At 40.9% G+C, this 72,089-nt stretch overlaps 1 protein-coding gene across 1 annotated transcript; it reads right to left on the reverse strand.

Moving 5' to 3' along the window:
• Positions 1 to 9,766: 9,766 nt before the first annotated feature.
• LOC115018597 (polypeptide N-acetylgalactosaminyltransferase 10-like) lies at positions 9,767 to 58,825 on the reverse strand. The gene is made up of 14 exons (XM_029447653.1): positions 58,586 to 58,825; positions 46,463 to 46,565; positions 44,271 to 44,409; positions 39,808 to 39,974; positions 24,901 to 25,086; positions 22,525 to 22,708; positions 20,118 to 20,235; positions 16,233 to 16,340; positions 13,702 to 13,923; positions 12,385 to 12,501; positions 11,698 to 11,847; positions 10,527 to 10,760; positions 10,252 to 10,413; positions 9,767 to 10,126 (listed from the first exon to the last, which is right to left on the reverse strand). Exons 1-12 carry the CDS (start codon positions 58,742 to 58,744, stop codon positions 10,596 to 10,598), a joined length of 1,818 nt encoding a protein of 605 aa, XP_029303513.1. The 5' UTR covers positions 58,745 to 58,825; the 3' UTR covers positions 9,767 to 10,126; positions 10,252 to 10,413; positions 10,527 to 10,595.
• Positions 58,826 to 72,089: the final 13,264 nt, after the last annotated feature.

Below are 72,089 nucleotides of genomic sequence, written 5' to 3' on the forward strand. Positions count from 1 at the left end.
AATGCAGGCTCCAAATACATTGGTGATGGGAAAGAATTTGGCTCAGTTTGGAAAACTTAAACCTGTATGTACAAATATTTCTGATAACAACATTGAATCAAGTGAATCTGTAATTTAGGGGAGATTTATCAACCACTTCTCCCAGATTACACACCTTTTTGAGAAGCTGTATCAAGGCCAAACACAGCATAAATGTTGCATTGTCCGTTTCGGAAAGAAGGGTTGGACACAGCTCCACCAATCCAACGTCTGAAAGGTGTAGGTGGAGAGGGGGTTTCTGACAGCATTCAGCCATCCAAACAAAAACAGGACTTTCACACAGAAGACCAATGTTCATCTCCGGGCTGAAAATAAAAGCCAACGTTAATATTTTTCACGTCAGTCATTCATCACTCGTTCGTCATTCAAGTTAACGTCAACCAACATCTTTTCTTTAAACTTAACCGAGTACTTTTGTTACATAAACCTAGCGTTTCGTGTGAAAACAGATATTTTGAAGTGACACTTCTGCTAACAAGAGGAAATTGACGCGCTGTCTCTAACACTCCAAAACGGATGCTGGAAGGTACCTAGAGCTGTGTTTGACGAGTTGGGTGTGAGAATGTGTTGCCAATGCCAGATGGAGTAAAGAATTCCCCAAATACCTCAGTTGTCCAAAAACACATCAAGTATGTGTGCAACACTTAAAATGCATAGTTATTCCAATCATTTCTGCATTTAAACATCAGCGCTTCACATGTTTTTTTTTTCAAAGGTCAATTTGCTGTATGCTATTTAAATTGGGCACATTTAAAATATGTCCATATTTTAAATGCTACCCTGTTAGCAGGCCTGGTGAAATGTATGGAAAGAAAAACATTTTATCACAGCTCCGGCTCAATTATTTAGATTTAGCATTGCACTCCTATAACACAGACTCACACTGGACAATCAAAAAAACAGCATCAACATTGAAGTCTTTTTTAATTCCATTTAAGGTTTACAGTAATAACTGTAAGATCTGTAAACACACTTTGATGTGTAACATTGGTTCTCCTTTAATTTGATGATGTAGACTACATGATATAATACTAAGTCCTAATATTACTAATATTAGAAATAGTATGTGTACTTTTTTCTTTCAGTGACAAAGGTCTGATATCAGTTCATCATTATTATTCTGATACGGTTGGTCTTCATGAGACACATCCACGTAATGCACTAAAGGTAAAGGAAGCTTTGGCTTCTCACTGGTTCTCCCTTGTGGACATTTCCCTTGGATGAGAGCCCAGAAGATGAGTTTTCAGAAAATCCTCTGCTCAGCGCCTGCTGTGAATGAGTTTCTGAATAAAACAACGTAGTAAATGTGTTTTTTTCCCCTGCAGCTGCGTTTAATTTAAAGAGAAAACAATATAACAATGCCGTTATGACAGACGAAACAATCAGTGCATCCTTGCCAAAACCCATTTTGAAATTGCCGGGTGAGATTGTTTCCTCTCCCAATTGTTCTTATTCAGCAGTAACTGGTCCGATGATGCATTCCTATATAACATCTACTATCCACCCTGCACAAGGATAATGCTTTGTGTGTGCTAGGCTGGTTTTTGCATCATTGTTTTATCTGAATGTGCCTGGTGATGCCGGTTAGTATCGACACAACTAAACTATTTTTGAATTTATAGCTACCGTATCATCCAATCAACTCTAAATCACAAACTTGATTGCCATAAAATTTTATTTTGGACATTTTGGACCAGAAAATGATTCTGAATTATTATTCTTTTTAGTGCCACTGTCCGACTGTCCAAAAATGTGCTCCATGCAGAAGTTATCAGAAAGATAGTGGCCAGATTTCCATAAAATGTGCTTTTAATATTCATGACCACCAGTGGAAAAATGTAAATTGCTATGACCTTTCCCCAGCTGTACAAAATAATCATAAAAATCTTATGGAAAGCCCTTCCAGAAATGTACTGTACTGTATGCACATTCTACGCTCTTCTTCATTCTCAGATCTTTGCTGGATTCCTACTGTTGGTTTAAAAAGTACTGCATAGTTTAGGTCTGCTAAATTGAGACTTGAAACTTTTTCTGTTTGCCCTTGTATGTCTTTTATTTGATTAAAATGTGGGGTATTCTGCACAAATAGGAATATTTGCAATTAAATGTACTATGGATGAGAGAATGAAAATGAGGATGTAGGCCAAGCATGAGAGGCAGTGTTTGTAGAGAGCAGAAAGGAGTTGAAAGGTGACCGTTATTGAGAAAAGCAATCTGTGGATTAATCAGAATCGGCTTGGGGTTGCCTGGGTAACAGGACATGAAAATGTCACTAAGGGGATTCAGGAGATCAATCAAATGCATCAATTATCTAAAAAATACATTTACAAATAGACTCGGAGGAAGTGTTTAGGAATCTAAATTAAGAGTGAAAGCTTTAATTATTTCTAGATCTTCCATTTTGTACCAATGTTCAAACCATCATTATACATCTTTTGAAGAAAACACAGATATAGTTATGATAATAACCCCCCTTGCCTTTCACCACTGATTTATGTGGCTATTTATGTTACTGAAAGCAGTATCATACCAATGTTATGGGGACTTTTGAAAGGCTCTCTGGGAAATGTAGGAAATTACCAACTGAAGTAGACAAGGCAGGCTTTGAGTGTAAATGGGTACAAAGAGATTAAATTACACCAATTGATCACAAGAGTGCCTCTTGGAGTGCAATGAACTTCACAGAGCAGTGATATACACCGTGGTGAGAAGGTGGGTTTTTCTTTAGTTGACATCATCCTGTCAGAAAGAAAAGCCTTGAGCTTCAATACATGCTTTAAATTTAGGAGTGAGCACACTGCATGCCATGAGATGTGACTTAAAACTAGATGAAATGGAATTAAAATGATAGTCTATCTCGGGGGTGCAGAGAGAAAAGTGTTTCCTTTTCAGCTTTTTGGCTTTCAAGTGAGCACTTCTGTGTGATCTTAGAAACCCAGGCTTCACATCCATCTCAGCTAAGCCCTCCCTGTACAAATCTGTCAGATAGGTGGAGAATGGTGTTGCTTTTTTCTGCGGATTGGCCTGATTATTCAGATGTCATTTCACAATGTGCTTAGAGATTTCAGAACGCCGAATCAAAAGTATAAGTCTCAATCTCCCACACGTGTATATGATTTATCCCTTTGAAGAGTTTAATGTCTCCTGCATGATATTTAAAGGAATAACACAAGATTATATGAACTAAAATGCAGGTGTTTGTAGGTAAAGCGAAACAGGACTTAACGTCTAAAACCTCGCAGATATCGCAGCCCCCACAGGCTGCGATATATTTTACACTCAACAATATTGCACAGAAAGACCAACATACTGACAACTGAGCCTCTCCAGTGGTGGAGCTAAGCCTGAAAGTTATGCCCGGATGGTGGTGCTTTAGGAAAGTTTTTTAGGGCATTCAATATAAAACGGTGCATCCTCTGTGTAACATGAATTTGACCAGCAAAGATCATGACACACAGCCTTTATCGATTGTGACATATGGTGATTGAGGTAAGTTCCTGCAGTGCTAAACATGTTAGGGGTTTATCCTCTGGTGATCATAATTGTGCATCTTAAATTTCATACTGCAAAAACATTAAATAATTAGGAAAATGTAAGGTAAAAAATGTAATAATTTAATTTTTTTTGTTTTCCAACTTCTATTACACACTGCCACCAAGGTATATAATATGTATATAAAATATATAAATAAATACATTGGTATTATTCCACTTATGGCCATAAACCTCCAAGCGAATTGTATGGAAATCCATGGCCATTTCAAGATGCATGCTTATGGACCAAAATGTTGACAAAGGAGACACTTTGGTCTGACAGTGGCAAGAAATCCACAGCAACACAACGCCCATCAGATTTAGTTTTGTGGTGAGTATTCGAGAGAGTTTCTATTTTGTCAAAGTGTGGAAAAAGACCACATTTTGAGCTGGTGGTCGCCCTTTAAGAAACATCAGAGTTTTACAAAAATACTTAGTAATCATACTCTCGGACAATTAAAGTCAATACCAAATGATTCCTTTTGTGTGACAGGTGTGCTCCCAAGTTCCACCCTTATACAAATGCTTTTATAAGATTACAAATAATTTGCAACTTTCATCAACGCGTCAACGCTGACCATCTAAAGCACAGTGGCTTTAGATCTTTGAACTAGTCTGGGATGTTTATGTTAATTTCTGTACACTAAGAAAATCAACTTGCAAAAACTTCCAACTTTCTTGAGGTAGGTAATCCATCATAGGGCAGATTGTGTCAGCTTTTATTGTTGTCAAAAGTCTATGGTTATGCATTGCAAATCAATCTTCACTTCACAACTGCATCAGCATGTAATTATACTATACTTTTGATAAAAAATTGACACTGTCATGGCGACATTCCTCATATTAGCATGCGTTCTATTATGCAGCAAAATCACTTATTTATTCGTGCCCAGATTGCTCTGATACTTTCTAAGATTTAAGATCTCTAAGAAAACAACATGGAAACACGAGTGATGATGCAATTTGTTTTCACACAAGAAGTCTTTAAGATTTAGCCAAAGTTTACTTAAAGTATAGTAACCTTTAGTAACCTAAAGAATCTGCTCTTGCAGACATTATGTTTATTGTGATGGAATACTAAACTCAAGGGAATTTCATGTTTTTGTGAAATGATTTTTGCAAATTATAAAAAATAAATAGTAAAGAATGGAAAATTACACTTGTTTTCGAGCGTTCGACAAGGGCTGTGGCTCAGAAGACAGAGTGGTCGTCGCCGGATGGTTGGAGGGGCAGCGGTTCGATCCCCGGCCCCCTGCGGTCGACGTGTCGAGGTGTCCTTGGGCAAGATACTGAACCCAAAATTGCTCCCGATAGCATAGCCAACAGTGTGTGAGTGTGTGTGAATGAATCTCTACTGATGAGCAGGTGGCACCTCTGACTCTGTATTTAATGCTGACATGTTATAAAGCGCTTTGAGTGATCGCAAATATTGGAAAAGCGCTGCGTACATAAATGCAATCCAATTACCATTCACATAACAACTAAAATGACAGCGGTAATCAGTTGATTAGTAGTAATTGAAATGAAACAACAAAAACATCAGTATGGACCTTGTTATATAATGTAAACCCCAAACTCTAATTTCAGGCTGACTTTCTCTGAGCTGAAGCATCGGTGAAGAGCAGTTTGGCTCCTGTGTGTGAGTTGCTTTTGGACGTGTGCCTGGTGCAAGCAACCTGAGCGGAATATATAGCATGCTGTATAAATCCGCTCAAAGACGGAGGTGACAGAAGCATGTGTGTGTCGCCAAGTCAGTGTGTCGCCAAGCCAGCGAGTGACTGCACTACAATGAGCTGTTAAAAGTCAAAACGCTGTTGTTATTCTGCAGCTCCAGTCTGTGATTTACTCACCGGGGCTGAATGGCTTTATGTAAATATAACAACAGGTATTTAACCAAGTCACTGAGCCTCAGACAGAATGTGGAGCGGAAATGAATATTCGCTTCACAGCCAGAAGGATGATAATAAAATAAATATGCAAAGTGAGGGACGAGCTGCGATGTTGAAGGGGAGGAAGGACACGGTGAATCAGGGATCACTACATCTCTTTGTTTATGCATAAAATATCTAAATTGGCAGGCCATCTCTTGTCTCTCATTAATGAGATGTTCAGCTGTCCACATGTTTTAACTTTCAAACATGCACCAGTTGTTAAAACACAACAACAGCGCTTCATGTAGACTTGTGTCAAGTCATCTTAGTTGGAACTTTAGTAACATAATTGTCTTCTGACAAGAGTTGTTTCCCCATAGCTATAATGACCTTCAATATTCAAGAACTATTACACTTACTGTCACAATGCATGTTGTAAAGAGGAAACAAATTAGAGTTCATGTTGTAGTGAAGTACCGTTTACTCGTTTAGCCTGCAAGCCTGAGAGTGGGCGGCCTGGTGTGTGTCTGTGTTCGATAGCGTAGCAGGCAGAGGCCCAGAGATGCTATGTTAAGTAATTATGATGGTAAATATAACTTAAGTGAGAACACAGCGTTTTAATTGCCGTGTTATAAAGGAATAAATATTGCATCTGCAGATACATGTTTAGCTTCTTTGGAAGCTCGATCGCGGAAGAGGGAAAAGCTAGAAAGCCAAAGTAAGATAGCGTTCAACGTCTGAGGCTTTCTTGTGCTGCGTCTCAGGCTGCTGTCTATGTGTCAGTGTCACCAGTGTTATGAAAAATGTAATCATTTGACGTGCATATTAGTTCTTTGTCAATGTCGACACAAAAACAATGGCATTCTGACTGGAATATGCACAGAGTCAGGATCAACGTCAGGGAAACACCCTTGTAGAAACAGCTCCCATCTGCCTTTTTAAACAGCGAGGCATGTTAAAAGATTTGACCCGAATACGTCCAACCAGGTCCCTGGTGACTGGAGCCTGCCACTTCCACACTGCCGTGGCCGTGATTTTCCATTAGTGTGTGACAGCGGTGGCGTTTCTAGCAGTGAAGCCCTGTGGAGAATGAAGTTAGCTGTAATTATTCAGCTAATAAGTCATGAGCAGAGCAGGCCTGTCACAATTCTGCGGACTGAGAGAATCAGCAGCCAGGAGGAGCGTTTGGTTATTAGTCAGACTAGCAGCAAGCGTTTCCCCAAAGAGAGAAACAGCACTTTCACTTGTCGTCATTTCATATTTAATTTAAGGACTCTTTCAGCCTTATCTCCTACATGTGACTAATACTGCTATTAGCCTGGTTAACATAGACATGCTAAAAAAGTTGCTTTTCATCCTGACCTATTTCTGCAAATACACTTTTCTTATATGAAAGATAAAAGTGCAGGGCAGGATTCAATTAGAGGGTTTTTTTTTGTTTCAGTTTTTGTCTCTGCCTCGGATCTATCTTTTCATTTCACGCTGTCTGATGTTCATATTGCACATCATCAAAAGGAGTGGGTGCAATTTACAGGGTCATAATATAATCGAGGCGAATGTGGAGCTGGATGTATCAGAGATGGTGTTTAAGTTGCAGTGGGCGTCTCCCCCCCCTTTGTAAAATTGACTCGACACAGTGCAGTACGCATACAGCTCCTGAGTCAGTAATTGTGAAGATTACCCTCCATTCGCTTCTGATTGTCTCGGGATTTGTTTACAGCTTGAGATGTCAAAGTTTCAGTCACAGCACTCGCAGTGTTGAGCAGGAAGTGAATGACAATATTCAATTTATACAAAACGTGTGTTTCACTTCAAACTCATTTTACTTGAGAGCAGCATAAGCAAAGAGTGTGCTATTTATATGGTGATTGTATTGTGTGCACTTGATGTCGTGTGTGTTGTTTCATCTTGTGTTGTGTTAAGTGTTATACGATATACGAAAACCTTCAGGCTTTATTGTGTTTTCATCCTCAGGAATTTTAACGCATGCTGTGACTGCATAATAACATCAATCATTCAGTCTGCCATCATTTATTTAATCTTGAAATAATTGCGTGGAAAAAAACCACTCTGTGATGATCTCAGTGATCATCAATGCAGCCGATCTTTAGAAAGCCAACAGAAATAACTGATGACAGTTGTTCTTGAAGTTTGTCGTTATTTTTCCAGAAGCGAGAACTCAATCTCAGATATGTCTTTTACTTTTAGAGCTGATAGTTCCAGAAGCGGAGGAGACTCTGAAGAGATTCAATTCCAGGCCGGAAGGCGTGTTGATTAAAAAGGCAGTTTTTTTGTTTTTGTTTTTGGACGTTATTAGTGTGGGATGCATCACTGCTGACCTCTGTGGTGAGAAACACACCGATGCTTTCCCTGTAGTGTAAATACAGAACACACACTCTAGCAGTGTGTTGAGTCACGGTGTACTTGTTGATGGATATTGCCAACGCAATATACGAAGCGAATGGAGAAACTAATCGCAGCTGCACAACTTTACGACACATTGCAGAGATTAGTGACACAGCTCCAGGTATTGATATTAGATATTCTTTAAATAAAACTGTATTCTATGAACATGAGACCACAAAACAAGTGTAATTATATAGTGCGTAACTGTGCAATGCTGAACATCTGAAACTGTCTTTGGTTTTGAAATATCTGAGGGTAATGACATGAAGCCAAGTTCATTCATGTTCAATTTAACGGTCTGGGAAAACATACTTTCAATAGAGGTCTTTGTCTCCGACGAGCAAATTGCAGCTGCACCTCCAGTGAGGTTCCCATTAATAAATATATTAAAATCAATATAAGTACCAGATGCTTGTATTAATAAATTATACAAGACGGAAAGTCTTTCAAAAATATAAATTTAAATATCATGTGTTTGGGGAGTACTGCGGATAAATGACACTTGGACTACACTGCACAAGTTGTGTGAGAGATGGTAAGTGGTTTTGCTGTTCTTAAACATGGCCTCCATTTACTTCAATGTTTCAAGACTTTTGTCCATTTTTGGATTCCCCATTCCATCGCGGAGGTGTGCGGGAAAACAGTTCTCTTTCTCGGTGCATTAAACTCTGGATCTTTCTTGTAGATGGCCTCTCTGCAATGAACAGCTCCACAAAGGTCATATTTTCTTTTTTTCCCCCCCAATAATGCAGGTGTCTCTTAAAACCATTTACATCTACTGTAGGTTAAAGGGGCTATGAAGTGGATTTGCAATAGGCCTGATGCAGAGATGTCATTGTGTGCCACTACGACTGATGCATCCAATGTGGGCTCTTGAAAAGATGTTCTAACCCTGTGAGCACATTTGTTCGCATGTGTACTGTGTGTGGAAGTCTGAAGCTGCATAATGTATTTGTGAATGACCGCCAGAGGACTAAAATGGAACACCTGGTAATTATAGAGTAATATTGTGCAAACAGATGATAGTTGGAGCCATTTCTGCAGCGGCTGCACTGTCTGTTTGTTTGTTTGACCTTAGTGACATTAGACAGCCAATAAGGTCCTCAGACTTGAATTGCCACTCAGGTTGATGACTCACTCTGTCAATAAAAAATGTGAAAGTGGCAAATAATCTTTGGGTCTCTGCAGCTGCTGCCCTTTGTAGGGAAATATTAGCTTGCTGTGCAGGTTTCGTCCCCAGGCTGAGCAGAGATGATGAGTTTGTGTGACCTCGGCTTTTATCAGATTTCCAATAAGATGTCTTTGCTCATACACAGGGGCTAAGTCAAGGACCTTAGTGGTCAAATACACAATGCAGGAGTGGGCGTGCATAATTAAGAACACATTAGCAATCTTTGTCTCATTATCATGTAAATGTTTTCGCTGTGGATCAAGTAATCTTCAGCTCCGACGACCTTAGTTCAATTTCAAGTGGATGTTTAAAAACATTTGTTAGCAAATGTTAATAACTAAGCAATTAAGCAAGTAAAATGCTTCTAAAGTTCAACCTTCTCATGTGACCAACAAGAAAATGTTCTTTGTAAATAATACCTGCAAGAGGATATTTGGTAAAACAACTGGAAGGATGTGAGAACTTTACCGGCTCGTGTTTGGCGTGCCGAATGCTGGGATGTCATTTATACATTGTTTTTGTACTTTGACTGAGTCATGTGGAAACTATAACTACGTTAACTTCAGCCGGTAGTTCTCTACACCTGTTGAACATCTACCAACCATCGATGATGTACGATTTGTCTTCACTGCTCAAGCGTCAAAGATGTGTGATCACATGACTTTTACTGAAGACAGCGGCCATCAGTCTCAGTAAGCAGCATAACATATTATAAGCATTCAAATAAAAACAGAAATGGACATAACTTCTGTAACTTTTTTGCTTTATTGCTCAGTAGAAAAAAAATGCACTTTAGAGACGAGTCTGTACAAGATTGGGTTCCTTCTGGGAAAGATATCTCCTTGCAATTCGTCTGCACGCTGTGCAGGAATAATTGTTTTTTTTCCAGCTTCCATAGAGTTTTGGCTTGCACAAAGCATGTCCCCATCTGCTGTTTTGGTATCTTTGATGAATGTGTAGGAAGCAGGTATTTCCCCATTGTTGGAATTGTTAAGGCAACAATTGAAAAGAGGCAAACGAATAGATAATCCATTAAATCCAGCAGAGTTTGTGTTTTTCACACAGGTGTTTTCTGGGTTTCCAGGCTTCACCGTGGGTCTCCCACCCTGAGGAAGAACAGAATGCACACAATGAATGAAATAGATTTGTTTAAATCATCTGTATTTTTAAGGAAGTGAACTTTAATTGACAGTAGATGGAGACAGTTGGAGGCATTGGTGCTCAGCTTCACCTTCTTCCTCATCATAAGCCCATACTGTATGATTGGATTCTGGGTGTTGTAGTGTGCGGGCCGACCAGCTTTTCTGCTTATAGCCAGCATTCTGGATTGCGGCTGTACCACGGGGAATGTTCCTGAAGCAGCACATTATTCACTTGAAGCTTCCAATCTTATCTGGACGACAGTGAAACAGAGTTATTGTCAACAAATCCCACAAAAAGTTAACTTGAAGGAAAGCACCATTTTGTGTTCCTGAGAAAGCAGGGACGAATAAATGTATTATTCACCTGATCAAGGTGATCGTTGTTTCATGGTATTTTTCTTTGGAAGACGTCTCATCTCAACGTCCAGTGGCCTCACTTGGCGCCCCGGTTGAAGTGCTCCAGCACGGTGGCGTTGGTTCTTTCAAACAGCCACTGCTGGCTAAGAGAGGAGGGTTCGCACGTGTTCATGAAGACTCGCCGCTCGCTCGGGCTGCTGTCAATACAGCTGTTACTGACGGGGTGATACAGACTCTTATCCTGCAGGAAACAGAACAGCCATGTAAGTTGTACGTTACACTTTTTCACAAGGCCTTTATGTCCTTCCTCGTGTTACTTTAAAGGCTTTTTAGTGAAAGATTAAATCACGTACTTTGCATTATATTCCTGCCAAAACAAAGTATTTGTTCCACTGTGATTGTTAAACCATTAAATACGACTCATCCCACAATGATTTCTAAAACAGACTGCTATCTGGGTTTTTTCCCACAGTACTGGTTGTTGTTGTACTAAATCTGTAGACACACACTCACAGATTATACCAATTTGTATTTTTTTAACTTTATGTATTACTATGGATTTGTAATATGAACAATATCCCAGGGGCACCGACATGAGGTCAAGATTTAGTTTGAATATTTCATTCTGTGCCAATAAATAATATTTTAGAACTTCACTCCTGACATTCCCCCTCCCTTTAGCTCTGGTTTGATCTCCACTGTCGAGTTCAAACATATTGACTAGAGAAGCTTTTAAGCCACTGGATGTTTTAAAAATGTCTGACTATTGCAACCCTAATGGTAGCATAAAACCCCCCCCACTGTTGCAGACATCAGTCCCACAGATCTGAGTGAAGGACGTTGGGCTGAAAGCAACAGAGTCACCAGGATTGTCCTATTTTTGTAATAGTTATAATAAGCCATCGCATAGTGGCTTTCAAGAAACATGAACACGGGGAGTGTAGCATCTGCTATTTATGCATCCTGCAATTTTCCCTCACATTCATTTAATTAGATGTTTACCAGATGGCCACCATTATGTTCAAATTATTCATTAATTGACTTAAATGATGCTTAGCTGACCAAAGAAGTCACAACAGCAGTACAGTTTGAAGGCTGAAAAGAGGATACAGCTGTAAAGAGAACCATCTTTTTGCAAGGAGTAAACTCTCACTGCCTTTTACTTCCCTCTGCCGTACCTCTCTGTAGCGCCACAGCTGGTTCCCCTTCATGCCGTGACAGTCGTACAGGGTGACAGGGCTGTTGTGGGAGACGGCGTCGAAGCAGACCTTCCTCGTGTGCATCGGGTCACCCACCCGGATATCCTCCCTCCAACCAAATGTTAACACCTGCAGGGAACACATCTCAACTGTAACAAACACCGTTTCCCTTCTCTTCCTGTGGTTTCTTTTCATGTGAGAGCATGATGCTGGTGCGTCATATAGTGTGCACATTGTAAAGCCACCTGAACCAACCTTTGATTTTGGGCTAAATTTAAGAAAGGCGGCAAACAATCTGGCTGTTCCGAACGGGCATGTTTTGAACAGGCACTGCTCTTAATATCAAACGACAGCTGAATCTGTACAAAATGTCATCAAGAGCCACAAGAGCCACGCTGGTGCGGCTAATTATACCCAAAGAAATGACTTGATTAAAAACACAAAGGCCTTTCCATCTGTTCAGTTGTGAAACAACTGGCCAATGGGCAAACCTAACCATTAACCCTTGTGTGAGCGTCTTCATGTGTCATGTTGTCTTTTCAGGTTCAACGTGTGCTGTGCAGCACTCCAACCAACGAGCATGAAGGGACTGCTGTGCACAAAACTCCCAGGTTTGGACATTGAGACCTCATAAGATATTTTGCAAGAGAAATGAATGACCCTCACCTGTCCATGACTCCAGGCCACCTCGCCCCGCCCTTTCACACAGTTCTCCAGGCGGATGGGGCTCCCTGACACAAAGTGTTTGATCTCCATACACATCCCGCTGCCCATGTTCCGGATCTACAAAACATGTACACAAAAAAACACTCGCCGTCACAAATACAGGAACTACTTGTTGAACATTCCGCACTGTATTTCATCACACGTCTCTTGTCACTTTGCAACCTATAAGATGACATGTGGGTTATACTGACTATTGATCTGCGTAACATAATCCGTTTTCAGTATATATCTCCTCTGTCCAGTGCCCTCATTCAACAATGATGTTATCACAGCTCTTTTTTTATTACACAACAGAACATATACCTTCGTTCCAGAGCACTCTGTACGGTCGGTTTGCCGTTTGTTCAGTAGTTCAATGTTTGTTGTTGGTTTTTTTTTTACACTTGGAAAGCACCAAAGGCATGTTTGGCCCCTGTGTGTGCACCCACGATGTTGTGATGAGAGTTGCAGTATGCAAGAAGAGAAGACAAGAATCTGCTTAAGATTCATCACTAGAGAAACTGATATCCTGTCTGTGTCCAGCACTAGAGCCTCCACCCACCTTAGCTGGACTATCTACTGTAACTCTTGTATTAATGACACATACCTTACCTTCTATCTATCTATCTATCTATCATTGTATTTGTCAACAAATGTAGACTAAAGGAAGTGGTTCATTTATGTGTAAATGATTCAGAATTTCACAAAGTATGGTCATGGTGAATACACGCATTTCAAAGTGTTTGGTCGTTCCAAGAACCAGAGTAATGGAAGGAGCCTTTAGGCATTAAAAAAGGTTTTCCATATAATTTAAGGGGAGGCAGAAACTGCTGATGTATTCAAACAAAGGATAAAAACACAGTTTTAACTTTGCTTTCGGCTAATGAGCAGTTTATGCTCATTCCCCTTCCTTTGATAGTGTTATTCCTCTTAGTTTCTCTGCAGACTTTCTTTTTATTTCTGAAGTAATGAGAAGAGGACCTTCACCAGTCATAGACAGTACACACTTTAAAAAAACATGTTACAGCTGACAGGTGGTAGTTCATTGCCTTATTATCCGATGACATCATTCAGGTGTGCATTAGAGCATATACATCTCTGAAACGATAAAATGTGCGCTGCAAATACAGTTTGATATACTGTTCAGTAATGTAAGAGTAAGTGCAGATAATAAAATAATAAGTTTGTCGTGCATGCAAGCTGTAAATGTCTTTGTACCTCTTCTTTTCCATGCAATCTGCAAATCTCTGCAAAGTAGTTTCTTAAAGTAATCCTTACCTCTCCCCATGCAGCCGCAGGAGGCTCCACCATTGGGTAGTGTTTGGGCAGATCCCAGGCCACCTCGCTCATAAACCACTTGAAGCTCTTGCAGTTGAGGCGGTTCCTAAGCTCTTTCTGGGCCGTCATGTCACCTGCCGACAGGTGGCGGTACTCAGGGCGACGCTGGTAGACATATTCGCCGTATTCGTCCATCCACACCTCTGCCACACGTTTCAGGTTCTGAAATAAAAGCAAGGAGAGAGTCAGCTGGAAAGACTCCTTCACTACTTCCTACTTTTCTTAGCAGGCATCTCAAAGTCTGCCAGAATGTCTAAGAGCATCCCACAGATGCACACAAAACACCACAGTCCCTGGCAGCGGGGAGGATCTTTTGAAACGACATTGAACTGTTTTGTGAATATAAATGTTTACATAGTCTGCAGTTAGTATTGTAAATTGGTCTCAGAGAGTCTGACAAAGGCTCCCATTTATTGACCCTGCCGAGGAATAATAACCCTACATCAACATGTTGCCACTTTGCTGCAGCTGTTAAAATAGTTTTTGCCATTGAAATCCATTTTGAGCCAAGTGAAAATCGAGCTGACCTTATCTGTTCGATACCATGAATAGAGTTTTATTTGGGAGTACTGTGGCACTTTTGATAAATAATAATCCCAGCTATTTCAAATGTATGCAGGGAGCAAGCCTGGGTTCATTTTAGTACCTTTATATAAATGTTCTCTTTCATCTGCAGGGTCATGCTGATTCAGGACCATCAGCATTCCAAAGAGGTCCATTAAAGACTAAAACATCAAAACAAAGACCCGTGCCTTTCACTTGCATACTGAGCCAAGTCTCAAGCTGAGGTAGAGGCATACATAATGAATGTTAGGCTACACCCCAGATGATTTAGCACTTTTAGACAATTTCTCATTCCGTGTAGATACTTTGAAGCGTAAAAGGAACAAAGAAACTTAAGCTCATTCTTCACAGTAACACCTGCAAAGGATAACAATTTTAGATAGTGGATACACTGAAGATGCTGAGCCGACTGTAAAGTGCTCTCGAGCATGGAGGAGAAAGAGGAGAGTACTTAGTAGAGCATCATTGAAAGACTAGCTCACAGTAGGATGATGTGTAAGTGCATAGTATGTGTTTACACGTGTGTATTATTCATGTATGTGTGTGTGTGTCCCTTTATTTGTGTACTTTAGCTTATGCATTCAGTTACACTTCATTTGTGTTCAGTTTCATTGTTTGGTGCAGTTCAAGGTCACAGAAGGTGTGTGTGTGTGTGTGTGTGTGTGTGTGTGTGTGTGTGTGTGTGTGTGTGTGTGAATTACTTTTCCAAATCCTTGTACCCGAATAGCTAAATATTTCCTGAGCGTATTTTCAGCACGAAGCCAAATAAATCTTTTTTTTGTTCTGGTTTTGAGAACTAAATAAAACTGGAATTTAAATACTGAACAGCCCATGTGTGTGCGTGTGTGTGTGTGTGTGTGTGTGTGTGTGTGTGAATACTGCAGAACACTAATAAAGTTAGAATCAATTTTGCTGATAAGATGGCATTTTTAATTTTGCCAGAGCATAATTGGATTTTGAGTAATTTATTGTTCAATGGAGAAGTCTTACTGATAAGAGTTTTTTAATAGACACGAGGAACACGAAGAGGAACTGCTAATAAAACAGGACTACTATAAACAGGTAGAATGCTGTGTCGTTGCTGTGAATGAGCTTTGCGGTCTGTGACATTCAAAAGCTTCACAATAGACACGTAATATTCAGAACAGTCTTCCAGTTTAGAAATAACAGTATTATTACTACTTCATGCCAATCACTCTGTGAAACCGTTGTGTAATGTCTTCGGTGGTTCCAAAGGGGCTTTGTCAAGTCTGACAAAACAAGCCCAGATGATGTTATCCGGGTCAAGCTTTGTGCTTGGAGACTACATTTGTAAAAGACCAGCTTTACAAGGCAGGCACCGTCTAATAAAAAAGGCAATATTGAGCAGTATTATCGGAAGCGTAAGATCAAGTGTTTTTGGAGGTTGCTCAATACAAGGCAGGATAGATGGTATACTTTAACATTAGTAAAGAGGATTTAATTGTAGAAAACACAGAATGCACGTATTCAAATATAGCCTGCATTGCTTCTATCGTTTATTGGTTTCCTATTATATTTTGTGGATCTTTGATCACTTGAGTTTCACCTGTCTTTATCCCATGATGAACAACATACAAAAACAGAAGCACAAACAGCAGGTTGTGTCAAAAGAGCTCACATGATTATAAGACTTAGGATCTGAATGGAGCCAGTACAGATTCGTTATGCTTCGATTAGCCCTGATATCAATTGTACAGAGTAATCCTACATACAATGTAATGTAATCCATTGTTGTGTTGGGACTCAGATGTAGTAGAGGTGATGTGACAGCATTGTACTGACACTGAACCCCAGTAGCAGACAGTATAGTACACATCTGTGACTGATCTGCTGTATTGTATTTTGATATTAACTGTGGAGGCATACAGTACAGCGTGAAGAATTACCTTCGCCAAGCTGATCCCACCAGGGACTTTGTAGGGGACGTACTTCCTATAGATGTGTCCTACCCTGGAGCAGGGGATGTCCTCCATCAGACCACCACACATCCACACCTACAGAGAGAGAGAGAGAGAGAGAGAGGGGGAAAGCTCTTTCATCGGACGGATCTCTATGGTATATGGAAGCTTTCGCCATCCCAGCATTCAAAGAGAGGAAGTTGAGGAAAGGTAGAAGAAAGGTGAAGGAAGGAGACGATGAAGGAGACGAGCAAGAGATTGATGGCTTAGAAGAAAGAGGCATGAAGTACAGTGGTTCTAACAGGCTTATAAATCCTGAGAGACTAAGAGAGGATGAGAGGAGTGAATTTGGAAGGGAGAGGATATAAAGATAAAATGGCAGGATGATGGAGGAAGAAAATAAGACACCAAAACCAAATGATGATATGATGGTGACCTGACTTCCCCTGAGCGGGGTCAGATTAGAGAAACACTGAGCCACTGGGTTAACTATTTTTTTAACAGTGTTTAAATGTAGCTGAGATTGGAGAAATGATGGCAACTGCAAAAGCTTTTCAGGAAAACAAGGCCTCCTGCCTCTTTCAATGAGGTTTGAATATGTTTTAAGCACCCTAATGTACTTGTGTTAAGTGCAAACAAGCCTTCCTTTACGGTCAATTTTATGTTGCGTATTTTCCTTTCCCTCGTCATAACTGAGACGTCTACTGTAGCCGGGGCTCCTCGTTTTAATCCTCCAACTATAATGAAGACAACAGTGAGGATTCTCTTTCTTGGCTTGCAATGTTGAAAATAAACCTTGAGAAAGAAAAGGGTGGCAATGAAGAGGATGACGATGAAAGAAAGGCTTAGAAACAGCAGGCGAGATGGAACAAAAGGTTTTGTTTTCAAGACAATAGCAAAATGAAAAGTAGGCAAATGAAAAGATGGATTTAAACGAGCTAAGTATGAAAAGAAAGAGGTGTAGGGCTTCCAAATTGTTTCAGCACAGTTTAGTGCTTTAATATGTAAATATGATTTAAGCTGTTTGAAGTTTAGGAGGCATGTTGAAGCTGCTGTGAGTTCAAGAACATGGACAGGAACAAAATGAACATTAAATATACATATTTTACATATTATTTTACATTTTGTCCACCGGCCATGACGTGACTACAGGTCGACCTCATTGCAGTTCATTGAAAAGCATTACACTGAGTAGTCCAAGCAATATTGATTACAATCATTGTCCAGCTATATAACAGCCGCAGCAAGTCCATCATGATGCATTGATTATTAATGTTCTGAATGCAGACGGGAGATCAGGCCTCATAAAAATAACATTTCCACATGTGAAACCAAGTCAATGTTCACTTTATTTGACTTTACTTTTATTACGTTACTTAACCAACGCCGGTTCATTTCACAAACCTTTAAGTAAATGTACTTTTCAACCCAAACCCTCAGTCTCTCCCTGAGCCTCAGCAAGAAGTCTTGTTGCGCAAGTAAACTGTAAAATTAAGAAAACCAAATGTATTTTTTAAGCTGTATGCACTGTAAACGAGCGGATCTGTTCTTCCCGTGAAGACGGCAGATTATTTTGAAAAATGCACGTTAATAAACACGTTGTCCCCGACGCGTCCAGCACTGACAACTACAGTCTCCCTGGTGTGTTGCAGAGGAAGCTCCACCACCAGTGAACCTACTCAGATCACACAGGTGAAGGCTACACAGCTCAGCTGATGGAGAGAAACTACAGAAGAACAGAATTCAACCTGCATGAATAAAACTTATGACTAAAAGTGCAACTTCAGCTGTCTCTATTGGTGTCTTTGAATATATAAAAATAAAGTGCACACAGGTCAGTACATACTGTAATTTATGTGCTTGCTTTAACTACCTGAATACTAATAGTGTCCTAACCAAAGCCTGGCAGAGATAAAACAGGAACGCTTTAAAGGTTAGCACGGGCTTCTATTTTTAACCAACAGATGGTTGACATGTTAATTGTTGGGTTTGCCTGGTTTGACAATAACTTGATAATAAGCAGAATGTAAAACATTCCACTTGCCATTAACAATACATGTATTTGCATTTGGCCAACATAGACTGTTTGATGGTGTTGTCATGGAAACAAGCAGCAGACGATGTTGTCGAGAAACTCACTGGCCAATATGGAAAAGTGTAAGTAAGTAGCCCACTATCAATCCGAAATTATGAACGCTGCAGTAATGAATAAAAAAACATCATGTACTTTATTTTTTAATGTATGCTTTTAGAGAAAGTTTTCTTCTGCCAACAGTTTGCCAGTTAGCTAACTTTTACTGGGAATAACTACTTTTTACTTTTTTATCCATGGAGGTTTAATTATTTCTGCCTCCAGAGCAGCTCTGTCTCTGATGATGAACTGTTTGCATAACTGAAACTCCTATCTGCCGGAGCGATATAAAAAAATCCCCCATCAGTTTTATGCCTTGCACTATCCTCTGGCTCGGCATGCGAGGTCATATTGTCTCTGGGCTCCGATGTGCTGACATTATTTCACCGTGAGAGTTAGAAATGCTTGATGTTCCCATACCAGTGTGACCAGGAAGGAGCTTTAGATTAACTGTACCCGGGAACGAGGCGATTGTGTTTCACGTACAAACCGGGGCAGGCTGTCCACGGGAGAAGCGGGTCGGTTGTACGGATTAGAACGAGAGCCTGTTAATCTCTTCACCTCAGGAGACTGGGTCTCTGCTCTGTATCATCTAATGGGAATCTTAATAAAAAAGGAAACCAAATTGAATATCTGTGGGCATAAAGTAGGGTTAAGAGGCACGGCTAGGCATGTGCTGATAGCTAAATGTAATGGTATGATAATCATGGCCAAAAGTAATAACCTTAGCATGGAATATTATCTCAGTAATTACTTAAATAAGATGAAAAGCTTCAAACAGTATTAAAACATATATATTTCATGTGTTTTCTGATCTGCCACCGCTATGGTTAAGGTTCGGTGAGGCAAAACAACTAATTGGTTAAGGTCAGGGAATAAACTGAGGTCACGGTTAAGAGAACCGGTAGGTAGCCAAACAGGAATCTTCATTCTCTTGTTAAACATAATACAGATATACAAATAAAAACATTGATGAACACTGGGGAATATCCTTTTCTCGTGCAAACCAAAACATGCAGGTCAGAGGTCAGCTACGTCACATGCTCCAAGGAGCTCGTGTCAACATGTGGGATGAAATGGGAACACGGCCGTTTTATAATTAGGAATACAAAAAGGGATCATCTGTGTATTCGAATCGCTTTGTCTACATGTTGTGTTCTTCTTACAGCTGTGTCATTGATTTTGGGAGTTAGAGAAAACATGATTACAGAAAGGCTAGTTAAAATGTGGACGAAAAGCAGCCAGAGAGAAATGCTAATACATTAGAAATCGACTCAAAAACAAAACAAAGGCTTTCATTACCTTCTCCGAAGAGGTTATGCTTTTGGTTTGTTTGTCAGCAGGATTACAGGAAAAAATAATTGCCTGATTTTCATAAAACTTACTAGAAGGAAGTTGTATGGGGCCGAGGAAGAACCTATTCAGACTGTGGAACGGATAAACACACATCATGTTTCCCTCTCAGAGTGCCCATTTGACAGAAATCAAAAGATAAGAGGATGATGGCATTGCTTGCAAGAGGAAGTATTTTTTAGTATAATTACGTTAATGACCCTGATGCAACGACAAAGGGCTACAAAGTTGGCCGCATGGTTACGGGATGTTAAGAAAATATACAGAAATCGTATCTGTAATTTATAGATTTTTTTATCAGTCAGTGGTTAATATACGTCGAAGAACATTATCTCACCATCCCATCCACAATATGAGAAACTGTGTATTTCCAATTTGATCTCATTTACCTTGAAGGAGATCTCGTACTGTTCTCCTCCCCAGATCTCCAGACCCGTGTCATAACCTCCCAGCTCCCAGAACCACTTCCTGTCCACGGCAAACAGTCCACCTGCCATCACCGGTGACCTGCAAGACACACAACATTCACACATGTTGCACAACGGCTGCACCCAAAACTATAACATTTCCATGCAGAGTGGATGCATCACTTTCCACTTCTCACCTGCCAAAGAACTTCTAAATACATTTAAGATCCACTCACAAACTACTGCAACAACAAAGGAACAAAGATGGAGCGAGAAAAAGCAAGGAGACAATCAGAAATCATGTTCTTGCTGTTCATATTGAAACAGGTCAGCAGGCTTGTATTAGAAATGTGATGATCTCTCGATCAAATATAAAAAGGTTGAGACAGAAATGCTTCCCAATGATGATGTTTGGTTTGGTAAGGTATCACCTTAACCTGGGTCTTTATCCCAAGTTCAATCTGAAAGCACACAGCAAATAAAACAGTTGTGTCCGCTCGTGTTTGAAGGCGTCACTGCGAAGGTCAGGTTGTATCAATTGCAGAGATTTCTCGAATCTTTCACCAAAATCTATTTCAATGAAATATAGTTCCATTTCAATAAGTGCATGTAGTTTACATGGCTTTTTATGAAACGCTTTTTATGAATCGAAGGCGGAATAAGGAAAGTGGTTTCTCAACAGATAAAAAAATATGAGTCTAGCGCAAGAACACAACACACAGAGACGCAGACAGCGAGTCAGAGTTCATACATTTATGGAGCCACTATTTCTATCCAGATAATGAAGATGCACTGAACAGTGCAGAACCAATTAACCCACAACAGAGCACTGTGGCTTCTGTCTGCTGTGACAAGCTCAGTGTCGCTGACTGCACGGCTTGTTAGCTGTTGTATCGCTGCTGCACTTGATTGTAGCTGCAGCACACCTGAGGCAGAACAATCAGGGCAGCAGGTGCAGATACACACGTTTATATTTGATTTCTTGAAAAGGAACCCAACTCTCTCTACCACAGGCTTTACTTTAACTTGATTAATACAACACTGATCTCAACAAGCAATCAAAACTCAATGTTTCTTATCTTGTTCTGGTATATACATGTACTGGAAGAAAATAAAGAAGGTGAAGCCTAAAAAGAGGCTTTGAGTGAGTGAAACAAGGAGAGTTAGTTAGAGAGCTGTATTCATACATCTCTTGTGTGAGAAAATTGTGAAGTGAGATTTGATCAGATCGGCATGTCGGCAGTGGACAGCGCTAGAGTCTCACTGGCTAATAAACTTTTCTATGGAGCAGCTGCAGTCAGATTACACAAAAGGGTTTGACTTTGCCTGGCATAATAAGCCATTGATCTACAAATTGGTCTAAATTTAAATTAGTATAAATTTGACCACAAAGGATGAGTTTGAAACATTGCAGGGGAATGGATTTAATTACCGCTGAGACAAAGTGAAGCAAAGGACTAAATGGAGCTACCGGCTTTTAGAAACTTCAGCTTTTGTGTGCGGTGTTAATTAGGAAAGCCCACATTGAGGTGACAAAAGATAACACTGTGCAGCCCTAATTACCCTCAGAAATTACACTATTGTCTACTGTCCAGCTGTTAATATTTTGTTTTCCAGAGTAAGCATGGTACACACACACACACACACACAGCACTTCTTCCTTCATCCTTTCCCTCACAATGCGGGACAGGTGCAGTCCATTCGGGACATTTAATTAGTCTGCTTTTACTGATAAAGTGACTATGCGTATTATACATATTGATTATCAGAAATAGGCAATTGGCCCCCGTTTGTAGATGCTCCACATGTAACATGTTGTGGATGTACGTAGGAGAACCACTGAGCAAAATCTTTAATTCATGTGTTGACACAGAGTCTACAGTAAGAAGAGCACTGCAGTGCACCAGTGAAGTGGTTGCTCAGAGGGTGTTTGGCTTCCACTGTACTGTCTGTTGAGTGAGCATATGGATTTCCTCCCCGCTGGGTTTTCAGATAAAGAGTAAAAAGTAACACTGGCTTTCAGCCTGTCATCATTGCCTACACACATCTGAAACATCAAGCTAATTGAGGTGGGAGTAGCGCACTACTCCATGGCGTGTTCTGTTCGGCACATTTAACGAGTCCTCTGGATGTAAATTGACTAGCGTAAAAAGAGTGTGTGTGTTGCCACAACTAGCATTACTTCCAGCAAAAAAAATTGCTCCTGGCCTGATGAAGATGCTAATCCTTCTCTTATTTTGATTAATGGAGCATTTTAACAAGCAACACAACAACACAAACAAGTGGCTTTATCAGACAGATGTTTAACAGATCAGCTGGGAAGAAGGGGAGATGATGATAACAATGATACCATCACTGATAGACAAAATCATTTTAAGTAATCACTCACTTGAAAGGTTCACTTGGGTCGTCGCCCTGCAGCTCCGGAGGGATGGGTATCCGTTTATAGTACATTTCCCAATCAAACGCCCCTCGCATGGCGTCCCCTGCCTGTGTGTCGTACCCAAAGTTGTCGTGGTCGATCACGTCGATCATCGGACACACGATGGTCTTCCTGTTCTGGACGATTCGGTCTGAGAAATACACACATTGTTCAGTTAAAAGAAAGTTATTTCACTGCTATTCAATGAAGAACCACAGCAAACACAAACAAGGCTTTAAGGGTGTGTGTGTGTGTGTGTGTGTGTGCATGTGTCCTTCACCTACAGTGGTAAAGGAAGAAAGGATGTATGTGTCTGTTTGTTTGTGCACTGTGACCCACAGTGCAACTGTTACGTGCCAGGCAGGTGGTGTGTTGGTCTTGCTGTGTTTTTCTCTCCTCCCCCTCTTCTCTCACCTGTCAGCTAATTAGGTGGTGATTACCTGATTGGCTGGCCTATCAGGAGGAAGGCCACTCAATAAAGGAGGACCAGGAAGAGCTGGGATAGTCTCTCTTCAGCCTGTGCCCAAACCAAGCAAATGATATACAGTTCTGTGCACGTTCATCCACGTAGAGACTTCTTTATTAGAAACACTAGTTTAGCAGGTTGTTGCCACCTCTGTATGTGTTTTACACTTATTATTAGATCAGTTAGTAAAGGCTTTTGTTTGTGTTTTGTTTTCAAGGACAGCAGTAGCCAGGCCTTGTTTTGTTATATTTCTTTCTTTTGTTTGGCTCAACCATTTGGTCCCTTCCTCAACCCTTCTTTTGAGAGTTCATTGGAACCAGTCTATTTGTGAAATAAACCATTATACACGTTCACTCCTACTTGTTGTTGTGTTATTGTCCCCCTCTTCCCCTAGCTACACCTTGGGGACGTAACAGTAACCATAACATATGTGTTTAACAGCAGCCAACAGAAAGGTTTAATGCATTAACGTTCCTGTTGCATGCTGGACATTCCTGAGGAAGAGCGACCTAGTGCTTTATAATGTGTTTTTGGCCATAAATGGTTTTGCTCCTTCACTTTGGCTCTTAAAATATATCTTTTTTTGACCCCTTATTCTACTGCATCCTGAATATATTGTTCGAAATGTACAGCTTCATATGTGTGAATCATTTCTTGCAGCAAGCCTAGCCTTGTTCCCAAGCTCAAAACACATTTTCAAGGTAACTTATGAGTGAGAGAGACTCACTTTCTTTGACTAGATGCCATCTGGATTAAGTAATGTACTGTAGGTGTGTAGTCCTATAAGAGTGAGTGTTCCCTTCCCTTCCTTAAAATTGGAAGTTATACATCACTACAGCTTATGATGTTGTTTTCATTTGAATGCCACACAAGATGCAAACCTGCAGTAGAAATGAAATTGTTCTCATCCTTTTGTAACTGCCTCCTTACCTTCTCCACATTATTATTCCAAGTGTCACAAAGTGCTGTAATGAACAGCCGCCTGTTTATGTTATGCACTGGCAGACACGCGTTCAATTCCCAAGTAGTGTGTATTGTGTGTGTGTGTGTGTGTGTGAACAGCTTGACATAGAGGTAACTTGGGTCATAAAGTTTGTTGTTACAATGGTTCCGTGGGGGACGGCACCATGCTGGGAAAAGGAGCCGAACATGAGTCCTTAATGAAAAAAGAGTAATTGAAAGAGTGAGCAAGTCCACCAGCCAGAAGAGAAATCGCTTAGTCTCACAGTGGGGCTTGTTTGTGTGTGCTCTGTTACTTAAATCCACTGCGAGAGGACCTTGAGATTGAGGACATCATTTTAAAAGAGAGGACATATTGGAAAAAAAGGACATTTTTTAATATGAAATGTATTTGGATGAGTGGGGACATTTTTGAGAAGGGCCAGGCAGCAGAAAAGATGGTGGATGAAAACCGTGACGGTCATCTGCATTCAGGAAATTCTGTTGCAGGTGGAAGTGGGTTTCGTCAGGCAATGAGGACGAAGAAGAATACATTGATGGTGAATGTATGCTGAAGTGTCTGCTTTCTTCAAGGCTGAAAGTGGACTGAGATTTATTAAGGTTTTATTTACCAAAACTAGGTTTATAAAACTGCCATTCTTTGTTGTTGTGTTCATTTCTGTTCACTTGCCCTAATGTGACAGTGTGACATACATGAGTTGCAGTTAGCTGGAAGGCTCAAGGCTTAGCAACTATTTGTTTGCTACAGCAAATGCATGTATTGCTAATGTAGCTAACGCTAACCGTAACGTTGTGGGTAATGGATTTGAGTCATGCTGATGGTCGTGAGGGTGATTAAGTACATTGTTACATATCTTAACAGGAATGTGGATGTAGCTAATCATTTTCATGACCCCTTGGTCCTTTGTGTTCCTCACCCAGCAGTGGAGGCAACCAGTTGACGTTGGCCTCACAGTGAGAGTCCAGGAAGGTGATGACTTCTCCTGTAGCGGCGCCGGCTCCAAGCAGGCGAGTCCTGATCAGCCCCTCCCTCTTCTTGGTCCTCAGGATGCGAACCTTGGGCATCCGCATCATGTACTCCTCCAGCGCCACCTTTAGGTGCTCTGCAGAGAGGGAAGGGGAGGAAGGAAGGAATACAGGAAGAGGCTCGTCAGTCCCATGATCAGTGCTGTCTTGTTTTTGTTTCCTCTTCTGAAATATTTTGTATTGGTTTCCCAGAATGCCCTGAAACAACCAACAGAGAAATGACTTTTAATCAACCACATGGCTTTTCATTGTTTGAGTGTTATTGGAAACATGTGTCTCTCCAAGATGCACTTCTGTTTGTGTGATTGTTTAACCGCAGCGCAAAGTGGTGACTGTAGAGAATGTACTGTAGCTGGCGTCAAGACCAGCAGCATTCTATGTTTTATTTATTACATTTTAAAACTAAATCTGGAATAATTGTAGGTCTGTAACCAAAATGTAGCACAGGCTGCAATTGTTTACATTTGAATACACTAAAAACACAATTGGCTGCAATTTGATTTAGGCAGCATGTTTTTACAATTTAAAAAATCACAACTTCTTGCAGTTTTAAGGAATTTACGACATGAATAGTATGTGAACCCATCATAACTACTTCCCTGTCTGAAAGCCAAATTATATATGTTGTTATATTTGCAGTTCACTGCAAAAACTAATAATTTACATTTAAGAAAGCTGACATTTATTAACAGGAAGGACATATAGGAAACAACATTGTTGTTCCATAATTGAATTGTCTACTGGGATGGACCTTTCCTTTACAGTGTGTCTGTTTAGTTGCATGTACACCAGAGAGGTTGCATTGCAGTGGTTCCTGCTGTACCCTGTGATGGACTGGCAACATGTCCAACATGTGCAGCTTGCCTCCTGCCCACTGCACGCTGGCAGTTGGGATATGCTCCAGCCCTCTGTGACCCTGCGCAAGATAAGCGGTTTAGAAAATTAATGAATGCCTCCTGCAGCAGCAGTGAAGGACATATTCAGGATGGTGGACATTTTTAAACAATTACACAAACAAACCTAACAAAAGAAAATTGTACAGGTCCCTCAATGCCTTTACATAAGAACATAACGTTGGGATGTTTCCATCTGCAATGAATCCGACTGACAAGCTGCAGGAAAGAGTTCATTAATACGGGGCAAATGCCTTCAACAAAATGATAAATGAATGATTGTTATATTGCATCAGTAAATACTCTAAACAGCCGACAACTCTGTGTCGCTGAGATGGACATGTATTGATTAATGACCAAGAGCACATTGTTTGCTTTGAAGAGAAACAAAGAGAATCAGACGTGACTCTCTTGCAGAGAAATGCTGCCTCCTTCTAGCCAAACTGTAGCAAGTGTCCAAAAGCTCTATAGAACCAAAGCGTTGTTAAAATCAGTAATGCTGTAGGATAAGCATAAGCCCTGTGACTGCCACTGTAATCCAATCACATCCATCACTGTAATCAAGTCAAAGATCTGCTTGCAAAGTTCAACTACCATTTGTCAAAGAAGCAGGTTAGTTTAATGGTCGCCCAGAGAAAAGGCTTTTTTATGATGTGATTAAGATGAGATTGAAGACTTTTCTATTCATGTTTTATTGCTCTTGATATAATGATTTAAGGGCGGTAATTCTTCATAAAAGGTCATTCATCTCCATCTTTTCGCTGGATGTGCGTAACATATTTGAACTCTGACGGGGTTTCTTTGTTTGTGGATGAAAAGCTTTATGTAAGTCTGAAACGTCTTGTGTTTCCACTGCAATACATTTGTTTGCCTTGATTGTAAGGGTTTGACAGGAGGTTGAGTATCTAAACTTTAAAAACTTGTGAAAATGGTACAAACACGCCATGTGTCAATATAGGAGGATGTTACAACCTCCCCTCCTGTTTTGTTTTGGGAGGAGGTGTCAAATTGATATTTTTGTACACTAAAATCTAATTTGAGGATAACAGCGTGAGCCCTGAGTGCACTCAGAGGTTTGAATAGAAATCATTCCTCTAGCAGTCAAAACATGAAATGTAACTTTGACAGACTCTTTACAAAAAGCCTCAATACTGCCTGTCAACAGGAGCAGAGAGAGAAACTATGAGAAGTGGAAAGGTTGACCTTTTTACTTCATCTGTTGGAAACTTTATTTACTACGTCAAACTGAGCTGCATTTGACAGAAAATAAGATAACAAAGTGCCCTGAGAGGAATATACATTTGAATATAAATGCAGATATCCTTCAGCAGGAGGGAAAATAACTGTTAATTGTGTTTTATTGATAGTGTGAGGGAGGGAGAGTCGAGAGAACAGATTACAGAAGATTACAGGGAAGAGACTGTGATGAAAACACGTGAATATTCTCCAAACTTCACAGAACCACGACCTTGTTGTTTCCATCCTTCTGTGTGTATATATATATATATATATATATATATATATATATATATACACATTCTTTGTTCACATTTTAGCTAGTCTGCACCATAAAAGTGTTTTTCAAATCATGTTGTATTGGCTATTAACATTTCCTCTTAGTACTGTAACCATGGAGGCACATATAATTATTAACTGGATAAACTTTTAAGAAATAATTAGGAAAAAGTCTGACTTTGATAATTGTTAGAAGCAGGATCTGAAAGAGTGCATCAAAGATACACTGCTATCTCTGCAAAGTGCACGTATCACGGATTCCAGCATTATTTGAATGACATCTGGTGCAACTGAGCTTTGATTTTTTAAGCATATTGCATGAGTTGGGCGCTAACAGCTATTATTTTATTGGTCTTTGACACGCCGTCCAGCACACGAGGATGCAGGTTTAAGGTCACTGAAACAAGTAGGTCTCAAACATCAGCTCTGCAAAAGCCCAACTCTCACTTCAACCTTCAAGCCGATTGTTTGCGACGCTGTTTCTTTTTTTAATCTCTTACAATATTCCTCTATATCACCCCATCAAACTCAAATCCCAAGCTCTAATTCCAAAATGTGAGACCTCCATCCCCAATTTACAGATTTATGTGACGTCTTTTTCTCTTCTTTGCAAATTATCTCCGACTCCAGTGAAGGTCGGCCGTGTCTACTTTCCGTTTGCTTGTGTTTATTGTGTTGCACAGCCGCTGACCTACAAGCTGTAAAGCGTGACATTGCAACAAGGGCGGAAGGTTCTCTGTAAGGTCGGCGCCAAACTGCAGGAAAAGGCGAGCTGTCCTCCCCGAATGCTCCTGCCATAAATCAACCTCTTAAAAACTGACCATTACGAGCCTGACTCCGGCTCGGTATAAATGCTCAACCTACACAAAGTGACGCTTACATCATCCCGCTAATGACAGGACGCAAGGCAAAATGAATCGACGAACATTCACCCCGTGTGTGTAGAGAGCTTGTATGGGGAGAGGTGAGGGAGAAAGATCGGAGCATTTAATTATGATTGGTTAAGTTTCGCTGAATAAATTGGAATACTGCTTTCAATGTTTACCAAAAGCAAGGAGGCAATTAATCACGCTAATGAGAGCGAGCTGATGTCGGCAAACACATTAGTCTTTATTAAAAATGTGAAGCCGAGGAGATTGGAGGGCTGAGGCGTCGTGGATGTCGGGGGTCATTTCACAGCACGGAGCAGAGGGATGAATCGCACGAATTTCAGACCAGACTCGACGTGAACTCCCAGCGCCACCATCCATCCCTTTTTGTTTTTCTACCTTCCTGGAGTCCGTCACTCCCTCATCTCATTTCTCCGGCGGACAGCGATGGAGCTGCGAGGACTTCCTTCATCTGCTCGTACTCAAACATGAATTAACGGAGAGCACATGAAAGGATGGTTGGCCTCAGGCTCTTGTCAAAGTGTCTGTGTGCAAATGTCATTGATATAATGCGTTTTTAGCGTACGCATGTCCTGTGAACTGCAATCACACCCGCTGACAGGAATATTTAATGGGGTAGTTAGTCAATTAAGGTCACAAGCACCTTCACCCTTGTGAAATAACCTTAATACTTTCCTTTTGGATTTAATAACTCATCATACCTAAAATGACTCATAAGAGTGTTTTCTCATCAGCCAGCTCAATAGCTTTAGGAAACTAAAACTACTTTAAGGTTAGAGAAATATCACCTTCATGTTTAAAAGAAACCAACGCTGACTCACACGCTTCGTCCAACAACCTATCCACCAGTGGTGTAACGTTTCGCCACTTCTCTCACTACTTAGGTAAGTCATATACACATGACAAGTGTTGCCCTTGTTCTTCCTGTACTGGAGCGATACAGGAAAACACAAGCAACAGTCAATGTATAGGTTTCCCTGTGTTATTTTTCATTATGCTTCAAAATGACCCTTTACAATCGACCTTTTTAATATATTCAATGCTTCAAACTGTATTCACTAATGTCAAAAGTGAGATGAGAGCTATTTGGGAATACAAACTGGCTTCCTGCCCACAAACTCTCACACAATCACATATCTGCCCAGACACACACACACACACACACACACACACACACACACACACACACACACATACATTTCTACCACCAGCAACATCCTCCCTTATGCGTAAAAAACAAAAATGAAATTAGCGTTGAGACACAGCAGATCCAACATGGCACGCTGAGCTCTGTTTCCAGGGTGGTGGATTAATCCCAAGATGCTCTGGCACACCTCCAAGGACTGGAGCTGCTCGTTTATTCCCTTAGCAAAATATTCTAATGCCCTTGTGAACTCCATCACAATCTGTCAATTTTCTTCCTGCGGCAGCTTCAATTTTTGCTTCTATCGTCGAAAAACGACTCTCAAGGGAGTGACTGTTTGGGTCGTAGGTCAGTGTTTGCTGCATTGTTAGGGAAGGGAAACGCAGGAGGTTAGAGAGGTACATGACACACCAACGATGTCAAGCTTTAGCATATTGCATATAAACCTCAGTTTTAATATCGTCCATTCCTTCAACACGATAGTCCAGTGGCATCGCATCACTGCCGCATTCATCAGTCTCACCACTATATTGCAACTGAAGGAAAGACGACGTATATGAATGGCCGTTAACTCCTTACGTCCAGTATGAATCCAGCTTTACACTCTGCTGCAATACCCAGTTTGTGCGGGAGGTTACAGGTCGATGAAGCCCGTAGAACCACTTCCTCTGCAGAAGCAGAGATGCTGGTCTGTCTATGAAGATCACAAACAGACATTCATGACGAGGACCAGCTTCGGCAGAGTCCAGTGTGTGTGATTTCATTTCTCCCATGAAACAAATATAGCTGAAATGGCAGTGAGCTCAGAAATCACTATGTCATGACATCACTCTTACACTATGATCAGTGCAGAAATAGATTCAATCAAGAAAGAATCAGAACTTAATGGAGATGCTTTGAGGGTGCACGGGCAGCATCTGGGCATCTCATTTGTATTTAGCGAGCTAACGTTGTCCTGACACTGTGAGATAATAAAGTATGTTGGACCAGCTGCCACCAGAATTTCAAGTTTTAGAGAAATAAAATAGCACATTGAAGAATCTGTCCTTCATTACCACAGAGTGTCAACCATGTGCAGGGACATATATACAGTATGCAGTCCACAAGCACTTTCTACAGTCGAGCAAAACACAGGAAAGACAGAGCTGGTACATTATTCTTTAGAAATGTGATACCTCACATAAGAGGAGACAAGAGACACTTTCAAGGGGCACAACCTGGGACATATGCTGATGGACAATGAGACAATAAGACATTTCTTAAATAAGGTTTTGTGGTTAATGTGATTGAAACTATCCAAGTAAGTCAAATGTGACTGTCTGATACTGTAAAGGAGAGGAACAGGCAGACAGGCAGCATCTTATCCTTCATGATTGGATGCTTTTTGCTGCTTTGTTTCCCTCTCTGTTTGAAAGGACGTCTGCAGCCACAACCTTACACGTACATTTTCTACATCACTCTTCTTACAGAGGGAGGTTTTAGTTGTCCCTGCATGTGTTAGGCTCTGTTAAGCTCCAGGCCCTGATCGCACGCGGGGGCAGAGTCAGTGTGTGTTTTCAATCTTAAGAAATGTTTCTATTGAGCTTTTCTCATGTGTGCTTGAACACAAGTTGTGTCACTTACCAGGAAAGTGTCAAGCATCACACTTAAAACCTTTCTGCCACTGAAAATCTCAGAATTGCGTGTCAGACTTTAGCTTTGCTAAGTTTGAGCAAACATCATACTCTGAAACTGAACAAATAATAAATATGTATTAGAAAAACATTTAAAAAACAAGAAGAACTTAAACATTAAGATTGAAGGGTTGAACCTGCTACATAAGGGACTTTGTTTTAGGTCATCTGAGCCTAATGTACTGATGAAAACACTTTTATTTGACTTTATTCACTGAGAAATATACGTGTAGTCGTGTATGTTAACCTTCAAACAGCCAATATTCATTTTTGGAATATAAAAACAGGAGCCGGGGCTGGTTATGGAAATCCAAGTATAGCTTCTCTGTAAGAAACCATTAAAAACATTTCAAATTGAGATTGCAAACACTATTTCCCAGTCTTTCAATCCTATACCGGCGGCTGCTCAAAGTAAAAAATGGACTTCCTTGTACTAAAATACACTGAAGTCGTGAAGTTATAGCTAAATGCGCAGGCCAATAAATACATCGCCGAAGCTACTGAAGACAACGTAAACGTGATTCATCTGGTCCTCTCCTCTTCGGAAAGATCGATCAGCTCCCAGTGATGGCTCAAAATCTCTAAATGGCAACACTTAATTAGCTCCTTTTGTCCTCTGTCTCCCTCTCAACCTTCCTCTTCATATTACTCTCTCCCTCGTCTCCCCGTCACACTTCACTGAGCACCATTATCTCATTATCTCCCTACACCCTCAGTCACATACACAACCAGATACACACACACACACACACACACACACACACTGGCATGAATAAATAAACATGTTAAACTTGTTCAGTCTTTTTTGCAACGATGCCTCTCTCTCTCTCCCGTGGCACTCGCTTCAAAGTACGTTCCACAAATCGTCTCCTATCTCCTCTCCATCCTCGCTCCACCTCTCCATCATGCAGATGATTAGGCTGCTTGTGTTGATAAGACGGTTCAAAGTAGCTCTGCACTGCTGACAGCAGCTTTCTCAGGCAGCCGAAGCAACTTAATCATTAATAAAACTGTCTTGAAGTTAAATCAGTCCATTAAGTACCCATTAGAAAACTGTGTATACAGCATATACGTTTATTTATACACAAGCCCGTAACAGATGCTCCAGTTTTTTGCCGACTAATTGACATTGCCAAAGAATCGTGGTGTCAGTTGTTCAATAGGTCCGTCAGTGACGTTATACGCTGATGAAGACGCGTTGGTTATCCATGTATCGATAAAGGATTTACAATTTACAGAGTGCGTCAGATTATTTTAACTTGACTATTTGCCCTTTACTAGAAGAGCACCAGATGGTTTTACTTCAACATGACCAACATATGAATGCTGCACTATACCCTATATCAATCCCCCCCCCCCACCATCAATCACAAACATGCTACAGGGGATGACTCCTCATGAGGTAACTTCCTACCTTCTACCACCAACATTTCTCCTTGATCAAAACAACGTTTGTCCTTGATAAGATACCATACAAAAACGTGGCCAACTTAAACAACTGCATCATTAACTCCTGTCAGAATCATGAGCAAAGCGTTCAGCACCAAACCGCTCGACTGGTGCCGTCTATGTGCCAGTACACTCAGGAGGTATTGGCTGACTACCAGGTGTCAAGGTGTACATATGTGCAACGCTCTCTTGAAGCTATGGCCGTGAACAAAGTTTTTTTGACAAACTTGATTTAATTAAACATGATTTTGTCAAATAATATTTCATTATTTTAGCCTAAGATCATTTGCACTTCTCTTTCTATTGGCTATGCACTGTACACAGCTTGATGACAGCATGGCAAGCAACTGTGTTTTCTTCTGTTGCAAACAAGAAAAATAAACATTTTAGTGAACTATACGGAAGTAATGTATTATTCCATATAACTAAATAGCCTTTATGGCTTTTTAGTTCAATGGAAGCTGTAGCATATTTAGCAATTCATTGGGAAAGTGTGCGTTTGCAATTTACTAAACGAACATAGGAGTGAGAAGTCTCTTTGGATGTTTTGGGACTTGTTTCCCTTGACAATGGGCCCCAATTGGAATCCATCTTCCTGCTCCACGAAGGAGCAAACTACAAACATTTCAGAGCCCCATTTTCAAAGTATTTGATACTTAGACATTGTTTTTTGGAGGAGTATTTCCTCTGGATCAACTATTCCAAGTCAACAGCAGTAGGGATTGGTAGCAGAGGTGAGGTTTCACAATGTGAGAGCTGCAGAGACAGAAGTGATTCTGTTGGATCTATCAGTCAGATTTAGGAGCTTTGTTGATCTGATCCCAAGAAAAGCTGATGGAACATATGAGACTCCAGCATGCAAAGCACATACTGTCACGCACAAACTCTTATCTTACATACAATGTTCCCTCTCCTTGCCTCCCATGCACTATATCTTCTCTCCCCCGATGTGGTGAGGAAGGAGGCAGCTTTCTATTATTTTCTATTTCGATGTGTGACAAGTTACAGCTACTTTCCCTGCCCCGTCTGGTCATAAATCCGTGAAATGACTTGGGCTCCACCAGCAGAATTCATTGCTCATGCTCAGCCACCAATGCTAAGCTGCCAGACACACACACACGCGACAATTTACCCAGTGTGACCATCTTTACACAGCAGCAGGGAAGCTGTGGGTGTCACTGCATTATTATAATCACATTAGTAGAGTTAGGCGATAATGACAGTCATATGAAAATAAGTTTGACTCAATACCTCCGTTTTATAATGTGATAATATTAGGGTTAGGGTAAGTGTTAACCTCTTGAAAAGTCGAACACTTCATAGGATATTTATTCTAAACAAGGAGTGTATGTGTCTTGTGGAGGGAAGAAGAAACGAGGGGATATACAAGAGCTGTTGTCAGCTGACATGGCAACATGCTCAATGTCTGTAGCTCACTGTTCATGCTTGCGCTGCAGTGTGACGGCTAATAAGAGAGGAAGAAACTGAATGGTGGGGGCTGACAGGGTGAACTGACCTCAACTGAAACCTGTAATTAAATAAAATATGAAGTAAAACACAGTATAGCACAGTGTTAGTCATCATGCGGCTTGCTGTGAAACAGACGGAGTTAGTACAGGTCTCCTGAGAGAAGCTTAGACCTTTGGTTTTATTCTTTAGAAATCTGTTGATTGGAAAACCTTGGCAAATTTGTGAGTGGTAATACCAACACTGTTTCAGTACACCTCCCTTTATTGCATGTTAAAGCCATCAGCCACAGCATTAAAGCAGGTAGGAGGCACATTTGTTCAGATGCAATGAGAGGGTTTAAAGTAGGAAGGGTGCAGTTGTACAGAGCCATGGGGAGGAGGGTTGTCAAGCCTCAACATGTTGGTGTCTTGGTGCAAGGCTGCAAAGATAAAGGAGAGCAAGGTCTGCGGTTTGCTGACACCTTTTGGCATCGACAGAAAGGGAAACAAATATGTTGCTCACAGGATGAGGCACGAAGCATCAAGAGCATCTTGACCCTCAATTGTTGAAACACCTCATCAAAATTGAAAAACGTCTGAAAAGCAACTGAGGTTTATGTGAAGAGAGAGATTGTTAGATAGATTGTAACGTTATAATAACTTTGGAGGCGTTGTGTGTGACACGCATGGAGGCAGTAATCATGGGGAAGACGCAGGAGGAGCAATAGAGGAGTTGAGTTATACTTTGAATGACGGTTGATATGAATAGGACTGAGGAGAATGGTTTAATTTCAGATAACTGTGTATAAACAGCTTCAAACATCCACAGCAATTTGATGAGGGGGAGGAAGAGGCTGATATGGAAAATGATGCTCACTTTCAGCAACACTGGACGGCTCCTTTAACGACCACATTAATAAAACCGCAGGTCATTTCTATAATTACAACATGTGTAGCCTAATCTTACTCACCTTACAGGCAAACTTCACAATGTTGAAAAAAAAAACTGCCTCATCATGAGTTAATTTGCTTCAAGATAACTGTTACAAGCAGTTCTGGTGCATAATGAAGTTATAAATATAACAGGGCATTAGTATGACTGTAGGCTCTCTGTGCTGTTAAGCAGAGCGAGGTTACTCAGCGTCAGCAGAACTGATTTGGAGGGTTTCTTCCCGTGTGTGTGTGTGTGTGTGTGTGTGTGTCTGTGTGTCTGTGTGTGTGTGCGTGTGTGTGTGTGTGTACCTTCGGGTGGGCCGGGACGTTAATTACTCAAACAGATTGATTCGGTTTTGTGAATGAGAATTAGATCACGAACTGCTGAAGAAAAGTCATCTTTTATTTCAGCTCTCAGTAAAGAGGAAGACTCTATACAGCTTTATACAAACAGGAACAAAATGTTATGTTAAGAACATAATAAGTAGGGCTCTGAGCTAATTTACTACAAAGTACAATACTAGACCTGGAGAGGCTTCATTTCTGACACCATTTCCACTTCTTTGTGTGATTACTGACGTGCTTGTTGGCCAAAAGCAGCTGGACACAGCTGAAGTGTATCTATTGCTCCGCTCTAACGTTGCACCCCCGGTGTGACAGAGATGTGGTTCAGGGATGTGAAGACAAACAACACATTTCAATACGCAAACTAGCTAGCAGAGGACTTGTCCCATGTAGAGTGCACTGACCCAGGTAGTGACTTTGTGAGGATTTAGAGCATCATTTAGATATCTAGTTTAGGTACGAAAACCTGAGAAAAATAACATTGATCTGGTAAACTGCATTTATACAGTGCAATTCCAATCTAGCGTTTTGCAACACATGACAGCATTCACCCGTTTTCATACAGAGCCCAAGGACACTACGACATGTTGACTGCAGGGGCTGGGGATCGAACCGCTGACCCCCTGCCCACTGGACAACCACTCTACCTCCTGAGCAACAGCCGGCCCTTAAATAAAATGTATTTTAAAAAAACAACCGTGTCGCATCTCAAGGTGTCATTGACATATAACACTTGGGTATGTGTTGTCGACCCCTCTCCTTCTCCCCATGTGGATATGTTGTTGTGTGTGAGTGTTTTCCTCAGGGGTTCCTGCTCCTCTACACACTGCACACTCCCACAGGTGTTTTTCGTTATGTTGGGTGATTAGAATTCTGCTCAGGTTGGAGGTGTGCAAAATGATGCTGGGATGTACGTAAGGTCACCGGATTCCTTGAACTCATTTTGAATGATAACGTTGTGATCTGTCCCACGCTAACAGATGCCAAAAAGCTAACAGGAGAGTCAGGGAGATGTCAATCAAACCCAGTCTGTACACGCCCATACAGACCTGGGATGAGATTTAATCAGACTGAATAAGTCTTCGTGGGTGGACAGGTGCAGGGATTATTTTTCCTTTCCACGTCAACGTTGTCCAGGTTGTAAAAAATCTGTTTCACAAACACATGGCTGCCCTTGTGTAGTTTGTGTTGCCTCTTGTTTTCTCACGTTTTAAGCTACGAGTTTAGACACGATTTGTGTTTTGGGGATTTATTTTGTTTCTTTAGATATTTTAAGTCCATTTAAATCCTGTTTGATCATTTGTATTGGCTGTGTTCCCACCCTAAAGCAACAACTCCTTTAACTTTAAGGACTGTATCCTGAGTAAAGCGAGGCACAGCTCGACACACAGATGCACATACACACTCATCACCCCGTCTTTTCCACAGTCTTTGTAAATTAATGTGTGAACCAGAAATGTAGCAGCACACTGGAAGTCTGAGTCACGTTTTCTTTTACAATAAATCACTTGCTCTCTCCTCCTCTGTGACGCACCTCATTTATTATGTAAGGGTTCAATGCTGAACACTGATTTGTGGCATTCTGCACAGAATCTCTCCGGGATTATTTTCTCCTGCGTTGTAACACCAGCAACTCAACTAGAGACGAGAAGTGATTGAAGTTTACTTTGTCCTTGTGTCTCTAAAGCCTTAATTACAGCATGACTCATTTTTTATCAAAGGCAGGTGGCAGTGAGAGGGAGTGTTAGAGCAGATGGCCTGCAGAGGTTAAATCCCTTCCCTGCAGCTGTGTAATGTTCTCCCATCCATCCTAACGACAGAGGGCCCAGACCCATCGCATGTTCCAGGCTATTTCTACACAACTGAGTTGTTCTTTACTCGCCACCCACGGGGACGTGTGAGGGTAGATGGTAAGGGATGATGTAGGAAAAGGTTTCCTATATTCTTACTAATTCTAATGTTAAAGTTCACTTGAATGGATGTTTGTCATGTATTACGTTTGATTAAAAGTGCTAAACAATAGCTTTTAAAATGACGTTGATAATAGTGTCTTATGTGACACTGATTGGACTTCTGTGCAAGACTCCCCCCCCCCTTATAACAAGGATATCTTGACACATGTGAATGTGAATAGATGAGTATGGCAATGGAAAGTTTCCTAAATCTATCCCCAATGTCCTTCTTATGGGTATATAGCCGAGGTTGCATGCAGTGACATGTGTTTTGTATCCAGCACCCTTTCCACTGAGGTTTCTGTAGATGTCCACACAACTACTCAAACATATTATACAGTGAATTCACAAAGATAAGTATCTTATTTGAGTGATAGTGGACCATTAAACAGATTACTTGCATTGCCAAATTTCTTCATCACTGCCTCAAAACCATCTCTTCCCAAAGCACTATACTATTGTAGCACTAGTTTACATTTAGTTTGTTTCCACAGCACTCAGCAGCAGCAGCGGTGGGAGGGTTTGGTCTCTGAGCTCTGATGGGTGTTAACCTCTAAATGAGTCTGAGGTAGCGGAACATCTCATTACCGTGGAGACGAGAGGTAAACACATCCTTCAACGAGGGACCGTGACAGAGAGCACTAATTAACAAGGAATTAAACACTTTCTTCAGAGCGCTGGTGAAGGGAGAGTGACTAAGGAAATAGCACACAGACAGGCACACACACACGCACACACACAAGTACACACACACACGCACACACACACACACGCACACGCACACACACACACACGCACGCGGGCTGAACAGAGCGGTACACACTGTTTTTTGTTTAGTGAGATATGATTATACTTTCATCATTCTTTTGGGAACTGGTCAGCCATCATTCAATTACCAATTATGGCAGTCCTCAGTTTCCAGGAGACATGCTGCCAAACAGACGTGTGCTACAGACGTATACACTCTCTCCAGGTAAAAACAAAAACATTCATTTATCAGAAAATACCTGACAGAGCTCACTTGATGTGCGGCTTTCATCCATCCAGCCATTACTGAAGCTTGTGAGCGTGCAGCTTCATTAAGATGGACACATTTACAGCAACAAATGCTGCTGTTACTTAAAGAAAGTTGGAGTTTGGAGAAATTAGTATTTGATATTCACTTTCCCTAACGCAGGTCGTAACAGCAGTTCAAAGATCTGAACTGGCAACCTTGTGTCTTCACACCATGTAGCGAGAAAAACACACAAACCAGCGTGACTAGTAACATATTTATATATTATATGTATTTTATTGTATCCTTATGATATCCATATATCGTCTTAGTGCTGTTAGACTGCGCAAAAGGTTTGTGAGGGTCCATGGAACTGAGCCTCTACAAAACACACACACTTGTGGGTGTACTTGAGTAAATGGCCAAGCAAGTGCTCTTGAATCGTGAATCATATCTGAATAATGAGACCAACTTCTTTTGTATGCACTTTAGGTCAAAGATAGAGGATTGTGTGGCCTGACAAAGAGCTCACGTATTAGATTCACTGCAGGGCAGAAAGATACACATTTTCTCGTCCGTTATTGGGCGCACAAAACTTTTGGCAACAGATGTCAATATTGATTCAGATTCTGCTTGTTGTTGATGGAATGTACATTATCGGGCAAAATACTGGAATGATACTACTCGTTTAGTTTTTTTGGTTTGAGCTTTAGGGCAGAAATGTCTCACTTAAAGTTCTCAAATGAAAGTGTGAGCTTGCTACACAAAAGCAGCCCACATTGTGGTTGCAGTCTGGTAAAGCTCACTATGCATATCATTTAGACTCGTTTTTCACCCCTGGGTTGCAGAAAGAGAGATTTAGCGTGTCAAATTGTCATCTAAGAAATTCCCAATAGTCCACTTATTAGTCTGGATTCCAGCTGCCGGGTTTAGTCTGTTCTTCATGGATGTTTCACATATCTCAGAAACAGACCTTGCACAACTTAGCTTGGCTTTGTGAGCGTGAGGAGGTCAGAAACACACTGAGAATTTGTCAAAACCCTATCGGACGAGGAGATTCTTTATTTATTTATTTTAGAAGTGTATGAGGCTTCAAAGGAGGTTTGAAAGTCAGAATTCTCAGCCTCCGGCCAAGTAGTTATTGTGTCTTTGATGCTGATCTTTTTCTTTTCTGCTATTTGGCTGAGAAATTCTCTCAGCCCCCTGCTGGATGGAGAGCATGCTAACCTGTCAGCACTGTCAGGAATACATATGAGTTCCTCTGTCTAGAAACTGGACAAATGCTTCACAAGTCTCAGATGCACTCAGTTTACAGTAAGACACCACCGTTCTTCAGCCAGTGCACTTGTACATATCACAAAATAGCACCAAATATATACAAATAAATGTATCTGAGCAGAACGACCCACAAAAACACATTTAGGTAATAGGTAATTGTGTAATAACACAATTTGGAATATTAAAAGGAGGAACACGAATCAACAGCTTTTTCTTCCACACTGAGGAGGTGTTTTCTGTGCAGGTGTGTGTTCTGATCAGTGATGAGTGTGTGTCCTCTGTACCTTTGTCGCTGAAGTCGTCGACCAGGATGACCTCTATGATGAGCTGTGGAGGAGAGCGGTTGAGCACGCTGTGAACGGTCCTCAGCAGAGACGACCAGCCCTCGTTATGGAACGGGATGATGATGCTGGTGTTGGGCAGCTTCTCTGCATACAGCTTCGGTTTACAGCTACAAACAGGCAAAAGGAAATACAGATTAATACTTGTTTGGTGGCCATTTCACAACTCTGTCCTTGTTTTTCTCCATCCACCTTTTTAAAGGAAGTAAGAAAACATCTCATTCACATCCGTCATCCTGCAACCTTTCCTTTTGTTACACAGCAGTTCTACTCAGCTCGCTGAAATCCACATGCAATCCATTTTTTATCATTTGCCATTAGAGTGAAAATTGTATTTGCTCGCCTCTCAGAGAGAGAAAGAAAAAGAACAAATCAAAGAGCCCATTGCAATCCATGAACATACACACCACTTGTTGCTTTTGCTACCAAATTGTATCCTGTTGTGTTGCACACAATAATGTAGAATACTAATAAGAACAACACAGATGTAAAGGATGTAAGGTGTAAAATCATCTGGCAAAGACATCTCTCAAAAGTGATAAAGATGGACTGTGTTTACGATTCTTCAATGATAATGTGATGATGGCACTGACTCCTGCCAGCATTTAAAAAGCTAAAGCAATGCAACAGAAATATTGGAAGAAACTGCTTGAAGACTTCCAAACCTACTGAAAAGAGATACTGTTTGGCGCTACCTTCCAAAACAACCTGTATAAGTGTTTTCTGATGTGAGGCCCTTTTGGCAAGACAACATTGTCAGTAAGCGTCTAACGAAACCATTATAAAATCATGTACGAGTGTTTTCTGCTCTGATATGGCTTTGGATACGTTTTGGTTTGGTTACCAAATGACTTGGTTGGGGATCAATAACGACTTTGTCCTTCGTTATTATAATTAAAAGAAACCGATATTGACTGTTGATAGGAAACTACACTACTTCTACCTTTGCTCAGACAAGACCCAAATATAATAATTACATCTCCACCAAGGCCGATGGTGCATTCACATGCTCCTTAGATTGTCCCATTTCTCCAAGTTGGGAAGTCGTTCCTACGACTTTGGTGTGCTAATGAACATAAAGCAGTCATGTGGAAACACCAGAGACGCTACAAAGAAGCTGTGTTGTATTTTATTGCTCAAAGGACTCAAAACCAGTGATGCCCTATCTCACAATCTTAACGAAAATTAAATATAATTTGTGTATCCGCCCTGTGATTCGGATCTGCTCAAAATGTAATGGGTTCTTCGTTAGCCCATGCTACACCCGTCCACCAAGTTTCATGAAAATCAGGACAGTATTTTCTCCTGTAATACTGCTGGAAGACAAACAAACACCGAAGGAAACATAACCTCCTTGGGGCGGGAGTAATAACAATAATAACAATAGTAAAACAGGAATTCAATAGCTTTTATTTGGACAGAAAGATGCAACAACTTGTATTATTGAATCAGCTGAATGGAGCTCAGGGCAGCAGGCTCTGCAGCGAGGCCACTGATATGTTCCCCCCACACCAGAGACAGCTTTAATTTTATTATTTGGAGCACATACAGCGGTTATCAGTTGTAGTTGTTAACATGTGCTCGGATGACAGGTTACAGCGATCACCTTGTCATTGCAGCAAGCGGCGGGACCCCTGCAAAGGAGCTAATCATGGGAAGAGAGTTATGGCCCCTCGCTGATGGAGAGCGAGAGAGAACGTGTGTAGTGAACTGTGTCAGTCGATCAATGTGTCCGTGTTGAACATCAGCCTGCGTGTTATTCATTCAAATATGAACGCTGGGAGAAAGACAGGGCGAGTGATAGGCAGGCAGCCGTCTGCAGACTCTTAACAAACCCTGTCCAATTCCACAGGGGATGGAGATGTGTGTCCGTGTGTGTGCGCGCGTGTGTGCTCGTGAGTGTGCGTATGTGTGCGTATGTGTGTGAGTGCTTCAATTAAATCTTGTTAGCGTGCAGAAATCGAGTGTGTCAGTCGCAGGTCTGGGACTGGCTGCCTCCGAGGCACCGACAACATGCCAATCACCAAGAGGTAGAAGCTGCCTGCAGGGCAGACCAGGTGAAGGAAGTCAGGGGGGAGCAGCCATCAGTTGGTGGGGAGAGCAGGTGTGTCCATATGATTGGTCACAGGAGAGTGACAAATGTCTGGCAACCACTGGGGACACGTCAGTCCACACGCAATTAATTAAATTACAAGCAAGACTCTGATTATAGCAGTCATCAAGTAAACATTTGAACAGGACTTGACTTAGGAGTTGTGCTGAAGACTTAACTTGACTTGAGACCTAACAGCTAAAATATTCTAGTTTTAAGTCTGTTGTATTGACACATCTTGAATATTTACTTGTTGTAATGAACAGACTTAGACTCAGTTTTGTAAAAATAACTCTTATAACAGCTTTGAAAAGAAACTATTAAAATGCTACCCTAACCATAACCCTAACCCTAACGCATGCTCGGCATTTAGAGAACTGAAAGACAATGCCAATGAAGATTTGTCTTGGACATGCCGAAGAGGACTTGAGACTTGACTTGTACTTACCCCAAAATACTTCAGCTATGTCGTCTGCATGTAGGCGTTTTCAAAATGAGTATGACTGGAATAAATAAGAAGCTTTAACCTCCTATGACTGTCCATTTTCTCATACATGTATATCAATCAACAGGCCCGTACAAAAATCGAGGTGTTACATTTATTCTACACGCAAGTCACGGCAAGATCCGAGTAAGGTCCAGGAAGTACTGCTTTTATAAACACTGATACAAAAAAAAGAGAGGAAGCTTTGGAAGCTGCTTTACACATGAAAGAAAGGAAACGGTCAGATGATATTCTTTGTCAGGCAAAATAAGGCCTTCCACAATGCCAATCTGGGGTTGAATGGCAGCACATGGTTCTGAATAGATTCTGGTAATTCTAAAACTTTGCACCAAACATTCTCTCCATGACCTGCTGTGCCCATGAAGATGTGCACAGGTGGATCTCAGGGACTTCAATAAACTTCCACATTTGACTAAATAAAGTCCCAATATTTATATCAATGCATTCAACTTGCATGCTTTGTTGACGGAGCATATAGCACATCCCTGGCTTTGTTTAAGGCAGGGGTCGGGAACCTATGGCTCTTTTGATGACGCGATATGGCTCGCAGACAATTTTGAGCTGACATTTTTTAACATGATTAACAAGTAATAAACAATTATACTGTGTAATTTTAAAGTAAAACATTTAGCAGCGGATTTGTTTTTAGTTCTCCCCTCTCCTTTCCTCCGCTCTGTCTCTGACTGCACAGCGCACACATTTACACACGCGCGTGTGTGTGTGTGTGTAGGGGGCGGAGCCCTGCCCTTCGCGAAACAGCTGAGGAGAAACTGCGCAAAGCAAGCAGTAGACTGGGGTCAAACTCAATCACAGAGAGGGCCAACATTAAAAACAGGGACTACGTCGAGGGCCAAACACGGTCCACATTTATTGAACAGGATACACATATTGGATAAAGTGCAAAAAGATATGGAACATATTTAAGTCAACTGCAAACGGATTGCTGAGCAGTTCAATTTAAATTTCTGAGCTGCAAAGTCGGCAAATGCGCTCATTTCATCAGCAGAATGCTGTCGGGAACACAGCGGTGGAGATGTTTGTCAGTGTTTGGAAACACGCAGTGACCAAAGTTTCCTTCTGCATCAGCGTCTCCCACAGAAAGCTCTCAGTGCATCAAACATGTCCGTGATCACACGGCCCTGAAGCTGCAGGTTTAACAGTGAGATGCTTCGTTATGTCGCACAAACAGTCCAGCTCTCATCGTCCCAGAGATCTGTGGTGTGTTTCCCTTTGCTTTCCAAAAACTTTCATTTCATTCACACATTTAAATACTTCCTCAAATGTCTTTTCCCGTGGTTGTGCTATGCATTGATGCCAGTTATGACAGACATATGATATTTTCTCGCGGGCCGGATATAATAATAATAATAATAATAAAAATAATAAATTGTTTTTGTAAAGCGCCTTTCAAAACTAAAAGCAATCTCAAGGCGCTAAAAACAAACAAAAACAACACCAACAGACATAAGAGGTTAAATAGGTCATAATTGCCTTGAGTTTGACACCCGTGCAGTAAACACTGAAAGATGAGATAAATAACTTAAGCGTTTAGTTTATTTAATAAAAGAGCACCTGTTCAATGCAACACTGATACCGCTATTAGTACAGGAGACATGTTATTCTTAAAAAATGCATGCATAAAGTTGCGTTCAAATTGATAAAATATATGGCACTCAAGGAAATACATAAACAAATATTTGGCTTTTATGGCTCTCCCAGCCAAAAAGGTTCCCGACCCCTGGTTTAAGGAGTGCTTCCATACATTTAGCAGGAGGAACAAACACACCAACACACGCATACAGGACTCACTTTGCATGGCGGATGTCAGGGAGGGAGCGGTTGAGGGAGATCCGGTCGCTGATGTAAATGTTGAAGCCGTTCTCCCTGTAGGCCTGGTCCACCCGGTCGGTTTCTGTGAGAGGAAATGGCTTCCCCTGTTCACCGTTACCTGCATAAAAAACAAACAAACTGTCCATCAGTACCCATGATACTGTGTCCATGCATCCCACGTTTCATTATTCACTTTAAACGTTAAATAGGTTTTTGTTTTACAGGATACTGAAGCACGCTGAACCATCTAATTAGTTTATTTAATCTAGACATATTTATTCAAATGCATGCAAAGGATCAAAGTATTAAAGCACAGAACATTGCATTGTATGTTTTAGGGCTATAATGAACAATTACTTTCAGATGTCAGATTTTCCAAAGTTGAAATAGTCAAATATTTTGTGTTTAATATCATAAAAGATCAAGAAAATCTGCACATATTCAAATTATAGGCAAGAATTACATAAATAAAAGTATTTACCAATAAGTCCATTGAGAAATTCATCAACTAATCCTATTCATCTCTAAACTTAGTCAATAAATATACATCTATGATGTGTATATTCTACACATAAAGTTCATAGCGCTTAGTTTAGATGAAAGACATGTACACACAAGTAATTAATCACCCTCCAACAACTCTTCTCTACACACAAACGTTATGAAATCTGAGCTCATTTCAGGATTGCATCAAATTACACTGTGCTGCATGTTTCATTAGCCACTCATCAATGCACTCCACACAAACACACAAAGACGCATGCATGGAGGCTGATCTATAGTCAGGGGAAAGCATCAAATTAAAGGGAGCTGCCTTGTTCCATTAGGCATAAATGATCTCTCGACGTTCCTGAAGGTAATAACTGTGGAAAATACCAACTTCACACTTTAATGGCTCATTTCAGAGATAAACTCTTGTACTTAACATTGTGCTTTTCCCTGCACAATAAAAGTGTTACATAGATCACTTGAATTATGTTTTCTAATCCTCCTAAGGCAAATATGAACCCTAAGAAACATTTAGAAAATTATCTTCTTTAACATTGTTTTGACTGAGTTCCATATTTGTTCGGTATTTTTATTGGGCTGTGCACACCATGTGAGATAAGTTTATTACTTCCTGTTTTATTTTCTGTTACTCATCTCTCCTCCTCATTTCAGTGTCTGTACTTCCTGCCCCTGTGTGTTTGGGGAATGTTATCATCCACCCTTATTAGTCTCATCTGTGTCTCATCAGCTTGTCCCTCCCCAGAGTATTTTAGTCTGCGTGGTTTAGTGCCAGTGTGTCTTTGCACCTCTGTGTCAAACATCGAGTTCCTGATCCTGCTTCTGTCTACTCCTTGTCTGTTCCGATTGCCTTCCTGATTGACCTCCCGTGTAAACTATTACAAGTAAAGACCTGTGACTTGTTGCTATTGAGTCCTTTGCGTGTGCTCCCACCGGTCGTTACACACTCAAGTGCTCAAGACAGGTCTGGGTATGAAGACATACACTTGGTCTCTCTTTCTCAATGTCTCCCTCTCTTTAGGCAGCTAAGCCATTCAAACCCTACATCAGAACTAAATCGGCAAAGACATTTCTATATCCTATTATATAAGACAATTGTCATCAAAATATGTTCATGGAAAGTGTTCATAGAGAAAATGAATTGTTCACATACTTCCGGAACCGTGGGAACCCTAAATAGCGCCCCTCCTCCCCCTCGCTTTGCAACTCCATTGTCTCTCAATGTGCCTCTTTCCGTCTAAAATAAAGCCCAGACCGTTGTTTATTCCTCAAAGTGTACTGTGTGATCTTTGAGAGTCTCGAAACACTTGGCACCCTCTCATAAATCCAGCTCCTTTTGTTCTTAAGTACCACCTAATACCATATAAAAGGCAGTTAAATCTCTTGCATTTGTAACAAAAAGGCAAAGGTGTGTTTCCCACTCAAGGCCTGAGGCTGGATCAATGCTCATTGTAGAAGATTAACGCTGTTTAATTATGAACCCAGAACTGTAGTGTAAGCCTCGATTTACACAGCTTCTGAGACGGAGAAATCCACTTGGAATGTATTAAGAGAAGGCGGAAAAGAGAGAGCGGGTGTGTGTGTGTGTGTGTGTGTGTGTGTGTGTGTGTGTGTGTCTGCTTGCCAAAAGAAAATAGCAGAATCAGCAAAGATTCGGGACCTACCTGAGCGAGCAGCATCTCTCATCATTGCTTCGTAGTCGTGCCAGTCTGTCCGCCGCACACCATCGATTCCCACCTGAGCGACCTTCCTCATCTGGTTCAACCCCTGCAAAGTGCACACAAAAACAAAAAAACATCAAGACTTCCATCATGTCTTTTCAGCTGCTGAGAAATAAACTAACTGACTTCCTCTCATCATCTGGAAATGATGACATTTCTTCCAAAAGAGAATGGGCATCATGAAAACTTGATTAACTCAAGTAGAATAGATAAAGGATGTTTTATATAAAAGTTATCTTGAGATGTTAAAATATGAACTGATTTTAGGTGGTGGTCTACAGGGAAGGAACAAATTACAGATATTGTGCTACCATATAGCATGCAGTACATGTCATCCATAAGAGTCTATATAATCTATTTAAAATGTTAGTTGGTGCAGTCAAATGCCTGAATAACAGATACAGCTCATTTCCTTTTGATAAACACACAGTTGTAGAGAAACCTCCTGGCTGTCAGCCAACATCTACATGATTTGTATTTGTATTTCTAAAGTGTCCTTTATTTGAATGACAACTAGAAGATGACATTGAGTTTCACTGCCGGTACACATGCACACCCTCATCACTATAAGCTATTATACTCTACTCAGCGTTAACATGCAGAAGCAGCTATTTATGGAATTCTCTCTGCTTTAGAAAATCACTTTCAGTGACTCAAGATATTATAAGATCACAGCAAGAAGAAATATCAATTAGCTCCATGGAAGGATGCAATTAGTGAAATGTTGTTAACGACACGTCGGACCGCATGGACTACTATTTTATATATATATATATATATATATATACACACACACTATACGGATGTTGAACACTAGAACACTGATAACTTCATACAGGGAGAGCAACATCATTTACACATATTATTTAATATGTTATTATCACATTGCTGAGATCTCAGTGTTTTGCAGCTATGAGTATCTCATTCACTTAATTTGTGCATTGCATTGTGGGAGAATAGTGTACATAGTATGTTTTAGTATGCATACATAATTTTGTCATGAGTGTCATTAACTAATTGTACTCAAAACCCGCTTAGAATTAGCAGCAGTGTGGATTTTGGACACAGCGAACCCCATACACACACATATATAATGTTTATATATTTATAACCTGACAGAAAATATACTTTGATGTTTTATGTAATTCTTTAATAAACATTTTGAATAACACATGATGTGTTATGACATGATCATGAAATAAATGGTTTTAATTGAAGAGCCTTAACCCTCCCCTAAAATAAATGTGTCTCCTTAAAGCTGAATATTAATATTAATGCAACCAAATGAAGACGATGCATTATCTCGACCAACTGTAAGCCTGGAGGGGATCGTGTGTGTGTGTGTGTGTGTGTGTGTGTGTGTGTGTGTGTGTGTGTGTGTCCGCAGCCAATCTGGCATCCTACTGGACCCATCAATCTCATACTTTGTGTGTTCATTTATGAGTCTATGCTCAAGGAGCTCTCATGATTTACAATTGACTGCTGACGCCCCCCTCCACTGAACCGGCCGGTAGGGGCCGCGAGTCATCAACAACTGCTTCAGATTAGAATCATGTTTCTGCACGGGATTAGAAATGACATGTAATGTGTAATTACATTATGTACATATTCATTAATTTGTGTGATGAACATGTAATGGCATGCAAGAAACATGAAAATGCTCTTAGCGGCAGCCGAGTTTGAGAGGCAGCGAGCGCTCTGACAGTTCTGACTGACGGACGGCATTTAATAAACCAGGTCTTTGAAACACAGAGCTTCAACGCCACAGCCATTTCAGTTTAATTAATTGTTAAGTGCCACCTCTTCTAAGAATAATTATTCTGATGGTGTTTGGTGTGTGATAGATGAGGGGAATTCTGAATGATGTGTATGAGGAGGCCATTGAACTGGAGCACCACTGGTATTCTTCAAGCTGAAATGGAAGCATGGCGATCATCACTGAGGCTCATTCAGCATTGATTTGGGTCTGCACAATATCGGGGGCTAAAAATGTCAAATCTAAGATTCTTTAACAAGTAAAATACCTGTGAAATGATCTCATAATTACATCCCTCTCTCCTCTTTGTGCTTCATATCTTCTGACATGAAGAGAGAGTGCATCTGTGAGAACAAACCAGGGAATCCATCAATCAAATGGTCTTACACGGGGAAATCAAACTGGACACAACATTAACCCGCCATTCTAGTGGAACATCCATTTCCTCCCCACCAACCAGGCATATTCCTTTTCATTCAATTAATTTCAGTTCAATTGAATTCAGTTGGAATTTAAGGTCGTTCTACATCACAGTAGAGCAGAGCTGAAGGGAGTTCTTGTTCTCTGGAGGTTACAGTGGAAACCAGAAAGTGAATAAAGAAAATACAGTACACTGAAACCACACAAAGAGGCGCAATATAAGCAATAGTATATAGCAGTTTGAACCTAGTTGGAGTGGTGTTTCATATTTTATACATTAAATGTTGCTGTCAGTCCTCCAGAATTCAAAGAGTTGCACTGAAGTTCAACAATCACACGAGGAGAAATCCATTGCAGAGGAGCCAAAGATTCATTTCTACACACACAGTGAGGCCAATAGCCTCCAGACAATTAAACTGTGATTCTTATTTTTGGTCATCACTTCTTCTCTTTACTGTTATTCTAGAGAAGTATCTAAAAACTGCAAGAAATAATACTAAAGGTTACATGAACCTGTGTGACACAACTCTGCAGCTCTACAGAGCTATATCCCAGGAACGCCTCAAGTGTCCACGTCAAAGATCAGGCTTTAAACCACAAGGCAGTACATGTAGTTTCTCAGGAGATGGTGGAGACCAAACCAGAGCTGCAAGGAGAGTGAATAACACGAGCACGAACATCATATTTTAGTCATATTGATGTGTTACCCGGTGATACGAGTGTCACTTTCAGTTATTGCAGCTTTAAACATCATATTAAATAGAAACATCCCAGATTGGGAGGAAGGTTGCAAAGCCACGTCAGGTTCAAATGCCAGTCACTATGTTGGTCTCAAAGGGGAATTAATTACAGCCAAGAATTTCCTTGTAAACAAACAGACATCAGGCAGAAGATACAAGCAAACCTTTCAGCAAGCCTAACCATGATTTATCTTCTGTCTGGCAGAGCCTCACCTGCTGCTACCTCACTAAACAAAACCCCCAGGGTGGCCTGACCCCTTCTCATCCACTCCAACACTTGAAAAAGCTCCAATTCAACTGGCGAGGCAGGATTTGTGAGTGAATCTACACTGCTGGTGGTCTGTAGTGTGCAGTATCAACCACAAAACCAATACCCACCTCTTAGAAGATGGTGTAAGTGGCATTCACATTGTACAAGAGCAGTAAATACAGTCATCTTTAGTCTAATCTCCGTGTTGCTTCCTGTGCCTCCCTGCTGTGTGCTCTGCTACTCCCTTCCTAATGGCCATCATTACACGGATGCGGCTTCACGCTGCCACAAACAATTTTTTTTTCTGCTCTGGGTGCTTTTCTACTCCATCAATAATCAAGGTGCGGCATAAACTGGCTAATAGGGCATGACAGGAGCTACAGCAGAAACCATGCAGCCAATGTTTGATCTCCATCAACTACTCAATCATTAATCACAAAGCACAAAGTCAGATAAGTGACAAACGGAAATGGAAATTCATACTTTATACTTTATCAAGCAAAACATTCATCTTACAGCAGAGAGAGAAAGAGAGGGAGAGAATGAGAGGGGGGGAAGGGCGGGGGTTGGCCAATCGCACCTGCATGAGTGATCACTAATTAACTTTCATGTCGCTTTTTAATGGTCTATTCATCTATTCATCTAATGTTTGCTGCTTACAAAATATCTGTCCCTGGGTAGAGATAAACGTTATGAGTTCCACTGTGCATGTGTGTGTGCGTGTGTGTGTGTGTGTGTGTGTGTGTGTGTGTGTGTGTGTGTGTTAGAAAAAAAGTGACAAATTGCCAAAAAACGCAGACAGAGAAAATGGGGTTCAGTGTTTCAGCACCATGGACAGAGATGGAACTGTATGTTATGTTTACAATGCAGTTGCACTTTGGCTAAAAACATCCCCCAGAAAAGGATTGTGCAACAATAGTTTAGCTTTTTTTTTTTATCACAGAGCTTTGCAGAGAGCTAAACACACTTCCAAAAATGTTGAAGACAGCAGTTTGCCTTTTTACTGGTATCAATTGTAACTGTTGTTACGCCAAAGTTAGTACAGAACATGAGTTGATATAGACTTAGCTGTCAAATGAGTCATCCCAACAGTAACTAAACAGTAATACAACAGTTACTTACAATGTTGTATCATCCAGCCTGCTTTAGTTTACTTTGGTGCAAAATCAAAAACCCATTGTGTCAAAACTTACAAGAATTTTAAGGCGGTAAATCTGCCACAGGTATCAATAAACTGCAGACGCACTGCATTCTAGTGTCTGATTCCATTTCCTATTCTTAAAAATATGTGCTAACTATTGTGTGCCATCTCCCAGCTGTAAGCAGTCTTACAGATCGCACCTGAATCAGACTTGAAAAGGTCTTAAACACCTCAAAACGCCAATGAAAGGCTCGCCACAAAGAACAAATATGCCACGCTAACCTCTGAGGCATCACCTTTTCCACAAAGAGTTACCTCATCATGCTTTGTGGCGGTGGCCTCAGCCGATGTATTATGGCACAAGGGAGAACCTTTTCTCCTGACAAATGAGTGACAGCAAAAGAAGAAAATGCATCGGGTCTCACTTGTACCTTCTGAGCTTTCTATTAATAAAGCATATTGGAAACATGTTGCAAAGTAAAGTTAAACGCACGAGGTTATAACATCGTGTTGGTATCACATGTGGTGTTTACCGTGCAGCTTTGCATCGTCTCTGTTTGAAAACAACCTGATAAGACTTTTCTGAATCCCTGCTCTCTGTATGTTATTCATCATATCATATCTTTATGTATTTCAGGGGCATTCCCAAGAAAGTGTTTACAGTACAAACTGCTGCTGGCTTTATCTCCAGATCATTTGCTTTGCTATCGTCAGGTACTGGCATTAACAATGCCCCGAGGTCTGGGTCGAATGGCCAGGAGGAAAATGTGCAAAATGTATATTATGTATGTATTTTTCATTGGTTAATGACACTCATTATCCCTAGATTATGAATTGTAATGATCTTGGTGATCCTGTGATTTCCACTTGAACAACATTTGAGTTCATGGCAAATTTTAGTTTGTTTTTTAATGCAAATCTACATAAAATATCCCAAAATCTGAAAGAAGGAAGATTCCTTGTCATTTTAATGACCCCCCCACCATCCCACGTCAGCACACATCTGGCCATCATCTGCTTTTGCTCAAAGATGAGAGTGGGACACAGAAAACTGAATTAACATTAATGAATTATTGCACCTTTCTCATGACAAACGTAATACATTTAGTCATTGTCCATGTGTGTTCCAAGTGCTGCATTTATACATAACTCCATGTTTAGGGAATGTTGAGACACTGTTGCACAACAATTAGTAGAAAGAATAATGATTTAGTATTATTTTGTTATTACCTAATCTTTATGATAGCAGCTGATGGCTCAAAATCAATATCAGCCTGAAAAGATGTTGCATTGTTGTGTGCACCCACTTTTGAACAGACAACGCTCTTCTGCTTTTCAGCTGCTTTCAGGTCTGCTGAACAAAGACGAGCAGAGAACAAGGAGAGATAGAGGGTTGCTATTGGACTGCCTTTGTTTGGCGTCGGGGAGAAGCTGGTATTACCAGCAGTGCAGTACGTCTGATAAGAACAGAGCTGCCCATTTGTTCTCTGAGGAGGACGAATCAGACCACCTTGGGTCAATACTTCCCTTTTCTGTTTCCTCTCCTCCTGCTGAGAGCCGACTGAAGCTCAGAGTGAGAATGGGAAGCTTTTCTCTTCCCCTTCCTGTTCTGTCAGATCACAGACAGCTCGGCCTCAACCCCCAGAGACACAATTACCTGTCTTTCCTATTTCACCTCAACCTCTGCTCCTCCTCCTCCACCTTCAGCCACTTCACAGGCAAGTCAATCTGTACTGAAGGCTCACAAATCCCTCTTTACGTCTTCGAAGAACATGAAACTTCTGCATGTACTAACTGGTCTACTCCTGCTCCAGTTCAGTGAGAGGCCAGGCTAGAGGGAGTCACACAAGTCACAGAGCATATCACTGGCTAAAAACAGACACAGAGCAACATTATCATCCCACTTAATTCATGAGAGACACTGCTATCTGAGCCAGACATGTGCTTGAGATAGGGGACCTCCAGGCAGAGTCCCCTGCAGTGACGCACTCCACACCCCCTGAAAGAGAAGCTCAGCGAGGCCACTGCTCAGTCTGTTATCTCCCAAAAGGAGTCATTATCCAGAATCCCGCTGAGAGGAAGAGGACCAAAGAGAGGCCGGGATTCAGTCCTCTGCCTCCCACAGTCTCAGACTTCCTGCTCAGATATTGATGGGTTGTGATGTGAACTTGATGTTCTTACAAAATGTTTGGACAACCTAATGTGTCCAAGGCTCAGGTGTCTACATTTTCTATTCAGCCGTATGGACGGTTGTCTATATGTGCCTTAGGTTATACTAAATGTGTAATAAGACAATTAGCACAAAATAAATGGGAATGTGAGTAAATCTGGCAGCCAGGTTCCATCTTGATCTGTTTTCATCTTGCTGGTACGGGTTAACCAGGAGGTACACACTAAGTGAATACAGTCAGCTGTGTATGTGCACACATATAAAGAAAGGAGCTCACTAACATAATATGGAAGGTAAACTGCACAACTGCACTCAACAAACACCTCCAGCTAAAAGAAGTCCTGCTTCCAAAACAGCTTAAAGGATATAAATACAAATTGTTAGTGGATACAGAAAGGAAACCAGCAGATTTCTGAATTTAATTTTATATAAAGCTGAACCGGCTGATCAAACTCAATGTTTGCAGTTTGTTTTTACTGTTTCCGTGGTACGAGAGGAACTCAACTTGTAGAGTAAGCTTTTCATGTGAACAGTTTTGATTGGGACTTCTTGCATCTTTCAAAGCTTTGGAGACATGAAAGTGAACATATCTGTGTGACCAGACTCTGCTCGGGGGAAGTTAGAACATGTGTTTTTTTGTATTTTGGTTGAAATGGCACAAAGGGGGAAAAGAAGAAGCACCCTTTCAGAGGATGACTGAGAAAGACACATCATGAGCTGGACGCATGGCTTGATGGACCCGCTGGGGGGTTCAGTGGTAATTTACGGCTGTGTTGGTTCTGCTGGAATCACCGCCTGCACTGGCTCCTGTCCAAACCCATCTGAGCTGTTAAATAAGCCGCTTTTTATCATGTCTGAGGGAGATGAAGGCAGGGGAATTAACAGCACAGACAAACTTTAGTTCACCGCTATAGATCCCACTAAATCCTGCACACTGTTCCTTCAAGAGCTGAGCCGCCGTGCTGCCGGCTCAAAGTGCAGCTTCCTGTCCCGTCCCACAGGTGAGGTAGCAGTTTAGGGAAAGCTAGAATGAAATTAAACGTTTTTACGTCACAAGAGGAAGATAATATGTGTTGACATCATAGTTGAATTATACTGCACTGTTGCAAAATGCCTTAAAAAGATTGGGGCGTATGGTCGGGTCAAACAAGCGCGTGACTTTACAAGGGAAACTGAGGCTCATACAACAAGCAACATATCCTGTGGTTTAGGTATGAGACCGTGCTGCTTGACCTCACATTATGCAGTGTTGCAGTGCTTTTATTTGTTCAAATTTAAAATAGATTAGCAGGCCGGGATACAAAGCAGCATCTGTGTGGTGTTGTAATTAGAGGCAGAGCCCCACTCCAGTGATGGAGGCAACCACAAACTGTATGTATTCATTAACATCATGTTTTTCCAGCTACAAATGAAGCTCTGAGTCACAAGACAGACAGATGCGGTCCTCTCTCTCTCTCTCTCTCTCTCCCTCTGTATGAATGTCTCTCTGTCAGAAGACTTCAGACAACAGATGAGTGAATTGTTTCTGCATCTGCGCGGGGCTCCATTCAACACGGTTCTACTAAAGGGCAGATGTGGCTTACATCGTAACAATGTCCGTTCGGGGAAAGCGTTCCAGACCAAAGACTGATCCGTCTTTAAAGTTTATCTTTGATTGAATGATATCTACTTTACAGTGACTGTGATAATGCAGAAGGAATGTCCTCCCTTTCTGGGGTTTGGGGTTATTGCCAATGCTACTCATGTACAGATCTCCAAGGGGAATGATTTCTTTGTCGATAAAAAAAAACTCACTGTTCTCCTTCTCCCGGTCGTCCACATTGCTGTCCAGCTCATCAGAGTCCACCCCTCCTCTGAGCTCTAAGGCAGGCGCTGTTCTGTTCCTAGCAGATCTGCTGCATCACCCAATACTGTACAACTCTCCATCTAAAGCAGACTTACATTGCTCTGCTGGGACTGAGTTGCAACAGCGTTGTGCTGAGCCGAAGAGCCAGAGACTTGTCGCTCTTTCCCTCTACTAGTGATCAATGCTCAGTATGGTTAAGAGCCACAAATAAAGTGCTGTCAGTGTGCTGCTGAAAGGCATTTAGCCACACTGGTGTGTACACTGTAGGACAAGTTACCCCCCCCCCCCCCCCCAGGCTGATTTATTTTAAAATAACAGTAGCCAGTTTGTTTTGCTTCTTCACTTTTTGTCTCGTTTCTCACAGTGAAAATTAGGAACAATCAAACATTCACAATCTGATATAAAAGTGGAAACTCACACGCAGAACATAGAGCGATGCTGCTCGGCTCTGTTTGGGCTCAAACTCTCGACCGTTTCAAGCTTCTGGCCACAACTTAATCACAGACTAGTTTGTGTTCAACATGCTCTACAATGAGTGCTTTTCATTCAGCTAATTATTCTTCCTTCCATCCTCGTTAAGACGAGGGGAAACACAGGATAAACAGCCTAAAAAGCCTATATTGTAGAGGCTAAATCATCAAGGAGGCAACATGTGTTGACCACTGTAGGTTTCCGTCGGGGGCTAATAACGATTGATATTGACAAACGCGTAGCTGAAGTGTCTCTCTTACTCTGGATAATCCACTCAACACATTTCTGTAGCATGTAGTTCCAATGAAAGCTGTTCATAGCTAGTTGCAACTGTACTTTCCATCTCAGCAGAGATGAGGCTATTTCCAACCTCAGCTGCTGCCGCTATACTGCGTTCCCCTGAAGGGAATACTGCATTGATACAATACTAACCCACTGTGGGCTTTAAAGGCGGGTGAAATGGATTAAACTGCAGGAGTGGTTTGAGAAGATTTGATGGATGTTTGGATGCTTTTCGAAACTAGTTTGGCGTGACGTCGTGTCGCCGTTGTGATCCACTGTACCTTGAAGGAGCCAGAAAGAATCTACAAGCTACAAACTATTTGAACTAAAATGCTCCAGGGGCAAACAGCAGAAATCTAGTAGTTGTGGAAAAAGTCCAAGCAAATAAACAAGCAGTGCACGCCGCTGAAGAAAAGCTGTCCTCTCTGGGTAAATAAATCTTTAAAAAACAATATGTATGAATGTTGTTCATTCATATTCCATTTCATCTAATACATCAGTGGGAGAGATTGTGTATGAATGACACCGCAACTCATTCTGTTTATATTTAATCCGCTCTGATATTATTCTGATGGTTTAAGCACTGTCGTCTACAAGTGAAGCAGACAGAAACCAACAAGGGGAAGGAAATATCGGATACAAATATCTCTAACAAGACTTATGTGGGAAAACACTGAATGGGATAAGGGTATTGATTTTTATCTACTTCAGTGAAGCCAAACCAACCCCACGGGGAACACTCAAACACACATATTGTTCCTTCCTTTTTACTCATTTGGCTTTTGCTATTAAAAGTTTGGAAGAAGAAAAAAGCAGAGCAGAATAAAGATCGCTTGCAGCCACTTTCCAGCAGGTTCCGTGTTATATTAGAAGCTAAAATAAGACAAATGTTAGCGCTGCCTGATGTGATTCCCAGTGTCTTTCCCTGCTTTTCACCCAAGGCAACGATCAGGTGTAATCATGTTTTACTCGCCAGCCTTCTGTACAGCCGTAGTACTGAGGTAGAGTCATAACACAAAGTCCTCATTCATCCAGAGACTTTAAACAAGTCCTGCGCAAACCAATTACTAACGACAAAATGTTTTTATTTTTTTTGTAGTTACTCTCCATTATTTGTCACCGCCTTTCAAAATGGTCACATATCACTGCTTTACAAGAAAGTCAAGACACAAGTTTTTATCGAAAGCACGTAATAATGTGTCCCTTATTCACACCGGTGACTGTGAGCCTCCATGCAAGTCGATGGGCTGAGCATCAGGGTTCAGTGTCCGGCCCCAAGGACACTTTGACATGCGGAGCAGAGAAGAGGAGCTGGGGATCGGCCAACCTTGCAATTACAGGATGACACGCTCAACCTTCTCGCGACTAACTGATACTTTGTTTGACTTCCTCCATCTGTCGACTTTCTTGCTCTCTAACAACGTCACCTGCCCAATAACGCACCTTGACATGTTTGACAACCTACTAGGAGAATCCTGCGCCATCCGTTATATATGTGTCTAAAAAACATGAAAAGAACCAAATTTAACTACTCGCTCCAGTCAAAAATGATATCAAGTTCACATTTTTAGAACTTCCTATTTTAGATGAGAACTTTGGAAATCCTTGAGAATCTAGGACCAATATTTATATAGAATAAATATAAATATGATTGCATGGTATCAGAGTATTTAGCATGAGTACAACTCATCACAAATTAAGGTACATTAAATAATTAGCCTGTATGTTGTTAAAATCAGGAGGGATATCAAAGGCAATCTATCCTAAATGTTCTCTCAGGATGTTTAAAATGAAATTTGATCCACATCACAGAGCACCTTAGAGTAAGTTTACGACAGCAATACATTACATCTTCACAATATAAAACACTGTATCGCAAACGCAGGGATGGAAAACTGAAGACTCTCATAGTGGAACATACAATACAAATCAATTGAAAGGGTGAACCAAACCCATAGTATTACTGAGTTTCACAGCGACGGTGAGGAATGTTTCTACAAACCTAGAAACAAGAACAACAACTTTTACATCAAAATTGAGCCATAAATCATAATTCTGTGTCTGTTTCTCATTATTAATATTAGATTTCATGTACTAAACGATGGAAGTACTATAGCAGGAACACATCATCAGTCGGGTAAACTAACTCACGAAGGTCTAAACCCAGCACACGTTCCCCATTAATGGGAGAATCGTTACATTAATCAATAGTGCAAATAACCAGTGACAAGCGTAGTTGTTCCCAATGGCAACAGATACAGACCAGATATTAAAGGCCAGGAACATCAATTAAAAACATGATCAATAAATGACAGTTGCTTATCATAAAGGAATATCAGAGATGCCTTTTGCTAAATGCAGTACATTCAAAGGCAGCAAATCACCCTGTTTGAACAGAGATTAATAACACAGAGCAGCAAACAAAACTGACAGCACACAAGACATTAAGACAGTATGAGAAGCCTCACATTTTGCCAATCTATGCCTCTATATAGCTGTGGAAATCTCTTTAATTCAGTCCGGAACAGTACAAAATAAGCTAAATAAACCAATTAAAATCCTAAATTGTGTTGACGGATTGGACATGTCCATGATTTATCAACGCAGTTTTACAAAACCAAGAAGCCCCATATGACTGTTCGCCTAAAGTATCGGCGCTCTCCATGGTGCTGAACCCGAGCAGCGCTGGAGGTGCAGAGGTGCTCTCCATGGTGCTGACTCTGCACCGTGAAGACAGTCGGAGACTCTACCTTATAGACGTCCTCTGAATTCCCTAAACTGTTTTCTGATAATTCGCGTCACTTCTGAAATCGCCTACATGAGTGTGTTCTTTGTTTCAGATTGTGGAGTCTTGAGTAGAGCAGAGTTTCTTGAATTGAGTAGAAAACAAGACAATTATAAAAAATACGTTGCATCTGAAGATCCCGGGACCCACGTTTAAGAAACAATACAATAATACACGAGGAGTAGAATAACCGAGATTCCCTAACCTGGATCCGAAGGTTGCCGCCCGGACCGTCCACTGTGTTGGGCGAGTTGTCGAACACTCGGTCCCTGTACAAAGACCACAGCCCGACGTTGGAGAGGAAAAGAAGAGCCGCTATGAGCAGTCCGGCGAACTGCAGCAGCCTCTTCTCCTTCCGCCTCATCTCTCCGGGAGAAAGCTTTGAGAAGCAGCGGCGGTGGAAACTACAGAGTCCCGACTGCCTGCTTTTCCGAGCGGAGACAACTTTTACTCCGAGTCTGACTGACTGGGGGTATGGTCTGCTTTCAAGCTGGTATAAATACCCTAACACACGCGACGTCCTGTCGTGACTTTCACAATAAAACGTGTGTCGTATGTTCCCAGTAAAAATAGCGCCTGTGGTAAATGGTGATACTTTTGAGGTTCCAGATTCCAGTTCCACAATTAAAGAGACAAATGCACAACCTGCTCATGGAATTGCATACAAATATACATATAAAATGTCCCCAACAGTTTGCAAATCACAAGTCACATTAAAGTTAATTACACATTTTGAAAGAAGATAAATCAAATGTATTGAGTATTGTGTTTGCAAAGCAAAAGATATTCCATTCCAACAAATTAATTAGGGTAATAAGAAGCAGACAGTGTAGGTCAAACGTAATATAACTATGGATTAATAAGAAAGAAAAATAACTAAAATGTCCTTAAATATCAGATAACAAAGACGTTTCAGTACAGAAAAAGGCTTAATCATGAAGAAGTCTGGAATTGAAGTACAACTACATATTGAGAGAAGACACAACATGCAGCAGGCAGCTTGTGAACATGCCTAGGATCAAAATGTCTATTTAAACACAACCATGGAGCTAAATGCTGCTGCCAGAACAACGCCTTAGATTTCTTTATACATACAATATGTTCTGTTTTTGTTGTTGTGAGATATTATTATTATAGAATTTACATTTCTTTTTGTATTAGTGTTTTGAGTTATGTTGTTAGCCACTTCCTGTTTCCTTTCTTTTGTAAATGACAGAACGTTGATGCTTTTGTTTTGAAGGTAAAGCTTCTAACTTCCTGTGGTTTTCTGGTTCTCTCTGTCAAGCTTGATTCAGGTTATCATTTTGAAATAAGAGGATAATCAGTGGGTCACGTGTTTGACAAGCTTTGTTGAATTTAGTCTTACTTTGATTAAACTGGAAAACTGTCACTTTTGTACCACAAAAATATAGCAAAAACAAACATTTTGAGATACTTTGAGATACCTTTAACTAGTTAGTTAAAGGTAATAAACAAAGCAAGTAAAGACATAATCAGGCTCTTGACTATTATAAACCATGCATGATATAAATATATATGAATCCATTCATTGTCAATGCAGCATCTCTATACACAAGTAAAAAAAATGAAGAAGAGAACGAAGAAGAGGAGAAACAGAATCAGTCTTCAGGTATTTGTGTTCGAGCAGTGCTTTCTGCTTGGAGAGCTGTACATCTAATCATCTCAAAAGAGTCGACGTGTCATGGAGACACAATCTCCAATCTGGCGCAGTAATACCTTCAGAATTATTTCTATAAAGGTACTGCTGACCTTTTTTCATTGGTGTCATCCAATACCATCCAGGTAGCCAATGATTCATTTCTGAAGGGTCATTAAACCTATGCGAGTCAGGTGATCCACCTTAGTGAACATCATGTCTATGGGGGTTGAAGCATAGAAAAAATCATGTACATCAGTACATATCTCACCTCTGATATTACACTCCGCCTAGCATAGTTAAGGTTAGGTGCAGCGTAGCAAAGTGGCGGTATTTGACAACATGGGAATGAGAACGGGTTGCACCCCCTGCCTATTGGCCTTTTAGGGCCCAAAGGCTCTTTGTTGATGCCCAGAAATGTCCCGAACACAGCAAAATAGTCAGAAAAGTGAAAATACAGGCAGAGGGCAGGGTCCCTTCAGAAACAGACACCACCACAAACTTCTAGTGGGTCATAAGTGATGATTCAGAGGAATCATTGTTGTCTTCATGATGGTTAACTAAACGTAAACACGTTTTTTGAAATAACTCAAAATTGTTCTTTTGTATAATTGTATTGCTGCTTTCCAGTAGGTGTGACTGTCCTCATCCCACAGTCTCGTTGTATTCATTCCTTTCTTTTGAATTGTGTTACATTTCTCTCAATCCTCCACTGCCTCCCTTCCCCTTCTCTTATGCAATTTTTCTCAAGGCTACACTTGCAGACAGAGACAGTGAATACAATTACTGCATTGTAAAGTGCAATGTCACAGTGCTCCTCACTTCTTACCTAATTAACACCAGCCATGCTTGATTTAAACTCTCAATCGGAGCTTTCGCAAAATGTTATTCCATCTGAAAAGCGTGCCAGCACAACAGAGAGAATGTTCTTTCACCAAAGGACTGCACAAACATCAACAAGTGTTGGTCCCGCTGCAGTGACCTGAAGCAAGAAAGTTGATCCCTGGTAACGCATATCATGGTGTCACTGGGCCAGTGCCACTCTGAGAACCTTCATTCACCTAAAATGCACAAATTATAATTTTCATTTATTTATTATCATTGTAATATTATTTATTTATTATTTTTAATACATTTATTATCATTATAATATTATTTGTTTATTATTTTTAATACATTTATTATCATTGTAATATTTATTATGTTTAATACATTTATTAGCATTATAATATTATTTATTTAATATTTTTAATACATTTCTTATCATTATTATATTTTTTTAATATTTTTTTAATACATTTATTATTGTATTGTAATTTTTATTTTTATCTCTGAGAACCTTCATTCTCCCACATGCACAACTTATTGAAAACTAAAACAAATATTGTAATATAATGATTGAATGATCTTCTCTTATAACCTCTTATAACCACCATTACCTCAACTGAGACAACAGCGGTGATTTGCTTTGACGGATACATTTCCAAATGAGCTTTTGTAAATTATTGAATTATTTTACATTGTATTGCTTATTATATAATTCCTAATTATCTGATGATTGCTTATTTTGTAATGAAGTATTTGCTTAATATTCACCACATTGAGTCCCATTAAAAGAACCTCAAAGTCGCTCATGCTCTCTTAAACACGCACTTATTGCACCTTTATCACATTTGTGTTCATGTTATTTTTCATGTCAGATTTTCTGGTGTTCCTCTGAAGAGTCTTGTGGAAATTGTTCTGTTTATTTGACCTGTAGGAGCGTATTTTACGGCTCAGTTCATTGCGACAGAAGGATGCTTCAGTAATTGCTTATCAGGGAAGTCACGGCACGTCCCTTTCTGAATGAGCTCTGCTAATGGCTTTCAGCACAGAAGAGTCAATCAGTGATGTGCCATCAAAAGGATATTAATACTGGCATTTCCTCTGCTTTGATGCTCTCCTGAATTACCTGGATCAAATCCACACTGAGCTTGTGACACGAGCAGGAGGAGATATACAGCGTAAATTCCCCTTCACATTCAGAGGTTGCAGGGTTCATACATAATTCATGTAGGAAGACGCAGAACAGATTGAATTGTCACAACTAAGGCTGGTACAGATGGAGAGAACGAGAGGAATGAGCTGTTCCCTCTCCCTCTCTCTCTCTCTCTCTCCCTCCCTCCAGAGCAGGAATAGAAAGGGAAGGATTAGCAGGAAGAGAGACTCCAACACATCCTGGGTTCAAGTCCACTCTGTAAAACAATGTTGCTAATCTTCAGTTAACCCACACACACACACACACACACACACACACACACACACACACACACACACACACACACACACACACACACACACACACACACACACACACACACTATTTCTACTCTGTATATGTATGCCTGTCAAATACAAAGGTTAGTAGAGATTAGGGAGATGCTTGACTGGTTTAGAAATAAGGATTTGTTCATTGTGTATGTCAGAGGTTATAGGGAAGAGGCAAATCGACTGCCACTTGAAACAATAATGAATCATGGGGCAGTTTGAGGTCAAGAAGAGGAGCTCTGCTATCACTGACAGTCAGACTATGCAGCCAAATGAATGAAAAATACTTTTGCAAAATTTCCTTTATGTCAATTGAATAGTAAAATGAACCGAGTGAACAAAACCGAATGATGTTTTGGGCATAATCAGAGTGTCAAGCACTCATCTGGCTGAGAGGCTTTGGCTGAAGGACAATCACATGTGAAATTTTATTTGAGTTCTTTTACATAATTAAAGAGCACTAAACTGTGTGCTTCTGTTTCACGAGGGAATCAAACCATGTGTCGTTGGTTGACACCAGACAATAAGTGACCAGGAACCAAGAAGGGGTAGCTGGACAAGGGCGGAGCAAAATTTCCCAGACAGATTGTCCGATGGGCAGAGGCAGAGCAGGTCAACTCAGGGGTATGGCTTAGGAGCTGGGCCAAAAGTTCTATCTGACTAGGAGATCGACCAGGAGACAGGACCAAAGGGGGGGGGGGCGCTCTGGGGAAAGGGCAGGAAGTTGAACGGACGGACTTAGCCGGACGTGCAGGAGGGCGACCGGACGTCCAGGGCCGCACAGAAGGTTAGCCCTCTGGAGGATGAAGTAGGTGGCAAGACCCCTCTGGAGGACGAAAGCCGAGGCGGGACCACCAACTGCGACTGGGTTGGACAGGACTTCCCAGGGCCAGGCAAGTTACCAGGAATGGGTTTGGGGCTGGAGCCGGATGATCGACCGGCTTCAGAGTCAGGAACCCAAGGTTCACGGAGTGCTGGCTAGCCTGCTGAATCCCAACAGGACTCCGGCTAGCCAATTAGGAGGCAGGCTGTGAATCAGGCTGGCAATCGGAGGTGTTCACAAAGTCTCTAAGCCACTCAGCCAGGGCTTATCAGCCACTATCCTCCGTGCCATCCCAAGAGCAGCCTATTAGTATCCTCTACTAGAAACTCTTTTCCAATCACCATGCAGGCAGACGAGGGAATATGACAGATCATAAAGTTCATCCTCAAAATAGTCTGTTGGGTCCATTGTCGGTTTGTTCTGTCACAGTGCGGTAAAAAAGAGGACCCAAGCGCAGTACACACAACAGGCAGGTTGCAAACAAAAAGCAAGATTTAATAACAAAGCTGAAACCAGGTTGGCACGATGGCACACCCGGATCAACGCAGGGATAAACACAGAAGGAACGACCACACCAGGAAACATACACGACGAACCGACAAGGAACACAGAGGAGTATATATACACACAGACAACTAATCACACAAACAGGACACCGCTGGAGGAGAAAGGTAAAGACACAAGGAGACACAGGAGGATCAAATCAGGGCCGGGCAAACAAATCACAAAAGGCGGGAAAACACACAAAGACAGGAAGGAAAACGAGACATGACACAAAGTAAAACAGTGGACATTTTGTTTGCACTCTCATTTTGCTTTTATCAATACATCAACTTGTCCACCTTAGCCAACCATAAAAACTTTACACTTTATGGGATTTATTACAAAATAGGATATGGATATATGTATTATACAACAGGGAACATGCCTGATATTTAGTTCACAGTGTATTACAATTGTCTCTAAATGTAGAAACGTGTTTCTGGTGTCTTTGTCAGGCTCATTGTATTCATTATTTTAATTGTTTGTAGTCCATACAAGACTTTAGATAACAATACCCTTGTCATCTTATGGGGTTACAATTGTATTGATATGATCTTGTTTGAGGGATGCACAGATGTTTTACATTGGAGCTAATTACTGCGATGTACAGTACACCTTGTTCTTTGATTTTGATTTCCCTGTATCATTGAGGTCTGTGACTGAAAGGTAGCACGCAATTAAATGTTGAAGAAGCACTTTTTTGACAAACATTCGGAGGCGTTTACTGTTTACGTCATTAGAACAAGCCCATGAATACAGTTTTCTGTAATAGCGGTGTGTGTGAGAGATCACACCTAATTGTGAAAATTGCCCTTAACCAGTGCCATGTACATACTTTTTCTGGTCCTGCGTCAGTGTTTTTAATTGAGCTGAACTGCGATTAGCTGAGCATTACTGCTGGCACTGTTTTCCTGGAGACACAACAGATAAATGTGGGCAATTATTTCTGCCCCAGCAGCTTTAGTCAAACTATTTCACCTTTCTGTAAGTGAGAAACTGAAATGCTCCCTGTAGAGAATTAAACGAGATTCTTTCTGCCTTGTGGCCTTGTGTGCCTGTAATATACGCTATCTGTGGGGGATTTGATAAGGGTGTTAATCAATACCAATGTCTTCAAAAACTGCCTCTCCAGGTGATGAGTCATCTGCTTTCCAACTTCACTATCAAGCCTGCTAACCCCATTGTCAGCTGTTCAGAAGGAATCTATGACGTAGGGCTGCATCCAATGAAATGAAAACAGGTAGCAGCCGCACCATCTGGAAGGAGAACATTCCACACAGAAGAGGAAAAGCACTATTCACACAGAGGGAGAGAGGATGAAGATCCAACTAATATTTAATCGAGCTGAGCCAGAAGGCAAAGCTCTCAATCTACCGGTCGATCTTCGTTTCCTACCCTCACCTATGGTCATGAAGGCTGGGTCATGACCGAAAGAACGAGATTGCGGGTACAAGCGGCCAAAATGGGTTTTCTCAGATGGGTGGCATCTCCCTTAGAGATAGGGTGAGAAGCTCAGCCATCCGTGAGAGACTCGGAGTAGAGCCGCTGCTCCTTTGCGTTGAAAGGAGCCAGTTGAGGTGGTTCATCATCTAGTAAGGATGCCACCTGGGACGCCTCCCTAGGGAGGTGTTCCAGGCACGTCCAGCTGGGAGGAGACCCCGGGGAAGACCCAGGACTCGGTGGAGAGATTATATCTCCTCACTGGCCTATGAACACCTCGGGATCCCCCAGTTGGAGCTGGAGGATGTGGCTCGGAGAAGGGAAGATTGAGGTTCCTTACTGGAGCTGCTGCCCCCTGCGACCCGACCCCGGATAAGCGGTAGACGATGGATGGATGATAATCGATGAATTAAGTCATTTTCGAGCAGGAATGACAAACATTCCCCAGTTTGAACTTGTCATATGTGACTATATGCTGCTTGTATTTGTCTTAGGTGATAGTTAACTATTTGTCTTTGAATATAGACTGCTACTTGGACAAAACAAGACATTAATTTGGGTTTAGCTAATTGTGATGGCTTTTTTTCACTATTTTACATTTAGAAAGGAAACAATCTGTCAATTAATCAGTGTAGATATCCGTTGCAGACCTTAAAGCAGTACTATTATTCATCAAACATTTGTGTGGGATGTATGCAGTTACAGCAAGCAACATATTAAGTAAGGGTGGGACGTTTTTCATGTGTATAATGACAATTGATAGAACGTATATCTTTACAACTCAACATTTGACATCCTGACAAATCAAACCAAATGTTTAAAAACTTGGAACATGTGTAAAAAGGACTTAAAGCAGGCAGTTTGTTTTGTGTGTCATTGGGCAAACACTTCATAATAACCTTTCAGCATATGTGTAATTCAAGTGGTACCCCAAGCTACGCAGTTTTCTGGAAAAGGCAAAAGAAATAGCTCTAATTTTGAAAGACAGCCTTCACCATGAAGCTCTCCTCTTTCTCCTCTCACCAGACACAGTCACATGTAACCTGCACGATTACTAGTCATTCCTTTCAAGCATCTTCCTGAATTATGACTTATAAAGCTGTTATTTGCAAACTTCTATGGCCTGTAAGCACATTTGATGTTGACATCAATGTGATTAGCAGGCCATAGAAGTGTTTCATAGATGGAGAGAAAATGTTACAGCTTAGCCAGCTGCTTAGTTATAAGTGTCTAGGTATCTCTAACACCATTTAAATTATGACATGTTCAAAGGTTAAGGAACTTTTGCCCAATGATGCGAAAAATATGCCGCCAACAACACCCATTGTGTCAGCAGGATGTGCTACAGGTTAATATTTACGTGTAGTCTGGGATTTGTGTGCGTCTTCCAGCACACACTGTTATGTTTTAATGAATTATGTAATACTGTTGGTGGTAAACACATTTTAAATGTGTATTTAATCACTAATATAGCCTATATGGCTGGAATAAACATACCATAATGAAACTCTTGGGTTGCCTTTGCTTTCTTTCTGTTGGTGCTAAAGAGGCTGCAGGAACACTAGATACACAATTTATGTGTGAAAGTGCCCTTTCTTAATGCCATGAAAGGTCAAGAAGAGGTAATTCACCAGAGAAATTACAGGAACACATGCAAAGACCGAGAAAATTATTATCAGGCATGACTGCTGAGTGGAAGAGTCGAACTGAAGCATAATTGTTTTATGGTTGCACTTTACTACCTCATTCTATATAACTTCTCAGCTTTCCAGCTAAATCTATAACCGAGCAATCTGTCATGTGGCACAGGGGGGTTTAGGAAGGTGATTAATCCCAAAGAGGAAGCTATAAAACCTCTACATGCTATAAACAGACTACTAAGTGTGAAACTGGCTGTTGGTTCATACCTATTTCGAACTTGCTAAAGTTGAAAGTCAGCCAAAAGTGATGCTTTCAGGAGCAGCCTCCGGTATGTTGGTGCCATTATCTGGAAACAACTAGACAAGGGGATAAATACAGACAGGCTTTTAAAATGGATCATATTGGTTTAACATTTGTGCAGACATGAGAAAAGACATGTTCAAAAATTAAACAGTAATGCATCACTATAATGACCTCTATTTAGCATTTACAGCCAATAAGTTAAATTCAATTGTTCAAAGACACTATAGTGTGTTTATCAATGCATTTGCAAGCAATTATAAATCCTTATATCAAGGTTACTCCTCTTCTATGTGAGTTGTCAATAGGCTTTGTGGGAAGTGTAGGAAATCACTAGACAAGGCACGTTGAGGGGAAATAAAACCATATTAATTACAACAGTGTATCATGTTATAACTCCTGGAATGCACCAAATGTCACAGATTAAAATGTGTCACTTGAATTCCTTCGTTTTATGAACTAAAAGTCCTGCAGCCATCACCCCGTTTTGAGTTATGGGCAGCCAAGTCAAATATTTTCCATAGGAAAGGATGCTTCTGTGTTGACAATAAATTCAGTCTGCTCTCTTTGTGTATGAATTAATTATGTGCCATCAGTATTCCCTCAGACTCATGGCGTAAATGGCAGAGAAAGAAAGATTAAGCTGTTACATTCCCAGAGCTGCTCCTGGACCAGTGCCCTCTGTAAACCTGTGTCTTCTGGTCCTGTTGTACTTTCTACCTCGCTTACATTACATTACTGTTTTTGTTTATTCACCCAGACAGCTTTGGTTGTAGTTTTGCTACCTTCCTCAGAAACATCCCAAGCACTACCAGGCGGTCATATCTTACCCAAAGTCATTTATTTCTTTGCTGAGAAGCTTGTCTAGGACTAAATCCCTGTTTTGAGACAATATGTAGTCCCCACCATCCCACTTAACTGTCTTGCTGTGCAGACTTTCAGACTTCTGTTGCCTCTTGTTGGTTTTTGTTGCTCTCCGATGTGTCAATTTTGGCCCCTAAGCAGATAATTATGTGCTTCTCTCTGTCTTGCAGGGATGTGAAATTGCCAACATCAGGTTTTTCAGACGACTTGTTGTTTGCTTGCATGTATGAGTGTTCCTGAAGACACCTTTTGCTCTATTGTGTTCTCTTTTCTGTGCACCAAAGGATCAGCATCTCTATCAGATGCATGTTCTATTCCACATGATGCACAGCAATCACATCAATTATGGATTATTGGCCTCAGGATATACAAGTTTGATGTTGGTGTTCACTCTAGTTGTGGTCTGTGTAGATTTTTGTAGATTTTGTAGCTATGGAAATAATAAAGGAAGAGGTTACTGCGTCCTGTCGAGAATTACTCTTTTCTGTACACAAGGAATAAAATAGGGGACAAATCTAGAGCTCTTTCCTTCTCAGTATGCATTTAAGTACCTATGCTTTATCTTGGAAATATATAAATGAATGGGAAACATTGGGCTACAAGAATTCATTGCATCATAAATGTAGTCTGACTGCTATATGGAGAGGCAATTAAAGAATACACTGAAAAGCTATTGCAGACAAAATGCTGGCCATAAATAGCACCAAAATGTGGTTTTATATAATGTATATTTTACAGATTATAACTAAACCAAGCTAAGGAATAATAAAAAAGGACACAACACACAATATCGTGAAGGGAATTTCCACACACTAATTAAGCCTCCTGAGAAAGTCTAGTCGCTGATGGGCTTTATTTACAAATGCCCAGGTGTTGTCATTGAGTGTTATCTGATTATCAATGAAGGTAAATATTTGGGGCACTGACCTTTTTTAATGAACTGCTTCCTTCTAAAAATCAAAACACAAGTCTTTCGTTGTGGCTACACTCACTTTAAACACCGCTATCACACCACTGAATAAAATCATCAACCACTAGACCATGACCACAATCACTGAATCAATGAATATAAACTGTATGTGTGTCAGGATGGGAACTTCTATAGTCATCCATGTACAGTATGAACAGGGTCGGGGATAGGACACGGCCCTGCGGCTACCCAGTGGAACAATGCTGCAAATCAGAAACGATGCCGTTCACCCTGACACGCCGGGATTTATTTACCAGGGAATCCAAAATCCATCCAACAATGTCTGGGTTCATAACAACATTAGACAGTAAGATATCATGTGGGGCTGGATTGTGCTAAAAACAGATAACTCTAAAAAGAAAAGACGAGCATGTGCATGTGTTTAAGAATGAGGTTAATCAGGCTAAGAACAGCATCATCAACCCCCTCCTTTGTTGCTTCCTGGTGATCTTGATCTCCCCCCCCCCCAAGAAGCTTTTTTCACAAGCATTTGTGTGGTGCTGTATTTATTAGTGTGTTAATTAATTGTAAAACTGATATAATATGTAAGGTTGTAATTAGTTTGAATTCCTGACCTCAGTAACCACAGCCACTGTTAGCTTCAAAAAGATTTATACCTCACAGATATAAGGGGAAGGGTTGGGGGTGGTGATGGCCTAATGGTCTAGTGGTACAGCTTCCAAATACAACACCAGATGGTTGTGAGAATACCAGGGAGGCCACCATTGTTCCCCTGAGTAAGTTAGGGAGACTCCAGGGAGACTGTCCCTGTACTTAGTTCACTGTAAGTCGCTCTGGATAAGAGCGTCTGCTAAATGATCTGTAAAAGAAGGGAGATAAGACCATCAATGCTTCTCTTACACTGATGTCTTGGAGCTTTTCACTGACACAGCATTGCTTACTTTCAGCAACACTGAACACTTTTGCTCCTTTAAATCATTTAGACACTGCTATGTACATATTGTTGCCATTATGAGGGTTGAGTGTCACCTTTAACAATAGCTCACCTTGACTTTCATCTGCCTCCATTAGGGAACAATTACATTAGGTATCTGCATCCAACAACATGGTTCCTCAGTCATGTCCCAGCTCTGTTTCTCGCTGGTGTCTCTAAATGCTGATCCACCTCCAGCTAATCATCTCCATTTTCTAAATTATAACCATAAAGAAAATACAGTATTCCCACCCCTGCAACCTTAACAATTAGATCTTTCTCTGTTTGTCAGTGTCTCTCTCCCTCTCTGCCACCATTTGTCCATCTCTGTTTCCTCTGTGTGTCTCTTCCTTGTGCTTCTTTAACCACTCTGAGCAGTGATCATACCAAATACACAACTTTATACCAACCAACTATATTAATTTCCCTGCAATCCAAACACATTCATCAACATAGTCCACTTTTCCTCTCTTTCCCTAACTTTGTCTTCCTTTACCAGCCTCTAACAAACAGCTGCCTTAATGAGTTGGGCAGATGGTGCTGCCAATGTATCTACTTGAGGAAAGTGAAATTTCCCGAGATGGAGCAATGTAAGAAAGAATAACAGTTTTTAGCAAGCTGACCTTCAAACATGATGACTGATGCATTTAAAGGACGAAACAGGTGGTTTTGCACATTTTATCCAATTAACTAGAGACTGTGCCAACCATTTTATGTTGCCAACTTTTTCCAGAGCCTACATTTGTAGATTAATTGTCCATGTGCTAACCCCGACCTCCTTAATTACGATCGCTACGCCTGCAAGCTTGCATTTTTGCACATATGCAATTTACATTGATAACAGTGGCAGATTCACCATTAGACAACAATGGGTCCTTCCTTTTTAGACAGGATGTACAAAAACAGACTCCTCGTTTTCCAGCCAATGGCGGTCAATTCTGCCAGCTGTAATGATAACAGCTTTTACCAGATTTAATCAGCTCTATCTAGCTAGCTAATAAAGCTAATTGCTCCATTGGCCTGTTGAAAACGCTTTCAAGTTGACTGAGAAACCTGTGAAAGGGCCGAAATAAGCACATGATGCTACATACACGGTATTGTGCTAAAAGACTGAAGCTTAAACTTGAAATCCTCACCTGTTGATGATCTGTGGGAGACGGTATGTTAGTCCTATGTATGTGTATGATAAGGATATTATTTCTATCATCACCTTCGCTTACATACTTGGACAAGCAAGACAGATGGTGCATTCCACTTTCAGAAACATCCTTAGGATGAGGACTACCTGATGTGTTTGTGTGCTCAGCCAAGAGCCAAAGTGAGAAAGCAAGAGTGTGCTGAGTTCTAAAGTCTGAATGTAAGAGACAGAGCAAACTGAGGGGATGAAAAAATGAGGAATAAGATCATAAGCTTCAGCGCCTTCTTGCTCCAGTCTTCCAACACGTGCCTTGTCTTTATAATTGAAAAGACATACGAGATATTTCAAGTCAAAGAGAATGGAGTGTTATCAGCTTGAGCTTCTATCTATTATTCATTAAAGTCAAATAATGCAGGACCTTATCAAACACTCAGGACTCTCGTGGGGCCAGAGGCTGGCACAGCAGCTGTGTTTTCATTTAACTATCCGAGGAAAGTCTCAACCAACTTTAGAAAAGTTGTAAAACAAACTCAGAAACTGTGAATGTTAACATATTTGAATTTGATATATCAAAAGAAATGTAACAAATAAATAAGATTGTGAAAACAGGATACTGTCACTGCTTACGTTCAGGCTTTAATCAAGATAAGACAAATACATCCGTCTATATACATCTCATTACAGAGATGTGGTTTGATATTTGAAAATATTTTTAGAATGCTCCTCTGCAGTAAAAGTAGATTAAGTATTGTTTTTGTGTTTATCTTTCCTTGAGATAAAAAGTGCACACTTTAGTTTAGACTCAACAATTCGGCTTTGTCTTCTAACTTCTTCTTTTAAAAAGGCCCAGACACACCAAACGGTCATTCAAAGAACAAGAGGCGGCGGAGTAGACTGCAGAGTCACCTCGCGTCACATTTCAACACACTGCTTAGACCAGACACGGCAAACTAGCACTTACGTTCTGCGCCCGCGTGATAGGAAATAACTCTCAATAAAAGCAGGTGGTCTGTATTCGTCTGTTAAGATACACACATTAAAACTTAACAGCGTTTGCTGATTTTCACAAATGAAATGAAGATGACAAATTAA

The sequence above is a fragment of the Cottoperca gobio genome, chromosome 14 (assembly GCF_900634415.1).
Source record: "Cottoperca gobio chromosome 14, fCotGob3.1, whole genome shotgun sequence".
NCBI lineage: Eukaryota > Metazoa > Chordata > Actinopteri > Perciformes > Bovichtidae > Cottoperca > Cottoperca gobio.

Coding starts and splice junctions, on each gene's coding strand:
- LOC115018597 (XM_029447653.1), bottom strand. CDS start 58,744: ATGAGGCGGAAGGAGAAGAGGCTGCTGCAGTTCGCCGGACTGCTCATA. Junction 25,087..39,807: donor CGACGACTTCAGCGACAAAG/GTACAGAGGACA, acceptor CCCTCTCTGCAG/AGCACCTAAAGGTGGCGCTG. Junction 22,709..24,900: donor CTGGTTGCCTCCACTGCTGG/GTGAGGAACACA, acceptor TGTATTTCTCAG/ACCGAATCGTCCAGAACAGG.